General features: G+C 41.1%; 1 protein-coding gene across 1 annotated transcript; it reads left to right on the plus strand.

The window, feature by feature from the left end:
- Positions 1–10,234: 10,234 nt before the first annotated feature.
- On the plus strand, positions 10,235–58,509 carry PLPPR4 (phospholipid phosphatase related 4). The gene is made up of 7 exons (XM_032804955.2): positions 10,235–10,867; positions 29,012–29,197; positions 39,051–39,180; positions 42,680–42,875; positions 48,178–48,235; positions 50,032–50,205; positions 53,775–58,509. Exons 1-7 carry the CDS (start codon positions 10,790–10,792, stop codon positions 55,110–55,112), a joined length of 2,160 nt encoding a protein of 719 aa, XP_032660846.1. The 5' UTR covers positions 10,235–10,789; the 3' UTR covers positions 55,113–58,509.
- Positions 58,510–72,089: the final 13,580 nt, after the last annotated feature.

Here is a 72,089-nt window from a genome sequence, read left to right on the forward strand (position 1 = left end):
CCCTACACAGCTGTACAACCACAGCTGTAACTACCAGCGCTGCAAAAATGTAAGTGTAGCCATGCCCTAAGACAGTAAATTTGAGACACAGAAGTAAGTTCTTCAAAGCAGACAAAGGATTTCAGTTTAGGGATTTACCCACGTGTAGTGTATAAGAATTGAATGGTTTCCCTTTAAATCTTATTTCACAACTATATTTGTCTCTTCATGCACTGATTTTGAACTGCACCTGAGATGGTATTCAAAAAACACACATTAAGAAAAAAGTTACTGGAATGAGTAACAGATCATGTAAACAAATATTTAAAAGGTATAGAACTTGAATCTAGAGCAAACATTCTAATCCAAGTGATAACATGAAAATAGATGTTATCTGTGTACGCTGCTCTCCTCAGGACATCCAGAACCATAAGCCACTGTGTTACCCCTCTGCCTCAGCATAGTAGAGCTTTGTTGAGGCTTAAACTGTCCACTCCCTGCCCCTCCCCCAGTCTGTCCACCTCACCAGCACACTCCCTGAGACTCTGCCAGTCTTAACTTTGCCTTGCGGGTAACCATCAGTGAACCCTAGTTTCCCAGAGACATTTCTTTGCAGTGTCTAGTCCCTCTGACTGGACACTTAGAAAAATCATCATTATCTCACCACCTCCAAAGAGACAGCAAACACACCAGCCTGTTAGGTTAACTGTGGCTCCCTCTTTGCTTCAATATAAACAGCCCTGAGATGGTTTATGGTAAAACTAAAAATAAGTTAAAACTCTATTTTTTATGAATAAAGGACTACTAAAAAAAAGAAAGACAGGTATGGTTACACATAAACAAAGAATGCTGCCTAAAACTTCATTCAAGCAAGCTATGTAATTGCCTAAACCATTCTGTCACTTACAGCATCTCCAGCCCTTCTTGTTAACAGATTCAGAGGGTGCCACCCCCTTCATCTCCTAAGTTAGGGGTCGGCAACTGGTGGCATGCATGCCAAAGGCAGCATACGGGCTGATTTTTAGTGGCACACTGCTGCAGGGCTGCCCAGAGGATTGAGGGGGCCTGGGGCAAAGAAATTTTGGGGGCCCCTTCCATAAAAAAAGTTGCAATACTATAGAATACTATATTCTTGTGGGGGCCTCTGTGGGGCCCAGGGCAAATTGCCCCACTTGCCCCCACCCCGGGCAGCCCTGCACTGCTGCCAGCTGGGGTCCTGGCCGTCAGCCCTGCTCAGCCCGCAGCTGGCCTGGATTATGGAACCCCGACAAGCAGCAGGATGAGCCGCTCAGCCCTCTGCCAGCCGGGGTCCCGGCCGCCGGCCCCACGCCAGCCTACTACCGGCCTGGATGGACGGAATCCGGGCTGGCAGCGGGATGAGAGGGGCCGGTGTCCAGGACCCCAGACTGGCAGCAGGCTGAGCCAGTCAGCCCACTGTCGATCTGGTGTCCCGGCCACCAGCCCCTTGCCAGTTGGGGTCCCTGCCGCCGGCCCCGCTTAGCCTGCTGCTGGCCTGGATGGATGGAACCCGGACTGGCAGCAGGCTGAGTGGGGCCAGCAGCCAGGACCCTGGCTGGCAGGGGCTGGCGGACAGAACCCGAGACCGGCAGCACGCTGAGTGGCTCAGCGCGCTGCTAGTCTGGGGTTCTGTCTGCCGCCCACGCTCCCAGTCTGGCATGCAAAACCTTTTACTAGCACGCAAAACCTTAAATTAATGAAGACTTGGCACACCACTTCCCAAAGGTTGCTGACACCTGTCTTTAGGTGATGGATAACTAGAGTGTCTTTTTACTCTCCTTATATTTCCTACAGTCCATTGTCTTTGCCTCAAGAGTCAGGATGACTTCCTGGCGATGGACACTCTGTCCAAGGATGAGCTTACTAAGCCGCTGCTTGTGAGTTGATTGCTTTGTTTACAAATATACTTTCATTCTCCTCTGGCTGTAATCAAGCTAGTTAGACAGGTAAATCCACATTCCTTTGTGGAATACAGGCTGCATCTAGTCACTGCCTTGAAAACACACTTTAAGAATGTATTTCCAGATTCTTGCCTAGGTGATTATCACCACCCGCATTCAGCTATTTTAGTTTCTACAGCTGGGGAGGAGAAATGCCCAATGTTGTCTGATCTGTGGGTTCTTAGGCAGAAGGATCTCACATGATGAACCACTTTCTTATTGTCTTCGTAGGTGGGTCCTATTTTGAGATAAAGAGAGGTGGGATATCATTTTTGAGAGCCAGAAGGAATCATTAGTTATTAATCATTCAAGGCACGTGAGTCCCATATATCCCACATCACTCAGTGATACTCCTGACCATCAGGTCACCATTTGCTCATTGACAGCTTATAAGATACTTTTTGGAGACTTATCACAACAAGGATAGTGAATGTGTCAGGCTTGATATGAGTTACAGCCTAATGGGCCTTCTGCCGGCAGGCATTGAGGTACTCTTAGGATCCCACAGTGTGCTTTTGTCACTTTAAAAACCAGCGATCTCTGTATAGCAACTATGAAAAAATGACACAGGTTTGTGACAGGAGATTATTAAATGTTGTAGAAAAGAAACAATTGCTTTACGTAATTGCAGCTTAAGGCAGAATTTACCTCTCCAATCTGCAGACCTCTATTGTATACGCTAAACTTGTTCCATTGTGGAACAACCACTGGCGTCACATGCCAGCTATTCAAGAGAGTTTCACATTGCTAACAAGGGATCCATAGTGTGGATCAAAGAGAAGAATGTTGTCCTACATGAGAAACTAAAGGGGGGAAACTTACAATCACTGAAAGCTATTGTAAATGTTAATTATTTAAGTGATTGCTTGGTCTTCATGTCATTCAAAAATAGTTTTCACATATCCTGCAAGTATTTTTCCTCTGCTGATATTAACTAGATTTTTTTTTTGCCTGGTAACATTCAGAAAATTATTTTGGCAAGATGTCTGCAGAGAAGATTGCTCTGGGCCACCATTTCCCCTCCTATAGAAGGTAATGTATCAAAACAGTTACACCACAGAGGGGACAATCTTTTGAAGGAATATCTTAAATATTTTCTAGGTCCCTGTCTTATGAACTCAAATCTCTCATAAGTTAATGAGACTGGGAAATAAGAAATCACCATACCACCCACAGCAGACAGAGTTACTTCTGCAGGAGTAACGTGAATTCTACACCCCGAGCAAATTCCACACACCAAATAACTTTATGAAGGACCGAGAAAAAAAATTGTACAATAGTTCTGACATGATAAGCAAAACAGGGCAAAAAAACAGCTGTCAATTCACAGGGAACCCTAACTCCTATATGTCGCTCTCTCTTCATGTGAGGATTATTGTTTTAATCAGGTCATCTTTTCTATGCTTAGCACAAAAAGAAAAAACCCCACACCAAACAAAACTACATATTGATGCTAAAGGGCTAATCATGGACCCTGCATGTAGCCCAAGCAAGTGGCTTTTGCGCAGGGGAGTTCTGGGGTGGCCAGAGGGAAGTGTGACACTGCACTCTATATGATTTTATGAAAGTTTGCTGATTAGTGTGAATATAATGTAACTAAAATATGCTTCATGCAAAAGGTCTCTTGTAAAGTATCATTACAAAGCTTATAATCTACTGAGTGTGGTCATCCTATTTGTATAAATGTATCACTTTTGTATCTGAAACCAGAAACATGAAATATAAGTGAGGGCCTATTGTAATTATGTTAAGTGTGGGCCATTAATGGTGGTTTGGAATCTTGATGGCTTCCATCAATCAGGACAATTGACTACGGATGCTCTGTTTGCAAGCAGGCCTTCCTGTGAGTCAGGCTGGGAGGAATGAAGGCTTGGGGTCTTACAGTGACATGTGATCACGTCACCTGAACTGGAATCCATCATTAACCTGATGTTTTTCCATTGAGAAGGAGGGGTGGGAACCCAGAAGGACAAAGGATTCCTGTCTTACGCAAAAGATATATAAGTGGGTGGAACAGAACAAAGGGGGTAGCCATCATGAGAAATCCTCCAGCAACCATCTGAGCTGGAACAAGGGCTGTACCAGAAGAAAGGATTGTGCCCAGACTAGGTAGGCATCCAGTCTGTGAAAGAAACTTATTGAAACATCTGAGGGTGAGATTTTATCTGTATTCAGTTTTATTATTGTAGTAGGCTTAGACTCATGTGTTTTATTTTATTTTGCTTGGTAATTCACTTTGTTCTGTTTATTACTACTTGGAACCACTTAAATCCTACTTTCTGTATTTAATAAAATCACTTTTTACTTATTATTTTACCCAGAGTATGTATTAATACTAGGGGGCAGGAGAAAAGCTGTGCATCTCTCTCTATCAGTGTTATAGAGGGTGAACAATTTATGAGTTTATTCTGCATAAGCTTTATACAGAGTAAAATGGATTTATTTGGGGTTTGGACCTCATTAAGAGTTGGGCATCTGAGTGTTAAAGACAGGAACACTTCCTAAGTTGCTTTCAGTTAAGTCTGCAGCTTTGAGGCATGTGGTTCAGACCCTGGGTCTGTGTTGGAGCAGACTGGCATATCTGGCTCAACAAGCAAAGGTGCTGGAGTCCTAAGCTGGCAGGGAAAGCAGGGGCAGAAGTAGTCTTGGCACATCAGTTGGCAGTCCCGGGGGGTTTCTGTGATCCAACTCGTCATAGGAAGAATCCTTCCCCAGGCTATGAAACAGCAGCCACCACTCTATAGCTGGTACTAAACCTCAGGGTACTTTCCCTCCAGCATCTGCATAGGCTCCTTTCACAAAGCTAGTTTACTTTGACTAAACAGCCTGGGGCCAGGATCTGGCACTGGATGAGTTTTAAAGACTCAGTATGGGAGTTTTAAAAATGCAGTAGCCCTGGACAAATTTTTTCTAATGAAGTCAATGGGAGTCACCTTTCTTTATTACTTGCTATAGACTAGTCAGAGAGATGCCACATTCTCCAGCTCAAAGACTTTTTTTCCCCTAATCTGTTTCATGGCACTTAGTTTTTTTGTCAACTTAATTAAGTGCTTTTGTTAGAGTTGAGCATATTTCTCTGATGCTTTGTAGTCAAAAGCTCTTTGAAACATAGCACAAAAGCTGTTAGCATTAATGCAGATCTTCTACATGCAGCTATACTGTGTGTGTATGCACAAACAAAAACAGGGAGTCCAGTGGCACCTTAAAGACTAAGATTTATTTGGGCATAATATTTCATGGATAAAAAAACCTCACTTTTTCAGATGCACAAAAGCTTATGCATATATATATATATCACCAGACTCCGCATTGTTTTGGGGGATACAGACTAACATGGCTACCCCTCTGATGTATGTATATAAGCATTTATAAGGAAGATATAGAAGGAAACACATGTATGCTGTTTGCTGATGATAGTCTGTGCCAGTGGTGGGCAACCTGCGGCCTGTCAGGGTAATCCGCTGGCGGGCCACCAGACAGTTTGTTTACATTTGCAGGATCGTGATCTACCGGTTGGTGACCACTGCTGTAAGCCGTCAAACAGCAAGATGGAAAAGAAGAAAAAGAAAATCTTCATATCCACACACACAGGTGAAAGAAAACAGCATGATTCAGCTTTCCTACCAGACTCTTTCTGCTCAACTGAATAGAACTTTATGAGTGAGAGCCTAACTATAGAAGTGAGGGGCAAACACGCCAAGTTCTCTCTCCCTGTCCATTTCTCTCTTTGCACCTAAGATGACAAAAGGAACAACCATTGGCCTTTGGGGGTGGCCTGAACATTTTGTTGAAGGATGTGGTAAGGACATTACCTTGATTCAAGTATAGTTTGTTAAGTTAGGCACTAGGAAGTGTTATTTCTTGTAACCATTTCTGACTTTTATCCCTCATTATTTGTATGTACTTAAAATTACATCTTTTATTAATAAACTTGTTTTATTGTTTGATCCAATGCAGTGTTTTAAATTATTGTCTGGGTAACTCCATTTAAGGTGGCAACTTGTATATTATTCCCTTAAAGGGACAATGGCGCTAGTATCTTTGGACTGTCCAGAAGAGGACTGGGCAGTACAGAACTTATGTTTGGGGCGGGGGGAGCTGAGACTGGGATTGTGTTGCAATCACCCTCCAGAAGCAATCAAGGGTGGTCAAAGCCAAAGTAACCCATGTGTGAGGGGCAGGCTACAATTACACACAGATATTCAGGGATGTGACTTGAAGGCTGGCAGACTATTTGTAAGTGGCCCAGGTGGAGCTACTGCAGCAAGGCATTGTAAGGCACCCAGGCTTGCAGGGCAGGAGCCACACAGCCACTCACTGGTCTGGATTGCACCCCAAAGGTTACAGTGGCTTCTCCCCTCCCACCACATCAGATGCTGTAAAGCTTTTCTCTAGGGTAGCTCCTGATCTATATCACAGCTGTTAACCAGCCATTGAGTCCCATCTGTGGGTGGAGTAATTGCTCTCTTCATTACCCATTGAGGGTCTGTACATCCCATCACAGGGCTGAATTACTGCTGCTTTCTATTGGTGTTCCAGAGTAGGGGCATGGAGCTCCAAGTGCACCTGCGTAGGAGGCAATTCTAATTTGGCTGCCACATGCTGCACTCCCCACAGTGTTCTTTATATGCCATCATAAGGTGTCATTGTGTACTGTCAAGAGCCAGGAGGGGTATTCTTGGAGATTGGTCACTATACTTTTGCCAGCTCACAGGATTTTATCATTTGACTCAATATTTGATATACTTCCTAAAGCCGCAACTCCTGGAATCACTCAGCTATGTGAGGTGTTCAGTTTATTTAAAAAAAATAATACAATATTTCCAACCCTCACAGTTGGGGAGAAAAGCTTGGAAACTTGATCTGCATGAGCCCTAATCAAAATGAAGCCCACATTTGTTACTTTTTAAGAAGTCTTGTGATTTTTAAGCCCATTTCATGTTTTTGGAGCCTAACTCATGATTTTTCCACACCTGGGGTTGGCAGTACTGATGGAGCAGCACTCACTGTGAGTGGACTTCCCTATTGGGGATTTTCTCCATTAACTGCTAACTGGTTTGTGATCTCAACTTTTAGCTAGAGTTTCTCAAACATGTGGATTTAATTAAAATGCCTGACTGCTTGTGAGTCAGTGTCTCTCCACAAACAGTACTCACTCTTTGTATAGGCCACACTCCACTCCCTTTCCCAGCATTTAGCTGAATAAAGAATAAGACACCAGAGATCAGTTCACAGCTTCTCCAAGCAGCTTTACTGCTTCCAGAGTTCCCCCTCAAAAACTGCCAGCCCTCATCCCAGAGGGCCACTCCTGCCTCCCACTTGAGATCAAGAGTCACCTGCTTCAGTGTGTCAGCAGGACTCACTCAACCCTGTCCCAGCTCTGAAAAAGGTTTTATTTCTAGTCAGATTGTAAATTGGTCCTCCATGGCTGCACAGCAGCATAAAGGAAAAGCAATACACTCTATCATGTAGCCTCTCTGCACATCCACCTCAGGTGTGCTGGGGAATGCCACATATGTATACCCTCTGTGCCCCCTCCATGCAGATGAGAAGAGAGTGGTCAGAAAGAGCTGGATTGAGCCTTAGCACCACATCCCATAATGCACTGCTATTATAGCCAAACTCACATGAAGAAGTAGTAAACTGCTACTAGTTAGGAGTCAGGGCCAGAAGCAGACTATTTTCCCCCAGAAATAAGGGAGGAGCAGGGAAGAAACTGACTACCTGAGTCACACTCCCTTTCCACTCCTGGGATGGTGCAGCTATATGCCACCCCATCACAGGGCCCCACTCACCACTAGGTGGTCCTCTTCCTGGCCACTCTGAGGATTAGCTCCTTCCAGGTCTGAGGCTTTTTCAAAATAATCTGCTTGCTGCACAGCCTGTGGCCACGTTCTCCTCCTGTCCAGGCACTGCAGCCTCCTCTTCATAACTTGGCCCTCTGGCCAGGTCACTATCTATGTTTCCCCTCTCCAGGGTACCAAAATGTAGCCTGGCAAATAGGCTCAGGCAGTCTTCCCATTCACTGTCCAGCCAATAGGGGAACCCAGGCCTACCCCTATTCTGGATTCCAGCTCAGGGGCCCTGTAATCAGCAGCCAAGGTTTGCACTAACCTATTCCTTACTGCTTTTCCCCAGAGCCATTCCTACCTTTCTCATTCCCTCCCCCATACAGACTTCCAGTCTACCCTTTATAGTCCTAAACACATACACCCAGGGAGTAACTGAAAAATACTTCCATGCACCCCTCCCCCTCTGCTCTTGGGCTCTCCCATTCCTGTCCAGCTGAGCTTCATCTAATCAATCCCTGCTCCCTGGCTCCTTCTCCAGGTGCAGCCTGGGGAGTTAATTGGCCTACTTAGCCCTTTCAGATCTTGTGTGGGGTATCCACTCCATCACATACTCCTTATACAGAGTTAGGTTCCCAGACACAATATAGCAGGAACAGGCATTTGAACTGCATTACAAAATAAGAACTTGTTCTATACTACCTTTTTTCTGCAGTCCTCACTCAGGTAAAGCTCTCATTAATATCAATGGGAGTTAGCCTGAGAAAGGCTGCAAGGTTTGACCAATAAACGTTATCCCAAAATAACACGCTTCACCATGGAAACAATTGCTCATGGTAACTCAGCTCCTTTCGAAATATTGGTAGAAATTGCACAAGATCCTTCAGTGAGTGTGCGTCATTGTTGCATATAGAGTTTAATGGCTCAATTATGTGCTCAGTTACAATGGTGTAACTCCACTTGGCTGTAACTGAAGGCAGGATGGAGCCATTAATGGCAAGTTGAACTGAAAAAAAGTGGGCTCTCGGGAATATATTATGTGACTAACATACTCAGTGCCAGGATACCGTTATGCTTTATAGAAAGATTCCCCCAAACCTGAGGAATTTGTGTCTATTCTCTCCATTGTCTCTCACCAGGCCTTGAGGCATAGCTTTCAGATTTCTCAGTGCATTTATGTGCACATTTGCTGTCTAGCGTCCAAAGTTTTGCTGCTAAATACAGATGTTGATTTCTATCTTTTTAATTCACAAACTTTAATTCTAGCTCTGTATATTAAAAACTGATGCTCTTACTAGCTAGGGTGACCTCATGTGCAGTACGTTGCCACTCTTGAAATATTTTGCTGTGTGTAACCATCCCAAATTTATCAAAATAAACATGGCCATGCCAGAGGTCATCTTCTCTTCTATGTGATGATGTACCCTGGTCTCACTAAGGAAGTTTTGTGAGCTAGCTTCTTTTGATATTTAGAAGTGATTCCTCCTATCACACCCATCTTGTAACCATTGCCTGAGTGCTTCTGGTGTTCCCCAAGTCCTACAGCATGTATCCACCAAGATAGCCAGTCGTCTTCTCTAAAAGACTCGCTGACGTGGGATGCTCCAGGATATTTGGCCCACTACTGCTACCATCTTCACCTCCAAAAATAGCCTAAAATACTAGTCTCTTGTCATAGTGCACTACATCCCTTGAGGCTCTCTTTATATTTCAAGGTGGGAAACAGACACAAGCTGTTATGTGCAGTGCCTTTTCCTCCATCCAGCAGGGACACTCAGACTCAACAGCGCTCATTGTCCATCCAAAAAGGCAGGATCACTCAGGCAGCCAACCAAGTATTATATCATATGCTTCCATATTAGTATGCATCCACTTAATGGCAATCTACTGAGCATGCATTTCTGCAGCTTTACTTACAGAATGTCATGTGTGACTGTGTCAAAAACCTTGCTAAGTCCAGGTATATTAAGTCCATCACATTCCCTCTATCCACTAAACCAGTTACCTTGTCAAAGTAGCCCCAGACTCTTGAAAATTTCCCCATTGTAATGCTTCTGGAGCACTGCAACTTTGGATCTTATTCTTGAAAAGCCAGCTAGCTCTGCAGGTCCTTCTCCTCAGCTCTCTCCTTCACCCTTAGGCAGACCTGTACAACAAGCACACAGATCTCCCCAGCCAATCATGTGCATATCTGCCACCTGCTGGTTATCCACCACTGTAGCCTCCTCTTTCCCCTGTGCTGAGGGGGCAGGAGGAGGAGGAACCACTGGACTCACCTTCACATTACTCCTGCCTTCCCCACCAGGCCACCACACCCTGCATGTGAGGAGGGGCGTGCTGCAGCTACTTTTGTCCCTGCAATGGAGGAGGTGGGGAATCATTGCTACCCGATGTCCCACTTGGGGGCGGGCGTGGAGTGACAGTCACCTACTGCACTTGGCCATTCCCTTTTTAGAGCTTCCTACATACCTTCTCCTTGTGCTCCCCAGGAATCTCAGGGCCCACTTGCCTCCCAGCTGCTGCATCTAACTGCTACCACTTTACATCCTTCCTGCCCATCTTCCCCATGATCCCAGCTTTGCTGCCCACCTGATTTCCCCACCCATTCTGAATACTCAAAACCAATAGATTCAGGAGGGAAAGGGTTAAGGTGGCTGAAGCACGCTCCCCTCCTCCTGTAGGATAATGGGGCCCCTTCCTTTTCCCTGGAGTAGGTTTCTTGACGTCAAGCCTATGAATATTGTACGAAGCTTCAGCACTGTAAATGCAGCGAATCCTCCTCGGGCAGAGAAAGCCAGGGCTCTGTGCTGGGGGTGGAAGCCATTGCAGCAGCTTTGGGGAAGGAAGGAAGGAAGGAGGGAGATCTCTCGCAGAAAAGAGGCTTTGGGCTGCCTGCGTGTGGCACAGGGGATTGCTGCAAAGGGGGAAGCTTCACGTTGTGCTCTCCAGAGGTGCCTCTGGGGCATGTGACAGCCACACAAGGCACCGGAGCGGGAGGAAAGGAAGCCTGCTTCGAAGCACTCATCCCCATCCCTAAAAGGAGAGGCCAGCCCCTTAGCCAGCATGTCTGCAAAGGAGAGGCAAAAAGGCAAAGTGACCAAGGACAGCGTCACTCTATTGCCCTGCTTTTATTTTGTGGAGGTGAGTGAAGAACCTGAGCTTGTGTCCTTTCAGCTTTAGCATAATGCAGATCGTTAGAGGCATTTTAGGAACAACTTTGTTCTCTGACAGCATGCTTCTTTCACTGGCGTCTGCTCCGGTTAGTGCCTTCCTCATTGCCTAGGCGACTGTGTAGAGACTAGCACTACAGAGACCTGTACACGCTGTTCTATTTGTTTATTGTGCATGTGAGAGTATGGCAGTGTGTCCCATTCCTCTGTGAGTGTGTGTTGTGTCAGCCTATGTCTGTGTTCTGGGTCTGATTCGTACATGGCTGTGGATTTCAGTAGGGGTAAAATTAAGCTTTGCCTGTAATATATTTGCATGGAGTTCACGTCTGATTCTGAAACTGGGTCTACATCATCTGAGCTGTAATCCACGGTGGGGCGGGGGGAGGGATGTTCTTTACATCTCGAGAAAGAGGGAGTTCATTCTGATAATCTTTCAGAACCATTTCATGTAAAATATGTAGGTGATGCTTTGCATAATAAAATCAGTACCAGATATCCATCAGTATTCTGAAGAGCTGATTTGAGATTAAACTCTTCCTTGCAAAATACAGAGTTGTGCTTTTATGGGAATTATTTCTGAGAATGTCATTTTGCAAATGGACTGGCAGCTAAATGAAACTATGTCACAGACATAGGATCATCTCAACAGGAAGACATGTTTCAGAGAGGAGGTTATATGCAAACACATATTGCATGTATTATGTCCAGGAAAGAAAAATCATGCCATAGAAGGAATGTTTAAAAAATGAATATAGTTTAAAGTTTTTAATAATCAGTGTTGTGTTTTATCAGGCCCCAGTAACATGCCTGGGCTGTAAGAGACAGCTAGGTAACAACACACGCTTTGTATTTTGAAACAGTGAAAGTTTCTCAGTAGATTTTGTAATGACAGATTGAAACATATTGTGGCGGCTCTGTTGATGTCAGGTGAAGTTACACTTCCACAGGCACTCACTGCTCCAGAACTGGTGTATTGCTTAGAGGATTTTAGCCTCTTTTCACAGCACTCCATTCACTAGTAAGTACAAGAGCAAACATGGTTTCAGCTTCAGGAAGAGTGTGTCATTTCTGTGTTTGTTAACCAAATAATAAGTGAACACAGCTTGCATCTGCCCTAACAGTAGGGCAGTTACTGAGTCACTCCACCTCTGTGCCTTAGTTTCCCCATCTGTAACACAAGGATGGTGGTACTTGCCTCATGGAGGAGTGCTGATGATAATGCACTAAAAGAACTTTGAATGTTAAAAACAGGAGGTCTAAGTAAGAGCTAAATATTTTTTAGCCTGAATGGCAAAATTAAAAATCTTGCTTAAATATACTGGGAGATAGGAGGATACAGTGTGAGAGGGGCTTGTAAGTGGTAGCAGGCTGTCTCTCTTCCAGCTAAATCCCCTATTAGTTGCCTAGGACAAGGGAGATGAAGCATATTAAAAATAATATTGGACAGGTGCAATGGTGGGGCACCTCCTGCTGATCAACTCAGGAATTAGCTTTCCAGCCTCGAGAGCACCCTCTCCAGGCCAATGTCCCACTGCCACTTGGCCCCCATGTGCCTCCTGGACACCAGATGACTCTTCCTTTCTCTGGGAGCTGCCTCCAGGCAGTACTCCCACAGTTCCTGTGGGTCTCCCCACTCAGGTGAACCCCCACCCACTATCCCCACCTCAGTGTTTGGCTACTGCCAGTCACCATTAAGCTCCCACTCACTGGGGCAGACTGCAGCATCTCAGCCATTCATAATAGGGAGGGGTGGGGGGGGGTTGCATCTGCTGCCTCAGCACCTGTGGGCTGCCCTCTGCACCCCCAGTACCCAATTAGCCTTAGACTAGGCCACAGCCTAGGGTTTTCCAGGCCAGAGCTCCCCAGCTCCCTTGACCTTCCCCCAGCACTACTCCCCTCCCAGCTACCTTCTCAACTCCCTCACAGCAAGGCCCTTCTCTCTCTACATACAGAGAGAATGTATCTGTGCTCCTGGCTCAAAGCCTTTTTATAGGGGCCGGCTGTGGTCTGTTTGGGCGTGGCTCCCAGTTGTGCCTACTTCCTCAATCAGCATAGGAGCTGCTTGCCCCAGCCACAGCCCTCTGCTGGACTGTTCTGAGCCTCTCAGGGCAGGAGTGGGTGACTACCCCGCTACAGTGGGATACTTTTCAGAGAATGTTAGATACTAAAGTAACAGATGTCTTATTATTGTAGAAATGAACCCATTGATGGAAGGCTCCTTCTGGGCCACAATTCCTCTTGTATTCTTGTCAGAGGAAAGAGGTCACGGGTAGAGAAGCCACACACGGTAGGGGCCTCACTATCATCCTCACACTGGAGCAGAGGGATCTATGCTATCTGAGGCCATCCCATCACTGAGAAGGGCTTAGAGGGCAGACAAGGGAAGAAGCCACTTCTATATTGATGCATATCTAGTAACCAGTGCCCCCCATCACACGTGCACACAGGGAGAGTAGCAGCCACTCTATGGTTTGCCCCCACATTGTGGTGGGATGATTTTTTTGAAAGTAGCACATAGCCCAAAAACAGTGGTCACATTTAAAATCAGTTTTGCCTGGGATAACGTTACCTCAGGATTTAGTATAGACTCAAGGAGCTCAGTCTATTTTGCTTAACAAAGAGAAGGCGACTTGATCACAGTCTATAAATACCAACGGAGGAATACACATTTGACAATAGGCTCTTCAAACTAGCAAATGAAGGTATAACGGAATCCAATGGCTGGAAGTTGAAGCTAGAGACAAATTCAGAGTGGAAATAAAGTGTACATTGTTAATGGTGAGAGTAATTAACCATTAGAACAATTTATCAATTATTCATCACTGGCAATTTTAAAATCAGGATTGGATGTTTTTCTAAAAGATCTGTTCTAGGAATTATTTTGTAGAAGTTCCTTGCCCTGTGCTATACAAGACATCAGAGTAGATATTCACAATGGTCTCTTCTGGCCTTCGAATCTATTTGCAGTATTCCTTAGAAACTCCCTATACTTTGTATAGTGATTACTGCAAACCACACTAAAGAGGCTGCAGATCTTATGACAGAGTCACTGGACTGAAACTCAGGAGATAAGGGTCCCGTTCCCAGCTCTACTGCATGCTCTTTGTAAGACTTTGGGTAAATCACTTAATCTCCCTGAATCTCAGTTCCCCAGCTGCAAAGTGGGGATACCCCTTCTTCCAGTCTTTGTCTATCTTTTCTGTTTAGGCTGTAATTCTCTGAGGCAAGACATGTTTTTCATTATGTGTCTATACAGCACCTAGCACAATGGGGCTCTGATCTCAGTTGGGGCCTCTAGTGTAGGCACTACTATAATACAAATAATAATCTATCCACTGACCTAGAGAAAACGGCTACTGCTGATGGTTATCCAAGACAACAGACAAGTTTTTAAGTATGACCATTGTGCTTGGGTTTTATGTAGGATTAGAAAATTTCACCCACTGTGCACAGACACTTTGGGAAATGCTGTCAGGTGACAAACTGCATTACTGCAGAATGTCACATGTCCTTAATAGTTAGGATTTCTTTGTTGTAGTGTTTTTAAACTCATTATTAAATTCCATTTTCTATTGCTCCACCTCCATTGGGCCAAAGCAGGACTCTCTCCCCTTCTTATGCACATTCCATTAGTATCAGTGGGAGTTGCATATGTTTATAGAGAAGAGAGGAGACCCCCACACTACTTTGCTTGTTTATAGCAAAGGACAAGGCAAATAGATTTTGTATGTATTTCTGTGCACCAGCCTCAGGAATATGCCCAGCTTGGGTATTGAGTTTAATAGTCACTGTAGAAAAGCATGGGAATCTTGCATGCTATATTATTGCTGTTGGAGAGGCAGAATGGAGAGGTTTTTAGCATATGTTGTTATGCAGAAATTGGCTCTCTGTGTACCAGATGAAGTGGGCTTCAGCCCTCATCTGTTGTAAGGAAAGTTGTCAGGATACATACCCTTATAAGTAGAGAGGAGAACTAAAAATGAAAGCCTTGAGATTCCAGGACAAGCTGTGAGGATCCTTCCACCTTGCCCATGTCTAGCACCTGGGAGCACTGAGGACATGGACATCTAGATTTGAATTTTATGGTTGGCCCCAGTCCATATATTGTTCAAAACCAAAGCTCCAAGTCTGAACAGATACAATATTTAGGGAAATTCGGATCCAAATCCAGAGATTCAAACTTTGCAGCTGGGGCCCAACTTCAGTTCCCCTAAAGGTTTAGGGATGAAGCTATTGTCCTCCTCTTCTATTTCTCTCCTTTTCTCCTGCAACCACGACAGGTATATTTGATGAGACAGTAGGCCAAATTCTGCTTTCAGTTACACTTGTGTAAATCAAGAGTAAATCCATTAGACTTATTTTACATCTGTGAAAAAGTGGACTGAGTCCAGAGTATCCAGTATTCAAATTATAAGATTGTTATGGTTGCCCCCCCCCTCGCAACTCTTCTTCTATTCAGCTTCTAGTGGTAAGACATATAGTTATGATTTACCCACATATACCCAGCTCTAATCTGACCCCTGAGACTGTGCTTCTGGAACTTTATAATACAGGATAATACTGATATTAATGAAACAACCACCTGACATTCCCTGTGGTGGCATTAGCAGGAGGAGGAAAATGGCTTAAACATTTTTGAATTGTGATTGGTTAAAGAAGAATGTGAGACTGGCTCACCTCTCATATAGATGTGTTTAAATCAGGAATAGCTCAATAGAGTTACCAGTGTAAGGGACAAGAGAGGCAGGCCCTGTGAGGTTAACTGGCATTAGTACACAATGTGGATGTGTTTTGCATACTGTAGGCAACATCATCATCTAAATAAGTGTAAACATGAATATAGGAGACCAGATTTAAGTAAACCAGCCACCTCTGAAATGTACACAATTTGGGATTTTCCAAATGTAGCAAAAAGGTTTTAATTGAGTAGGTGAATGATGAAAAATGGGCTTTTTCAATCTCTCCCCTCTATACATCTGGCCTTTTTGTATATTTCCTTCCGTTCCATTCTGCCCTACGCTAAGGTCAGGCTTACCCTCCCCCAGCCCGTTCTTAATTGCAAGTCCCAATCCACTGCTCCTTGTGGCTAACAACAATTAGTTTCATTTTGTATTTTGAGAAAGAGACATGAGGAGCTGCTTTCTCACCTGTGCAATTAAATAACGAAATGTCAATCAGAAAATGCTGGAGGATCAGGGCTGCAGGGAGAAGGCAGATCTATCACTGATAATATCAGCAACATAATGGGAAACTGTAGACAGGCATTATTTCCCCAAACACTGGAGGAAAGGGAGGGGCCTAGAAAAGTATCCAGGGAACAGGAGAAAATGGAAAGCCAAAATCATACAATATAGAAGCATCCATAATACATAAGCCGGGAAGGAAAAGAGGCCTTGTGGTCACTGATGTAACCTAAACATGCATGGCACTTTACAGAGCAAATTAAAACAAACAAACAAACAGATTTTCTGCCTTCCAAAGGATTTATCCTGCAAACTCTCACTATGAGAAGCAGTACTTACTATCCTGAAGTCAAGTACCACTCAGCGGAATGAGCACTATTATGGCCAGTAGTATCTGTTTGCAGAATTGAGCCCTAAAATGAGACAAAAACAAGCAGAGACTACAATTAAGGGAGGGGATGAGGAAGTGGTAGAGAGAAGAAGAGGACAATGAATCCAATCCTGCAGATGCTTACTGCGAGGCATAGTATTTACTACCATGATGCCAACAAGACTACTCATGTTAGTAACCGATACTCATGATTATAAGGATTTGTAACATTGGACCAAATATGATTATATAGTAACTTAGCAAGCTAGGCTGCATTTCTACTGATAGTTCCAATCTAAAAAAAAAATTGCGGGCCTGATTCTGATCTCATATACAGCAGTGTCAATCAGTAGCAACTCAAGAAAACACAGTGAAGTTACATTCAACATAAAAACGATGTGAGATCAGATCAGGCCCTATCTAGCTTAATTTATTAGAGCTACAGGGCCACATTGTCCTCTCACTTACACCAATTTTACATTAGTGGCTTCAGTGGAGTTATTCCTGATTTACAGAGATGTAGATAAATGGAGAAGCAGGCCCGTGGGTTAGAAGCTGTAGAAGTGAGGAGAAATCTACAGACATACAGAAAAGAATTAGAGCAGCAGGCATGGTGGATGTGGCCTAGATTAAAAGACTAGGGAAGCAGAAAACTTACAGAAAAATTAATGAAACTTTATTAAACACAGCATAAAACATTTCATGAATTTTTGCAGTTTTCACTATTTGTGAAATAGAACCTTGATGGATTAGTATGTATGTATCTCATAAAAATGTTTAAAACATATTTAAACATTATTTTAAAATGACCCTATTATAATGACAGTAAGAGTCTTACACTTTGCAAAAGCACATATCACATGATCTGATCTGGAGATGTGGATCACTACTCACCTGACATGCATATTAATCAGTGCACTTCCACACAAACTGGTCTGTGTTATTTTTTAATTATGTTTTCACATTTCACAGTTGTATAGAATACGTGAATAATCTGAGCCTCTTCTTTAAAAACTAAGGGAAAGAGGACTACACATGGAAGCTCAATTTGCATCTGTTTAAATAGAAGGATATGTCCATAGTGAAAGATCTACCAGCATCAGAAAAATATTAAGAATTGAAATATTGGGCTAGCCTACACTGGCGACAGCGCTTTAACATGGCTTGTGTAGTCACAGCAGAGGGTTGGGAGAGAGCTCTCCCAGTGCTCTAAAAAACCCACCTCCATGAGGGGCGGAGCTACCAGTGCTGCAAGCACGGCTCCCAGTGCTGGTGCACTGTCTATACTGGTGTGTTACAGCACTGAAACTTGATGTGCTCAGGGGGGTGTTTTTTCACACCCCTGAGCCAGAAAGTTGCGGTGCTGTAAAGTGCCAGACAAGTCCATTGTCTGTGACCATTCCTGGAAAGAGATCTGCCCTTTGCTTTGTTGATCTTCCCTTGTTAGCATATTCAGAGTACATCCTAGGTACATTCAAGGACAATAGCCAGAAGGGTTAGTGCCTCACATTTTAAGTATGAATCTGGAAAACTTCCAGGGTTATATACCTCCTGTTCCCCCGAGGATGAGGATGTCTGCAGATGTAGCATGGACAAATATATTTATTCATAGTGACAGGAATACTCTCTGTTTCAAGGAAAAATCTATGGGTGATTTTTCTTCGCTCATTAACCAAACATCGAAAAATATCTGGGGTGAAATCTTGGAGCCTGGGAGTTTTACCATAGACTTATATGAACACAGAGTTTTACCCCTGGCTTTTTGTCTGCAGGGTTAGCATGTACAAAAAAAGAAGGCCTAATTTTGTCTCACTTACATATGTATAAATATAGAGTAACCCCACTGAAGTCAATGGAGTTACACCAATGTATAATGGATATAAGGGATCAGAGAATCAGCTTCAGTAGATGAAATCCTGGCCCTGCTGAATTCAATGGGGTCAAGATTTCACCCATTTTCAGGTACACTGAAATACAGAAGGCTAGCTCCTGAACTCCTGTAAGTAGACTTAAATGCCAGCTGAAGGATTGGCCTATAAACTGTGTGTTACTGTGGATTTATTGGCAGAATATTGCGTACATCAGTTACTTGTCTCTGGGTTTGCTGAGATATGAATGCAGCTCAGAGAGACTATCTACAGAGTTAAGTTTTGTTCCTTACCTTTTCATGTGATCTGTAAGGTGGAAATGGGGTTTCTTCTGAAAGTATTTCCTCAAGCAGACAGTATGTGACCCAATCAATCATTGTTATAATGTGGATCACCTCTTTGAGAACTGATAATCCATCCACTTTTGTTGGCTGCCAGACAGGCTAGAAAGCCAGTGGTAGGAGGTACCTTAGAAAACACAAGATATCTATTATATTATTGTAGCAGTCAGTTCTGTAAACTGGTGGGTTTCCTCAGCTCCAGTTGAAATAAATGTGTGTTGAGGATGTTCAGTGTATCTCAGGACCAGACACTTAGTTCCCATTCATTTCTAATTTATACTGACAAGGGTAGATTCGAAATGTCAGATGTGGACTCACATCACCAAGTATCTCAAAAATGCCACTTCTCAGTCATTTCTGGATTTTTTAGGTATGTAGACATGCATGACACACATCCACATTAAAATTATACGCTTAAGACTCTGCAAGCTTTTTGGAGGCTTGGGAATTTAGTGATTAGAATGGGAGTTTTACCTGTATAAAGAATTATAGGATAAGCTCTTCAATTTCAGGGAAAGGGCAATTGCTGTATGCTAAGTAAAGGGTTCAGAAAGAGTCAGAGGCTACACCAACGTCTGTTGGAGGCACAATGAAGGACTTTCATCCCTAAAAACTTAAATGCAGTGAAAAAGCATCTTTAATTTTAAAAATGAAAAATAAAATAAAATTAAAAATTAAAAAGCAACCTGAAACATTGATGAGCTGCACACAATCATTTTGATGATTTGATCCCATGAAGGGAATTTCCACTTTCATTACAATAAAGATCATATGTCTAGCCCTTTACCTTGTGAAGATAGCAGCATCAGTTTACTATTCCTAAGCTAGTCATGTGAGCAACTGTGAGGGGTGAAATGGACAAGCACCTGGGCCATGCAGTAGCAGGAGGCTGGGGAGGGGCATCCTAATGACTCACTCTCCTCCTACACATACCTTTTTATGTGAAAGATGTCAGCTCAGTCTGGTGTGTATCTGAAAGAAACTCTAAGCCCCACTGAAATCTTTTGGCTGGCCCTGAAGTGTGGTCATGGTGCACAGGAGTCAGTTTTGTTTGGGGGAATTATGTTCAAGACCTTGCCAAAGCATGCTAAGGAGAGCTCTGCTTATTAACACTTCTAACACATTCAGAGGTAGAGTGACCAGATGTCCTGATTTTACAGGGACACTCTTGATTTTGGGGTCTTTTCCTTATATAGGCTCCTATTACCCTCTACCTCATCCCGATTTTTCGCATGCTGTCTGGACAGGACAGAGGTATCTGCTGCTCAGTCAGGCAGCTGCCCCCAAGAGTTGAGCCTGCTCTGGCAACTGCTATCTATTTATCACTCCTTATGCATCGCCCCCTGCACCACTAGAAGTGCATGGTGGATGCACTTGTATATCTGTGTTCCACACCACCATCCTGCCAGCATCTCCAGCAGCTCATCAGAAGGAGAGAAGGTGGGAATATTGTGCCCTAAGCACATTTGCAGTGTTGCTCTTGGGGCAAAGACCCTCCTAAGCTGTGGAGCAGACAACAAAAAATATATATGATTGTGTGCAGTCTGTTTAAAGAAAGTTACCCCTCAGAAACGCATGATTTCAAATATTACTCAATTCCAGAAAAGTGGACCATGTTCTTTTGACTCTAGCCCAGATTTCCACATTGAAATCCCGAGGCTAAGCAGCATCGTGGCAGATCCCATGACTCACTCCCTTCCTGTGCTCAGCACCAGTCCCTATGCCTCTCGAGGTCCTCGTTCAGCAAAGCACTTAAGCATGTGCTTAGCCTTAATCCCACTTCAGCACAGAAGTCTCACTGAAGTCAATGGAATTTAAGCACATATATTGCTAAATCAGGGCCTTAGTAAAGAGTCTGCAGCAGAGCCCAAAGATCTGAAGTGCAGCACAAAAGTGCAGTATTTGGGTAAATCTGAAAAAAAAAAATTCTGAAATACCTTCACAGGGAGCTGTAAGCGATGGAGAAAGAGGCAGAGTGCAGTACTGAAGTTGCCTCACCTCACTGCTACAGTAGGAACAAGTGAGGAGGAGACCAAAAGTTGATAATACTTCTGTCCTTCTTCTACATACCATGTGTTTAGAATAGCTAGCAATAAACCCACATGGAAAAATAGCAAAGGAACACTTGTTTTCATCTTTAATTGACTATATTTTAAAAAGTATGATCCTGCTCCCATTAAGAGCCAATCTTGCAATAATATTCATGTGGGTGGACCCCTGAGCTCACATGAAACAATGTTGCATGGTCAGGACCTAACTCAGTAATAAAACTTCCGCTGGTTTTAAATGGGAGTAGAATCACTCGGTCATGTGTTTTCTCGCCCTTCCCCCCCCACTGCCCCAACGAGGCACTCTCAGTTTGGGAGGAGACATCCCTGTGTATGATTTAAAATGACAGCTTATAATCAAAGCTGTCACTGTAAATGTATTCTGAGGAATGGATACTGCTCTCACTGTGTGAGTTCAGAATCAGGCCCCGTATCTGCAAGCAAGCACTCATGCATACAAGTATTAAAGAGAGTTGTTACATTGTATTCACAGGGTATTTTAAAAAGTATACAGCATATCTGCCTTCACTGTGTGTCATTAGCAATGGGCATAAAACAATAACTAACAAATAAAACCCCACAAATCTTGAGACACCAAATGTAAATACTGTACTAGAATCAACACACATACAGTCTGCAATGTTTTCATAGACATCCTTTTTTTCATCTCAGGTTGTGTAATGTTTTTAGCATACATATTCAGGTATATTTAGAAGTATAGTAGAAACCTAGGGTGAAATCATGGCCCCACTGAGGCCAGTGGGAGTTTTGCTATTGAGTTTAATGGAGCCAAGATTTCAGCTCTAGTCTTCACAATAAAATCACATGGCACATCATTCATAAATGATTGGGGGGGGGTGGAGAATATTGTATTTCATTTTCATCCTAGGGAGAAGAATGAAAAAGGAGTCAGACATGAAAGATGCTACTCACTTTGCTTAATGCATCACTAAGGCACTTGGACACCAGGGTGATGTCTCCCTATTGGAACTTGATAGATAAAAGAGGACTGCCCTCCTCCAACTCCCAGGGCCGGCACTACCATTTAGGCAGCCTAGGCAATCGCCAAGGGCGCCAGGATTATTGAGGGGGCGGCATTTTACCGGGGGAGCGGCAGGCGGCTCCGGTTGACCTGCTGCGGCTGCGGTGGAGCTGCCGCAGGCATGCTTGCGGATAGTTGGCTGCTCCCACGGCTCCTGTGGACCTCCCACAGGCATGCCTGCGGCAGCTCTACCAGAGCCACGGACCAGCAGACCCTCCACGGGAATGCTTGCGGCAGCTCCACTGGGGGGCGGCGAAATGGCCGTGCGCCTAGGGCGCGAGAAACCCTGGCGCTGGTCCTGCCAACTCCGTCCTCCTGTATTCCATAAAGCACAAACTACAACCTCATTGCAGCTAGGCATGTGGAACACTGTGATCACTACTACTGACTAGCTCGGAATAGTGCACTTCCTACTGTGTTTGTTACCTAGTCTACCCAGATCCCCCCTGGTTTGCTTATTTGTCTGTCTCACCCATCTGTTATGTCTTGTCATTTAGATTGTAAACTCACCGGCGCCGTGGCCATCTGTCTGTTCTGTGTTTGTACAGCACCTAGCACAATGGGGTTCTGGTTCATGACTGGGGCTCCTAGACCTGTGATAAATACAAAGAACTAAATATTTACAAGTCTGGCACATTGTTGTGGCCTCTCGTGATGCTGCAATATATGGTATTAAATAAATTAATAAACAGCATTGTCCTTTGGCCTAATCAGTTAGCCAGCATTCAGGGCCTTGCTGGATTGGTTCTACTAGTCAGATATTTCTTTGGTGCAAACTTGTTTCTTTGTATAGAATGTACCCACAGTCCTGTTTCCCTGATCACAGTAGGAAGGAAAAGCAGGAGGCAGAGGAGGCAGTTTCTTTGCTCACAATTTCAAAGCCTGTCTTTTCCAGCCTGTACTCTGCACAAAGGAAAGCTCTCTGTTGGCTTCCTTCTAAGGCAATGCTCACATGGTTCCTCTTGCTATCTGCTCACTTTCCCATTCTTTTCACACACTCAGGGCAGGTTGACACTTAAAACTCTGCAGTAGCACAGCTGTAGCACTTCAGTGAAGCTATTACTATGCTAATGGGAGAAACTCCCATCAGTGTAGTTAATCTGTGTCCATGAAAAGTGGTAGCCATGTCAATGGGAGAAGCTCTCCTATCAACATAGCGTTCTCTGCACCAGGGGTTAGGTCAGTATAATTTCATGGCTCAGGGATGTGGATTTTTCACACCCCTGAGAAATTTATACCGATGTAAATTTATATGTAAACCTGGCCTCAGATAGCTGCAATCAAATCAATGCCCCAGCCCCTGCATTTGCAGTCAGGCTACAGGCAAACCCCTCCGGCCACATGGCTCAGCTTTTACTCAGGCATTGTCTGTGATGGTTTCTTCTGTGAAATGAAGAGGCTAACTGCTCCCTCATTTAGCCTCATAGAAGGCAGCTAACACATCCACCAACTTCATAGCCTATCGATCTAAGACATGCCTGCCGGCAGCCACACATACACTCCAGCACAACGACAATATAATAAATAAGATAATATCAAATACTTTACAATCATGAAGGGAGAGGCATAGGTTACAAATAACAGGTGTAGAGTACAGCATGTTATGAAAAAGCACAAAGATTGCATAGATGCATCATACAAAGTATTACTGATATATAGAGGATCAACTTTCTGCTGGGGTCTATGGAGCTACTGCACTGAAGCCAATGGAACTGTGCCCCTTTACAGCAGCTGAGCCCACAGGGTTTACTGTTTCATGCAGGTGAAGATCAGTGTGAAGTCTTTGCTAGGTGAGTTGTTGTAAAGATATGAACCAGAGTTGACCATCGAGGTGTTTAGTTTTTTAGTCAGGGAATTTATGATTTTTGTGTTCCCTGAGCATCAGCAAAATACTGTCATATTGGGGGGACCAGATTGCATTTTATTTGGCAGGATAAAAGGCTTTTCCAACTGGGAACGTGTTTTTTATTTGTGTTGTTCCTTTTGTTTAAGAAAACATATTTTGGTCCTAAAGGTCTTGACGCTGTCATTTTATGAAACGGTCAATATTTGCTTGCTAGTGACTCAGAGCAAACATCGCTTGCAGAGAAAATGAAGCTTTGATTTGGAAAATTCTCCAAGGGGAAGGTAAACCTTGTTTTTTTTTCTGAGGGCTGGACAGCATGGGTTATCACCTGGCAACGCTTCAGTTCTGTCACTTTGTTGACGTTTGGCCTCAGTGACTGAGAAGTTGTAACTTTCAGGATTGCAGCGAGGTTGCGTCAGATATTTGTGTTTGGTATTTTGACTTGTTTATATTCATTGTGGAAAAAAGTGATGCTGCCTCCATGGCTGACTCTGCCTGGCAACTAATGATGCTGCCTCCATGGTTGACCCTGCCCGGCAACTAGTGATGATATATCTGTTCCTCTCACCCAGCCAATTGGAGCTGTGGGGGGCAGTGCCTGCAGCCAACATTGCTGTCAGCGTGTGTTTCTCCTCCATGGGCTGCAGTGGGGAGGTTCTCCGGCCACACATTGCCCACGGGCTGGGACTTTGAGACCCCTGCTCTAAATCATTAATGAAAATATTGATTAGTACCAGATCCAGGACTGACCCCTGTGGGATTCCCACTTGACTAGACATTCCCCACCCCAGTTTGACAGCAAACCATTGATAACTACTCTTTCAGTATGGCCACAGTACATACAGAGTGGCTGGTGCCTGGCTTTTCCCCCTCCCATGCACTCGAAACAATGTATGAGTACAAAAATCTCTTGGAGGGGCTTCCACCAGATCTGGGACCCCTTCTGCAAGGTTTGGGTCTTGCTGACTAATTAGAGCTCCTTTGCTTTGACTACACCATGCAATACAAAGGAGCATTTGGTCTTTATTCTTCTCCTGAAAGTATTTGTATATATGTTAATCTCTTGTTAAGCTTTTTGGGGAATGGCATTATAGGGCTAGGTTCCCTGCAATATAAATAATAATCATCGTAGTAATCAATAATACAGCTCTTTGGCTTAAGAAAGCCTCTAAACTAGAGTGGGGAGAGGATGTTGTTTCTTTTTCATGAAAATTTGACAAAAAAATGGGCAACATTTGAAGTTTTGTAACCAGCTCTTTTCCTAACTGGGCTGCTTATGATCCTGATACAGAGTCCTTTGAAACCAATTGGAATCTTCCCATTGATTTCACTAGGTTTGGATCAGATATTCTATTTTCAGGGATAAATTATAATCCAGAGCGGAGGTTAAAAGTCAGAAATTTCTTAATCGACTAAGCATGTCAGAATATGAAGACTCTTTAGCCCAAGTCTTTGGGTTTACTTTTTTTATTTCAATTAGAAATAAGAAAAATAATTTCTATTTTGTAATTAAAACAATGCACATTATTACCATCTAATTATGTCTGACATGTTCAGGGTGTGAAAAGCTAATGCCTCTAATTACAATTCTAATGCTGCCCTAAGCAGAATACTCAATAAATATTCATATTTTTAAAGTCAGTTAGAATTATTTAGAATACTGAACAAATGCTTATATTGTCTTTGCCTTTTTGACGATGCATTTTATATTTAGGTTGATAAAAAAGATATGAGAACAAGACGTCCTATGGGACATGACATACTTTTATAGACAGTTTGCAATATACTGTATTCGTTAGTATTGCTGAGGAATTATCGTAGGGGTTATTAGGCCTTTAAAGTTATTGTTTTCTTTTGGGGGGTGGGGGTGGTTATGTTCTGAAAAAATGTGGTAATCCTAGAAGTGAAAAGCACAATGGAGTCCTATCTTTTGTTGGGATTCCTAAGCACCACCGTTAAATGTAAGTGTTTCCTAGATTTTGTAATTAGCAATAATAAAACTGCAGTTAGCATATGCAGAATGCCGATCCCTTTGAAAATGATCAGTATGCACATTAATTCATTATACTACATCACTATATAAAATGTTACATATTTAATAATAGCTCAATCTCACTATATAAATGCAATTATATAGGTGGGAAACAGTCAGATAGGAAATATGGACTTGTGGGTAACATACTGCCCTAAAACTCAAGAAATCTGAGTCTACTCCAGTGTGATCTGGAGCAAATCACACAATCTCTTTGTGCCTCAGCTCCCCATCTGCAAGAAGTAGGATAATTATTCCTTTGCCTGCCTTGTTGATTTAGCTCTTGGGGGCCACTATCTCTATTTATGTGATTTGTACAGCACCTAGCACAATGCGACCCTGATCTCGGTTGATGCCCCTAGGTAGCACTGTAATGCAAATTAAATAATGATTTTGGTGTCAGATTTTACAATTGCCTAAATAATGATGTGTGGTGTCAGTGAAATCACAGTGTGTATGGGCATAGGTGTTGGTATTTAGCCCTAATGGATTGGTGCAGAGCTGCAATGGCCTGGTGGAGCTAAGGTAGGATTGTGCCACTCTCCCTATCTGAGTTTTCCAGTGGTTGGGGACAACACGTACGCTGTACCATTCCATTGAATGGACCTCTCCCAAACTCCCCGAAGCTCTCCCAGCGGTACACGTACTCCACATCCTCTATGGGTGTAGCTTGCAGCGCTGGGAGCTGTTTACACTGAGGCTTTACAGTGCTGTATCTTGCAGCGCTCAGGGGGGTGTTTTTTTCACACCCTTGAGTGCGAAAGTTGCAGCGCTGTAAAGCGCCAGTGTAGCCATGGCTTATGTGATTTGCTCCAGGTCACACAGGAGTGGAACCTACCTGAACAGCTCTGGGTGAGTGCATTGGGGAGGATAAGAGGATACATAAGCCTTCCTCCTCCCACCGCATCTGGAGATATTTGTGCACCCAGAAGCAGTCTGAATAATCCTCTGAGCACAGGGACTGTGACTGTCTCTTACAGCTGCTGGGGGAGAAAACAGAGTGAAAGCTCCTTGTTCCTGCATATCCATGCAATCATACTGAGTTACTACAAATACAGGACTGCCACTGAAAACAAAGGGAGTTCTCTGGAGTGCCCAGTGTGAGATGAGAATTAAACAATTCATCTGACTAAAACTGCTACTTCCAATGATGGCAGAAATGACAAAATTCAATTTGGATGCATTTATTCTTTATTTAAGTAAATCTAATGGATTTCTTGTGTTATTTTCAAGACGCTCTTGGGAATGCCACTCTTCACTTTATTCAGGATGTCAATTCACATTCCTTTCCTATGCAATCACAATCAGCCTAAAAGATGAAATTACAACACAATCAGCGCGACCACTGAGAACAAGATATTCCTTAGACTACCTTCAGTGCATTTTTCATAGCAATACTTTTGAAGACAAGCTAAACTCTGCAGCTCTTTGTACTGTGTAGCACTTCAAAGCAAAGCTGCTATTTTCAAAAACCAAGCCCCATTATAAACCCTGTTTCAGTGGAGTCCAGCTAACAACCACCCTACACCTAAAATTACATTTTCTTTTTTTAAAAACCTGGACTAAAGAACACATTTTAAAGTTTGGAAATGGCCAATTAACGGATCCAGCCAGTTTCCCACTGCCCTTTACAAACATTATCATTCATTATCTTGTCACCTGACATACCTTGCACTCCCAGTCTTCACCCCGTTTTACTATAGAATGGAAATAAGTAGAATGTATCACCTTATCTGTTTTTATGAAATGTGCAAGGAAGATTTCAAAAGCAGCATAATCCAGTGGAACGTTAAGTTCTGAAGGAAAACTGTACATTATCTCAGTGTGATGTGTTGGCATAGAAGACTGTTTCCTGCAAGGGATATAGAATAATTCATGTTTGATCTTATGAAATATCTTCACTGTATGATGCTGTAGGTATATGCAAGTCTATGTGGACCTTGTAAGTTTGTATTTTTAGCTATATTAAGAAGTGGAGAAAAAGCAAACGCAACAGCCATCTTCAAAATAAGAAGGAAGAGTAATGCTAGCTATTACTGTTCCTTCAGTCATATTTTCAGTGAGTCATCATAAGCTGCTGTGCCCCAGCCAAGCTGCGTCCCCCACCCACCACTGGTCACTTTGTGGACTGTACTGGCCCTTGCATGCACCCTCGCAGAAAGGTGCTTTTGCCTGCTTGTCATTCCCACAGTTTCCGTGGTACACTGTCTGCCAAAGAGGGCCCTCTGATAGAACCAGTGCTTTCAGAAGCTCATGGAGAGCCTGGGTGAAGTTTCCCCCTTAAGTCTAACTTTTGTCACTAATGAATTAATGGAACTAATCTCTAAAGGATAAAATCACTAAACATCTAGATAAAGGAACCATGACCCATAATCATCTGTGTTTTCTACAGGAGTAAATCCTGCCAGGCAAAGTTGTTTTCTTTTAATAGAAAAAAGCCTTCACCCATAATGAATAGGTGAAGGCAATTCTCTCTCTTTCTCTGTATATATAAAAGAAAAACATTGGATACAATTTCTCACCAAATCTTCCTTAGAAATTGAACTCAAATTGGCTGGGGTATATACACTGTCATGTGAACTGAAAACTCTTTGAAGTACCCTAAACAAAAGGCAATGATAAACAGCAAATCGTTGAGTAGGATAAAAGGTGGCTGTTGGTGTACTTCTGGAGCAAATGTAAAGTCTGGTCTGGTTGAACAGCTTATAAAACGTATGTGAAAGAACAAGGGTGTTTTAAACTTTTGATGACTACATCATTCAGGCAAGAAACAGGAACAATACCATGTGATTTAGCTGCACAATCATTCACTATAAATAGCAGATAGTCAGACTTCATTAACAACCCATATGTTGGCATATATTAGTATAATCTTTTTGACAAACAATTATAAATAGGAAATGAGGCCCCAATCCTGTAACAAGCTGACCACTGCACCTGTATGTAGTAATCCTTGGGGGTCCACATATGTGAAGAGATCATCCTGAATTCACTATGTTGCAGGATTGGGGCCTACTTTTGAAAAATCAGAGTCTGTTCAGGAATGTCTCGCAGATGAAAAGGCTAAATTGTTTGGGAAATAAGATTCCAATGAATAGTTTGACCAGCTCAATTGACTAAGGCAGTGGTGGGAAACCTGTGGCCCAATGGTGGGCCACAAGACAGTTTGTTTACATTAACTGTCCACAGGCATGGCCGCCCACAGCTCCCAGTGACCACTGTTCGCCGTTCCCGGCCAATGGGAGCTGCGAGAAGTGGCGTGGGTTGCAGGTTGTTGCTTTTGCAAAAATATTATAGGGTCATTTGAATGTTTAGGTTTATTATTACATAGAAATAACAATGAATTGTTTTTCCTTCCTTCCTTCCTTCCTTCCTTCCTTCCCAGTTGCCCATACTGGCATCTTCTGTTGTTAGTCTCTATTTTCTTGAACTTACTGATGTCTTCAAGCCAGTTCACTCTGGATTCAGCTGTTATGACAGGAGTCTGAGTATGCCATACATTGAACCTACACAAGAGGCTGTTCCCTTCCTGATGTTGCTTAGTTTGACTTTTGCTGGACCTGCAATCACGGTAAGTTATGGGAATGTTCACCTGCCTCCCCTAAAAGAAGATTTAGGAGCAGATCTTCAGTTGTTGTAAAGCAACATGGCTCCATCGACCTCAGTGAATTACATGAGCTGATGATCTGATTGTTAGGTTTTAATATGCAATTTTTATCCTTCTATAACAAGTGTTAATAGGGCCCCCAAACTTTACAACAGAAAAAGTGTTTTTTTAAAAAATCTCTTATTGACTTTTAATAGGGTTTAGGGTCCCCAAGTCACCTGGGCAATTTTGAAAATTCTGCCCATTAATCCGTAGTAGTACAGTTATGAAATAAGAATAAAACATTCACTGTATTGAAATTAACAATGAAATCTCTCTCTCTCTCTCTCACACACACACACACGAAATATTAAAGTATCTTACAAGGCTGAGAATACATAAAGTTTCCTTCTTAACTGTTTATATTGAGATGCCAATCGGAATGCATAGTCAGGGAAAGGCTATCATGGAGGACACTCTTAAATGCAAATTAATTTTGTTCTCTCCTTTACACTCAGATTTCAAATACCTTTTCACTTGTGCTAGCATTTTTGTCAAGTAAATATTTCTGTGGTTACAGAGCCAGAGACAATTTTTGCTCCGAGTTATTGTCAAGCAATCTGCAATTCCAATGAACACTCACTGTAGTTGTCTGGGTATAAAGACAATAAAATGGAGCCCAGTACATTTGCGTGTAGGCTGGGAACAGCAGAAAGTTTGGGGAAAAAAAACAAACAACCTTAACACTGTCTAAAAATGACTCCTAGTAGCACACTAGTAAATTATGGTTGAGATTCACCCCTCCTTGAGCAACTTGGCTTTGTGCAGAGAACAAAGATGGGTGGGAGGGATAGAATTCACCTTTTACCGCCTGGGATAAAAAGCAGGCTGTGTAAGGTTGTTCATTCAGTGCATTTCCCAGCCTCCTCCACAGTGGTTTTTGACCATTCATTTGCACAAACTGAGATCCTGCTGACTACTCACTGGCCAATCAAACAACTCCTTAACACTAGCCTAATTAAAACTAGCATAAAGATAATTCCATCTGTAGCCCACAGGAGAGACTGTGGAGTTTCACCCAGGCCCTCTTTGCTATGGGCATGAACGTTAGAGGGTGTGCATGGATCTTCTGTCCCTTTGTGAACATCACCCTATATAAATCACTGTTCTATATATTATACTGAATGAAATAGTGTTTGTACAGGACCTTTCATAGTCTTGTTAATGAGCGAGATCACTAGAGCAGGATTTTTTTGGCAAATGGAGATGCCAGGTTACACTCAGCAGTGGCTCGCATGCAGTTTTAGATATAACAGCCAGGTTTCTTCAGTGAGCTAATATTGATCATGACACTGTGGTTATTTATTATTCTTTCCAAAACTGCCCTGGAGTATCTAACCTGTAAGCTATAGGACGGGCAAGAAGGAAACTAGTTCAATGGCTCATCCAAAAGGAGAACAAATTGTTAACAGAACAGAATCTTCCCAATACAGCACTTAAATATCAGTGTATGAGCAATTCAACCCCTTTTGTATAGTTGTCATGGTACAATTCCCCACTCTGAACCTTAGCGTCCAAGAGCTGGGGTACCAGCATGAATTCCTCTAAGCTTGATTACCAGCTTAGAATCTGTAGCGCTGCCACCAACCAGGAATTCCAGTGCCTGGTACACTCTGGTCCCCCCAAAACCTTGCCCGGGGACCCCCAAGACCCAGACCCTCTGGATCTACACAGTGAAAGTAAACCCTTTCCCCACCGGTTGCCTCTCCCAGGCTTCCCCTCCTGGGTTCCCTGGAAATCACTGTGATTCAAACCTCCTTGATAACCAAGGAAACAGAGAGGATAAATTCACGACTTCCTCCCTCCTTCTCTTTCCCCTCCCAGACCTTCTGAAGAGAAAGTATAAAAAGGTTAATAAAAATTAAAATATAAAAGAATCAACGACAGAGAGATTAGCCTGCTACTCCCCTTCCTCCTTTGGCTCCCACCAACTTTCCGTGTGAATTCGAACCCCTTCCCTGGGATTCTCACACCAGAAATAAAAAACAATCAGGTCTTAAACAAGAAACTTTTAATGAAGATAGAAAAAACAGTAAAAATTCTTTTGTAAATTTAAAATGGAAAAGGTACAGGGAGTCTTTCCGCATAGACACTGGGAATACCTCCTCAGCCTAATATCAAGTACAATTAATCTTTAGCAAAAATACAAATTTGAACCCTTTCCAGCCAAATGCACATTTTGCAAATAAAGAAACAACAAAGCCTAATCGCCATCTACCTATTGTACTTACTATTTGAATCTATAAGAACCTGTATCAGGGAAATTGGAGAGAAACCTGTTGCACATCTGGTCCTCTGACCCCAGAGTGGGAACAACAGACCAAAAAACTAACAGCACACACAGAACTTCCCTCCCTCAAAGATTTGGAAAGTATCCTGTCTTCTGATTGGTTCTCTGGTCAGGTGACAGCCAGGCTTACTGAACTTGTTAACCCTTTATAGTCAAAGAGATATAAAGTACTTCTGTGCTATTAACTTTTCTTATCTGTTTATGACAATAGTAAATGAAATAAAATGTCTGATCTTTACTAGTATAATAACCCTGCTGGAATTACAATGTGAAGCTAAAATGAAATGTAAAGCCTTTATTTTTATGTACACTTAGAGTACTGTCTATACTGCTTTACTGGGGCACTCATTTGCTCATTTAACTGTGCACTTAGATACCACAATGCTATAGCTACCTCTTGTACACAAGGACAGGCAGGCCACTGACAAATTCATCCCTATTCCCAACTGCATTGAGTTTAACCAGGGATTAATTCATTCCTTTGTGCTTTATCAGAGAATCTAAAATTGTGAAAACTCTAAAATGTGACCATACATATACAGAAATGCAGAGAAGAGGTGAAATCCTGCCCCTATTGAAGTCAATGCCCAATCTCCCATGGAGTTCAGTGAAGCCAGGATTTCACCCTATGAGTTTTTAAACAGAGATATGGTATTCTGATTAACATCTGTGTCATTACTTCTGTTCAGATATCCTGCCTTTTTGAATGTGCAACTCAGTGAATGACACATTTCCTTGAAAGTGGCCGTTGGGCCCTGTATATGCACTGGGAGAACTTTGCTAAGTACAACCATGTTCATAAACTGGTAGGAAGCTCACCAACATTCTTTATCATACTTAAACAGCTGCTTCTGTCTTGCCCATAGTCTCTTCCATCTCACCAAGGAATTCCTCCTCAGGATCATTCACGTCAGTGTGCACCTAATTTCAGTATTGCCAGCCCAAGCATTTCAAAATCATGAGTGGAACCCAAAAAGTCATGTGATTGACTTAAAAATCATGAGGGCTTTTTTTTAAAATGGTTTCTTTTTATAGGTATCATGTAAATAATACGGTTTCAGCAGCAGGGGCTTTAAGAAAATATGAAATATCATGACACTTGTGATAAAAACAAGAGATTGGCAATGTTGCTGTTTATGTGGCCATCTTGGGCTTATTCACTGCTGCCTAAACTGGATCCAGAAGGTTTGCCCCTGGAAAACAGATTGGCTGGGTAACTACGTTGTTTTTTCATTTTAATTCTGTCAGAATGGGTTTTCACACTAGCATCTACAGGGAACAACAGCAGGAGTCATACTGAAGTCATACAGGCTCAAGGACTATGAGATGGATGCAGTCTTGGCATAAGTGCACTGAACTTTATTGATTTCAGTGGATTTACACCAAAGCTGACTATTAACAGACACTTTCAATGGAGGTAATCTCTATTCTGGGAGCACTTCTAGCCTGAATTTAAGAACCATGCTAGATTAGGAGTTTTCAATGTCTTTTTTGATACTGGATCCATAGGACTTATTGAGTCATGGCTCTGGGCCAGGCAGGGCCGGCTCCAGGCACCAGCAAACCAAGCATGTGCTTGGGGCGGCACATTTTCAGGGGCAGCAATCCGGCCATCTTTTTTTTTTTGTTTGAGGCAGCAAAAGCCTAGAGCCAGCCTTGGCAGCAGCAGCACGTCCTGCATGGGGAGTGCCCTGGGGCCACTGCGGTTCGCTTTGGGGAGCAGTGCCCGCACCTTACGGATGGGTGGGCTCTGAGTGGGAACACTGAAGTGGCCTGAACCACCCAGGGACTGTGGCAGGGCAGCCAGGAGAAGCAGCAGGGCCATAGAGGGGACCGGTGCCCAGGGCGCTGCTATGCTGGGCCTGTATCCCGCTCTCTGGGGCTCCACTCCTTCTGGGGCTTCTCTGCCCCAGCTCTTCAGCCGGGCAGCCCCCCCAGCTCTTCCCTTCCGGGTTCCAGCCAGTCCTGGAGGCAAGAGCCCCAGCTGGAGGGACCCTGGGCTGAGGCACGGCCCGAGAGCCTCACTGCTTACCCTGACCCTGCCAGTGCCAGACCGGCTGGAGGTGAGGGGGGTGCGGGCGGAGTCAGCACTGGTGGAGGGGAACCCAAAGCTGTGGCGGCAGGGGGTGCAGGTGTGCGGGGGGAGAGTCCAAGGTTAGGGTGGCAGGGGGTGTGGGTTGGGGGAGAGCCGAGGGCTGGGGTGGGGCCGTGGAGGGCAGCCAAAAATGTTTTTGCTTGGGGCAGCAAAAAAACCTAGAGCTGGCCCTGGGGCTACGGACTGAGCTAGATGATCTAGTGACATCCCTTCCAGTCCCACATTTCTGTGATTCTATGTACCAGTCAACTGGAATGCTCTGAGATTGCAAAACAGTTCCTGTTTTAACCCCTTGATTTTATATGCTCATAATTTACTCAGCCACTCATTGGATGGAGTTTTTCAATACTTTATATATGCCTGAAAAATATACGTTTTCTAAGGGCTCATTTATACAACACTTAGATCACAAGAACCTGGAGTGTAATCTACACTGCACTAGGAAATTTTTGCTGCATAGCAGCTGGGTCCACATGGACACTTAGATTTACACCAAAGCTTGCTGCGAACTATGTGTTTGTGTAGACAAAACCTAAGTCTGAGCAAAATCTCTTGGACTAGGCTTCAGTTCAGTGAGAATGCAAAAAAAAAAAAAAAAGAACTTTCCTATTTTAAACAATTCTAATCACAATACTGTTTTAGACAGGGCTAAATGCAAAAAAGGCTGAAAATTAAAACCTACTTTGAAAGTAATCCTCACTGATGACTAGTGCATTTTCTTGCTTTAAAAAAGATGGTTTTGATTTGCCAGTTATGATTATTTTAAAATTGCATGAGACTGTGCAGTAGAAAATGTTGTCATCAACAAGTGCATACTTAAGATTTACATGTGAGATTATTTTATGCACGTGAGTAGTCCTAGTGAGTCAGTGATACTACTCATGCATCAAGTTAAATAGATGTGTAAATCAAGTAGGATTACAGAATAAAAGAAAGGTGCATTGTACATGCATCACAGCTAGTTCATTGTGGGTTTTTTAAAACTATCTTGCTGACTTTAAACGTTCATAATGTTGAAACTCCTGAAGCCATTTTCTCCAAACTTGGCTTGTCTATAATTGTCTTAGTATTTTTTAAAATCTTTGAGACTTAAATACTGAGCCAAATTTGAAGAAAATAAGTCCAGAAGCTTCAAAGTTTAGTTAATTATCAGCAAGCTCTAGGAAGGCCTTAATTCATGCATACTGATAAGGACATACACCAGTACATTTCCTTGTACCAAAATGCGTACTTAGCTTGCATTAATAATAGAAACTAATGGCAGTGGTACTCACCAGTTGGCTGTTACTCACTGGTGCCTGTGAATTATGGAACTAGAGACTTACCTTTCTTCATTTTTTGATTCTGTCCTTTAAATAAAGATCCTAGGAAATTAGATGCACAAAGAATATACTTATGCAAAATTCAAGTTGCACAGTTAAGTATTTTGTATTTACATTTTCATTAATTTTCTGAGGAATCATAATTCATACAAAAGGTGCAATATATAAAGTGAAGCACCGAGAACCATACCAGGAATTCCAATAAAGTAACATACAATTTCCAGAAGCCTAAGATGTCTGTACAAGACTTACTATGTTATGGGAGCAACAGGAACTCAATATCATGTAAAAAACCCCTCATATACAAAATCATGATGATGTAATATTTAATAATTTTTAAAGATCATGGCTAACAAAAAGGAAAAGGGAGAAGGAAAACAAATCCCTTCTGAAACCCCAACCTCAATCCCTACCCAGAGAGGCCTAGGAAGGTAAAAACTGTAAGAACAGGAATCAGTTTGTCTGTGTTATCTGGTGAGATATTCACTTGCTTTATCCCATGTATAGAGTATGTTTTAGGTCTGTTTCCTCTAGCGCAGTGGTTCTCAAACTAGGGCCACCGCTTGTTCAAGGAAAGCCCTTGCTGGGCCAGGCTGGTTTGTTTACTTCCCACATCCGCAGGTTCGGCCAATCGCATCTCCCACTGGCCAATGGGGGCTGCACGCAGGGCCAGCTCTACCATTTTTGCCGCACCAAGCAAAAAAAAAAAAAAAGCAGCCCAAACTGCCAAAGCAAAGAAAAAAAGCCGCTCGGAGTGCTGAAGCAATAAATAAATTGAATAAATAAAAGCCACTTGGACTGTGCTACCCCAAGAATAGATGGAATGCTGCCCCTTAGCACATGCCACCCCAGGCACGTGCTTCCTCTGCTGATGCCTGGAGCCACCCCTGGCTACAGGAAGGGCGGCAGGCACGTCCCTCGGCCCGCGCCGCTTCCTCCAGCCCCCGTTGGCTTTCCCTGAACAAGCGGTGTCCCTACTTTGAGAACTACTGCTTTTGAGTAAATAGTCTTTACCACAGTATCATCCAGTAACTTATTTTCCCAAACTATTATTTTAGGAGAATCTGTGTCATTCCATTTAAATCACATTAGTTTTTGCTCACTGTCAGTTCCATAGAACAGTAGCAGTTTGTAACTGGACTTATTTGCAGCCCTGAGGTTCCTCCTAAAATGACTGTACTTGGTGTAGACACACACACACACACACACACACACACACACATGACAAGACCACTCTGAAACATATGTATTAAACTCTCAGAACGGGTACTGCATCTCCAGCATTTGCTGGAGTGACAACCTGACCCCCATTCACTTCAATGGGCTTTGAATCTGGCCTCTAATATTTGTTCCTCTTATAAGGAAAATAAAAGCACTATAAAGCATACAAAATTCATATGGTGTGGTTGATTTAGCTTGTCAATGTATGTTAGACAGCTAAAGACTGTTAGGTTGCACAAAGTGAACAATCTGCTTTGTCACAGAGTAACAATGTTAGATCATATAGTTTATCTGATAGTTTGCAAGTTTGATTGACAGTACCAAAGCAGAAAGAATAGAGGAGCAGCCTTATATTGTTCCCTTCTCAGTCAACACAACTGTCCAGTTAGGTAAAATAAAATAAAAGAAAAACTCCCAGAAATGTTTAGTAAAATGGCACAACTTTTGGCTTTGCCTAGGGCCAAGCTTTTGTCCTGTAAATTACCTAAGAAGGAGAGCAAATTCACAATCTGCTGAATTTGCCAGCCCTAATCTCTAATATGATTAATCCAGTTCTCAAGACAGACAGCAGCATGATCAGCTGAATCTACTACCCCATGTTGTCCGCTTTGTTTCCCTGGTTTCCCTTCTATAACATAAGATGGTCTATCTTTCCAGGTTTTTTCCCCATGCCAAATATCCCCTGATGCTTGCCAAAAGCTATTTAAGATTCTGTAAAATTTTTAATTTAAAATCTCATTGCTTGCTCCTGGACAAAGATTTAGCATTATAATGGCGATACTGAGATGGATAATAATGTTATAGACTCTGTGAAATTAACTCTTAGCTAATAAAATTCTCTGCATCTCCTCTACCCTTGACTTTCCCATATACTGACGCAATTGTCACCTCATTTATTTTGCTCTAGAGGAAAAAAAGAAACTCAATTAAGACCAAATGTGTGGTCAGCAGGGGGTTGATTGTCCAGAAACTGCTGTCCCATTTAATTTCCTCTCCCCCATGCACAGGGTTTTCGCTGAGATAGTACAATGCGTCAGCACTTGTCTGATGGTTCCATCAGGTCCTGCATAGTTTAAGTCAATTTTATTTTATGTTTAAGTTTCTAGCATTCAGCTGCATTGCAAATCTTTTGAATCACACCTTACACAGTGCTGTTTTATTGAATCTGCAGATAAACAATCAATCTGTTCTGAGGTCTCAACTGCCCATTCACATCAGTGCAGTGTTAACTCTGATGTCTAACAACAATATATATACCAACATAAGAGCCGGACAAAATTTTTCCACCAAAATTTTTTGGTGAAAAATGCAGATTCATTGACACTAAAACATTTAGCAGAGATGTGTTTGTTCTGCCAAATTGTTTATGTAAAAAAAAACAAAGAAAGAGTCTAAGCATTTTGTTTCAACATTTTCTGAAGGAAATATTTCAGTTTTCAATTTGAAATTTTTGTTTTGAATTTTTTTTCCAATTTCATTTAAAAATATATAAAAATGTTTAAAATTCGCTTGAAAGTGAAACAAAATATTTAGTTTCAGGTTGAACAAAATGTTTTATTTGACATTCCTCAACACATTTTTTTTCTTTTCAATTCTCCAAAAGTTTTGACCCAAAATGATTTTTTTTAAAGATTTTTCAAAATTGCCAGCAAATCAAAAAAATCACTTATTCACCCAGCTCTGGTCAGCATTGCTGACATAACTGTTTCACTGATGAGAATTTTAGCAGAAACATCAAATAAATCTGAGTGTCTGGAATTAAGGATCATGGCCATGGCTTCCATAGAGCAACATCACACTTTCCTCCTTGTAACAACATGACTTGCCCTGGGCAAGCCAACCCTGATTACAGAATGAGCCCACTTGACGGGAATCAGGGACTTTTCTATAAGGAGCCATAGTAAGGGAGAAGCTGTGAAAGCCCTAGTGAGATTGCAGTGAGTGAGAGAGGCTCCTGCATGGAAGATCCTGAGACTAGCGGAATTGGTACAGCTAGGAAGGACTGGGAGTAGCCTGCCAACACAAGAAGGACTCTTTCCAGACCAGGGGAATTGGGCTGTACCTGGCTGGAGGGAAGACTTTTGTATTTAGTTTTGAACTTTAATTAATAAATCAGCCCCTAAGGAAGGCTGTTGTGATTGGACTGGAAACGCAGTGTGGATTTTATTTGGGAAACTGAGATGAGGGGTTGCATACAGGCAGGGTTGCCCTGAGGTCACCAGGGTGGAGTGAAGCAGCCACTCATCTGCACTGCTACTCTCCCCTTCCTAGCGCAACTCTAACTCCTCAGTAGCTTTGCCATTTCTCTCACTTTCTTAATTTACATGGCCATATGGACAGAACCCCAGTCCTTGCAGTGGATCTGGTTAAAAACCAAGCCCATTACACAATAGGGAAGAACAGGCTGTCATGGAATTTTAGGCTGCCAGGGACTGCCAGGCAGACAGCCAAAGGCTGAGTGCTAAATCCACCCCAGAAATGCTATGGGAGTTCTATGGCTTTTCACCATTTACGATGCAGCATTTTCTAATTATTAGTTTTTATATTATCGTGCCACTTAGAGGCCCCAAGCAGGGCCAGTGTTCCAGGCACTAGACACTGTGTACACACACACAATGAAAAGATGGTCCTTGCCCTAAAGAGCTTATGTCATTTATATTTAATGTCAATGCCATCCTCTTGCCTGCCCTCACTTAGGGGAAATTACATATTGATGAAATTCTTTAAAAGCAAGTACACTTCTGTGATTGATATTTGTTCTATTATAATTATATTTCAGCCCTTAAAATCCAGTCACTAACTGCTGCATAACTGCTACCGATGCTATGAATACCTCCTTTGTCATTGCAGATAATGGTAGGAGAAGGAATTCTCTACTGTTGCCTGTCTAAAAGAAGAAATGGGATTGGAGCTGAGGCCAATATTAATGCGGGAGGCTGCAACTTCAACTCTTTCCTTAGAAGAGCTGTCAGATTCGTTGGTGGGTTTTGGGTGTTAGTTACCAAAAAATGCCTTTTGTGACATATTTTTTATTTTAATTACACAGGTTTTTTTATTCTTTAAAATAGCCTTTTAGGACAGTAAAGGGCAGTTATTGGCACAGCTCTCATCCTGCCAAAAAAAAAAGTGCAAGAGAAGCTGTCAAATGGTATTGCAAAGTAAAAACGCACATTCAATAATGTAACACATCTGTTGTCCATTTTTCACTTTCATCGATTGAATTATCATCAGTGTTGTTAAATCAATAATTTGGCTTATCGTTATCCCACCAACCCCCTATCTCCTTTCAAAGTCTATTTAATTGTTAAGATGTATGGGTTTGTTTTATTTTGAATGCTTTTTCCTCTGGAAAAAGAATCACTATCATGAGCAACACAATAGAAAGCTGATGAGCTGATAGCCCTATCAGAAAACATCAGTGGAATTGATATTCCATGTGTGAATGGGGTGGGTCTCTCAGGCTGGATTCACAAAAGGACATAGGTGATATGGAAGACCTTCCTTACGCCCAGTGGTTAGAGTACTCATGAGGAATGTGGGGGGATCAACAGTTCAAGTCCCCCTTCGGCTTGATGAGAAGAATGAATCTGAACAGGAATATACTACCTCTCAGGTGAGGAGCCTAACCACTAGCCCATAGCATCATTCTAACTCTCTGGCCCAAATAATATTTAATTATTCAGTTATTTTATTAAAGTGGAACAACTTCAATAGCAGAGACGAGACCTTCCCCACTGTCCCAGCACAATAACCTGTAGCCCAGTGGTTAAAGCGCTCTCCTGAGAGGTGGTAGGTGCCTGTTCAAATCCCATCTCCTAATCAGGAAGAGGAAAGGCTTGAACTAGTGGGCTTCCATATCTCAGGTAAGTGCGTCAACCACTGGGCTAAAGGAGAGCCTGTTCCTTGGCTGCTCTGTGTGGAGGTAGGTGGCCTTGTATATGCTTGCCAGATTATGTCTCCACACAAGTTATGTGGAAGAACACCTATCTTCCACTGGTTTGTGAATCACTCTGCGGTGGAGACAGGCATCTGGACACAGAGTGAGACAGTGGTGCACATACTCAGAAACATAGGTGCCTAGGAAATTTTAACTGCAAGCACTTAGGTACTGAGTTTGGGCACCTACAGCATTAGGTGGCAGCTGAGCAGGAGTTTTGTGAATTGCAATGGCGCTTAAAAATGGAACTTAGTTGCCTATATCTGCAAATTAAATGCCTAAATATCTCTATGAATCTACCCCTTATCTCCTGGAAAATGGATGAAGGCTGACACATTCATTTCACATAAGCCACTCATAAGATGGCAATTAGGTGTTTTCTTTTATTTTTAATTACTGGATTTGAACTGACAAGTTATTCTTTGCCCTTCATGTAGAATAAAGTGCACCTATGGGTGAAAGGCTCAAAACACAGTCTTCTGTGCTGCATAAACCTGCATGGGCAGAGCAGATGCACAGGAGGGCAATGTTTTGTGAGCAGAGGAGGGCTTCACCACAGCTACAGATATGCTGGAATGGAGGAAAGTGCTAGAGTGGGAAAAGGAAGAGGTTACTGGACCCATATACAGCACAGATTCAGTGGCCAGAAACCCTCACATAAGAGCAGCAGGGATGGGGGCTCTGGCAGGGCTAGAATAGCCACCAAGGAGGGCTGCAAAATTGCTCCATATCCTGCTCTATCCCACCTAAGGGGGTCCCTCTACAACTCCATGCAAACCAAACTTTGGAAGTGTGTGGATTTCACCCTTAATTTATTCCCTGAATCTGATCTTTCATTTATGTGTCTTATTTAATCATCTCAAGATAAAGCAATAACTTCAGCCTTCTTCCAGTTCTCCAATGCAAAAAAAAAAAAAAAATACTTTCAACAGCATAAGTTGATCAGGGAAAAAAAATCTAAAACTCATCCAAAGCAGGAAAAAGTGCACTGTGAAGCAATCACATTTACTTGGACTATGTATGTTCAGTCTCAGGAATTTGGCATTCAAGATACTAGTGTTCTAGTCAGTAACAAAAAGAGAACATTTGGAGGAAGACTTCATTTTTCAATAGATAAACTCTTAACAGGAAGAGCAGTTTAAACATTTGTTTAAACATAGTTTGTTGTAATGTAATGAAAAAGAGTGACACTATGATTCAAGAGTTAAATCACTGTATGGACACAAACACGGTCTGCAATGCGCCAAAGTCATGACTATCTGACTGGTGTTTGGTGGTCTGTGGGATGGTGCTTTCAGATCCCTTACTAATAGACAGATGTCCATACTGAAAAACAAAAGAACACCACACATCCCAATTGGCATTATTTGGCACCACAGATGGTCGTCTCATAAGAATGAACAAGTATTGAATGAACATGCATATTCTCATTTCTAGAGAGTAGCCCATCCCTTGGGGCAGTGTGAGAAAGCTTGCACTATCATCACTTCCATTTCCTGTACTGCCAGTTCAGTGTATAAACAGAGTAATGAATTATTGAAAATATTAAATAAGATTGGTCCAGAGACAGATCCTTGAGGAATTTCACTGGTATCCTTCCTCTAGCCCAATAGTTTTTCTGTTAGCACAACCAGTTGTTGTGTCTCCTTTAGCCAGTTCCTGACACACCTCATAATTCTTGTAATAATCCCCATTTTATCCAGGTAAGATAATAATTTCCCAACTAGAACTGTATCAAATGCTTTACTGAAGTTCAGATAGATTAGATCTACCACATTTTCCTTGTCTGAAAGATCAGTTCGCTTAAAGAAAGATTGGGTCTGTGTGACACAACCAACTTTTGATAAACCTGTGTTGCATTTTATCCCATTTTCAGTTTATGTCAATGTCTTTCATTATTCTTTACTTTAATATTTGTTCTAAAACCTTGCATACTATTGAGGTCAGACTAATGGGACTGTAGTTACCTAGATCATTGTCCCCCTCTTTCTTAAATATAGGTACTAGGTTTGATATTTTCCAGTTATGCTGTACCTCAGTTTGATAGATTTATTAAAAATCCTTGTAACAAGATGGTTGGTTATTAAAGTTAAAGAGAAAAAATTAGGAAAGAAAAAAAGAAATCAGTGTAGAGTACATTTTCCAAAGTACAGAATCTTCATTTCTTATATTCATATCATCATATATATTTTCCAATCTGATACTGGAATATTGTACCATTTATTACAGCTGATAAGCCAAATTTACCCCTGCACAGAGGGCCGACAAAAGGCTTATTATTAATTATTATTATCAGATGCCTAAGAACCCCAGTAATGGGCTGGGATGTTATTAGGTGGAGTACAAACACAGAACAAAAAAGACAGACCCTGCCCCCAAAAGCTTACAGACTAAATAATATTGCACTTAAATCCTACCTAAACCCTGGCATAAGCAAGCTTAATACCACTGAATGCAATGGCGCTGTGGTTACTTATGTTGCTATGAATTTGATCCAATGATCTTAACTAAGTTTAACCAGCTGGTTTGTTTTACTTTCTAGGTGTTCATGTCTTTGGCCTTTGTTCTACTGCCCTCATTACTGACATCATACAGCTGTCAACAGGTTATCAGACACCATATTTCCTGACTGTATGCAAACCTAACTACACATCCCTAAATGTATCCTGCTCAGAAAATTCTTATATTGTGGAAGACATTTGTTCAGGGTCTGATCCCATAATCATCAATGGTGGAAGGTTAGTTCCATCTTTCATTGTGTAATAATCTTTCCTCATATACTTGCTTTTAAAGGATGTAGGTATTCACTCTTATTTTTAATTATCAGTCCCACCTACCGGACTTAATCAGTAACTATCATCAAGTCTGCGTGAGTTTTGACAGTTTTTATAACAAAACTCAGTGAATAAGTTGAGCTTTAGTTAAGTTTACTGTCGACATATCTAAGGCCTAAGGGAGACTTTGAAGAGTATTCAGACAGACTCGGGTGCCTAACAGTGTGGTGGTATCCACTGTTAACTAACAATTTTCTTCCCTTTCAAGTAGGCACAGAGTCTAATTCATTTTTCAACATGGGTTGCTGCTACTGTTACTCTTGATAGGGTCTTCATAAGTTCTACATGCTGAGTAGGGAAAGATCATGCCTAAATACCCACATTACTTTAAGTCTACTTATACCTTAGTTCATGAAGTCCACTACATTTTTGTTCATTATTACTTTTTTGTGCATTTTCTGCTTCTTTAAAGTCAGGACATTGACAAACATTGAGATGGAAGTTCCTTATTTAAGAAAAGATTGCAGCATTGCAAACTTCTCCATACTCCCTAATCAATATGAGCCTCAATCCTGTCCTGTCTAGGGACAAGAGGATAGTTCATTCTCCCAGGCAAGAGGATAGTTCATTCTCCTAGGTCACTCAGGGAGATCACTCCCTTTGAGATGGCCTACAAGCATGGAAGTTAACGCTATTTGTGGTAGTTTATGTATGCTGGACGCCACTGGGAACTTAGAGACCACAAACGTGTTTTAGACAGGCCAGCAGTCATCAGATGGTAAAACAGTCACTGCTAGAGATTGGGGGCTCTATATCCTATTGCTCTGATGCACCTGGTCCTCACCATGAGTCTTATTATTTGACATTTAATTCAAGAAACTATCTTGAATTATCTATACTACCCTAATTATACTTGTTAGGCTCTAGAAAAATGCAGTCACATCTCCTCTTAAAACTCTTTACCTCCATTGAACACACCACCAGTTTTTCCTAGCTCTCCCACACTAGGTTAACTCTCCTTTCTTATTTATCATTCATGTTGCATGTTCTGTATTATGGTTTTCTAATTTATACATAGCTATCTAAAAGAGATCCCACAAAATTATAGAATAAGAATATAGGAGCGTGTGAGCTGCTTGCACACACTAGTGTGACTAGGGACAACTGCCGGTGAGCCTGGTGCCCACCCAGTGAGCAGGGTTGGGGGCAGTACAGCCACGCTGGAGGAGCTGCTTGGGCTGGGCACTGGCTCCGACTAATTCTTCACTCTGTTATTTCCTGCCCCATGAGCCTTTACTCTCACCTAGGCTCTGATTCTGCAAGGTGACGAGCAGGTAATACCTTACGTTTGCATGGAATCCCACTGAGTTCAGTGGGGCTCCATATGGGTCCACCCTTGCAGGATCAAGCTCCAAGTAATTTCTTTATCCTTTCAAGTAGGGCATCTACTGTTCTGTTTGCTGCATTTATTAGTCTACTGTGTCAAATGCCTTTTAGAAATTTCAGAAGAGTAATTCACCCCTCACTTTGCATGTCATCACCTCTAAAACAATCACATTTGTCACATCAGATGAATATTTTATGAAGCCAGTGGCCAATTTTAATCAACTCTAATTTCTTCAGAAATGTTATCTCATCTCATATTAATATCTCTGTTATTCCTGACGCTGAGATTGCATTTGATGACCTACAATTTTCTGGCTTCTCCTTAATTATTATTTTTGCTTCCTTCAAGTCCTTCTCCACTCATGCTGGAGTATCAGATATCTGTTATTGGTCCAACAGACTATTCAGTCATCCCTTTTGGGGTTTTATGGTATAATCTCTCCAACCTTGGAGATTAATCTGACTTTAGTGATTTTAACTTGTGCAAATCTTGTTTTTGTGTGATTGCTAATGGCCTTCATTTTCAATTTATAATACACCAGAAACTTTGTTTCCATTTGTGGTAACTAGCCTCCAGACTCCCCTGTGAACAGTAAGGAGAAGAATTTGTGTAATTATTCAGCTGATAGAGAAAATAAATTTTCTCTATTATCGCTTAGTGGTCCAGTGGCTTTCCTCATCAATCTCTTCCCCTGTTTATAGTCAAAGTGTCTTTCCGTGATTTTATTCATATGATAGGCGAGTTCTGTCTCCTTTTGTTAGTTCTAGTTTTCTTAATCAGTTTTATACCCTCACAGTTTTGTTTCATAATCCTCTTTATCCCCTTTGCATTGTGTGTTCTTACACTCTGCATGTTATATGAACTATTTTCCCTCTCATAGCTTCCTTAGTTTTATACTCCATGTTTATATTTCATACCTCTGAATGGTAGCTTATTTCTTGTTCTCAGAGTAAGATTTCTTTCAGAACTCTGAATGTATCTACCACATTAATACTAGATGTCATGCTTTCCATACACAAAGAAAAGCCATACATTTTCAGCCAATTTTTTTCATTTTAAAATTAAAAGATAAAACAAGAAAGAACAAAAGTAAAGTCTCCCTGGGAGAGCTTTGTATGTATGTCACTGTAACAGCCTGCATTTTCACTGAATGGAAAGAAACTAAAAGTTTCAGTAAACAGAAAATAAATCATAACACAATGACACAGCTACGCATCAAAGTCATAAAATTAAAATCCAGATCTGAACATTGTCAAAGTTCATAGAGCTGGATCCAGTGCTGTGCTCAGGCCTCTCTTTCTGTTCACTGGCACAGGTGACTCTTTGCAAAGATGTGGAGACCATAAATATATGGTTTCATTCACCCAAATTAGGGGAGAAGCTGAGTGGCTTCTACCATAGCCTATAGAGGCTCCATGTCCTGGGGAGGGAAGATTTTTGTCTTTCTTCCCCATGCCACTCTTAATATTCACATATATTCCTTATAAAAGGCTCTGAGAATTTACAAAGGAGTCAAAGATCTAGATCTCTGACCTTACTAATGAGTAATTCATACATTTCTATTTAGCCAGAGTCAAAACTGAGGAATTGTTAGACACAAAGTTCAGATCAGTGTTGTTGCATTCACACTAGTTCTGAATTTGGCCCACAGAGTTCATGTACATAGAATCATTTAGATAAGACAAAGTAAAATGCAGAATTCCTCTCAAAGGAGAATCAATTCTTTAATTCACCAGGACATACTGTAGACAAAGGCTTCTTAGCATTGCTATAACATTCTAAGGGGGGCATATTTATGACAGCAAATTGACATACATTTTCTATTTATAGTGCTTTTTAAAGGTCAAAGTCATTCTGTTCATCTTCCACAGACTTTTAACTAGGATTCTGGTTGAGAACTCTAGCTGTCCAAGAGACTTTTTTTTTTTTTTAAAAAATGAATCTAGCCCTGTATTTTTTTTCCCTTTCATGCCCTTGTGACTTTTTATTCTTTTTTTTCAGAGAAAATAAGGTATTGAAATGCCACCATAAAGGGCAAATGTCAAGTGCCAGAATATCTGATGTGACAATTTTATTTAGCTATGGCTGTTATGGTCCTGGCTGCGAATGCTCCAAAATAATAGAAGCTAAGCTGCACATTGTAACTTTCATCCTCGTTATAGCTCCTTATTTAGGTCCTAATCCTGCAATGTGCTGAGAGCACTCAACTCTGTCGTCATTTGGAGCTGAAGACCCCCAGCAAGTTGCAGAATCAGGCCAAAAATCAGGAGTCCCCCACAATCTTGACATCTTCAAGGAATCTTCTAATTTTTTTTTATCCTGCTGGTCTGCTCCTTTAGCTGTTGGTTGGAGGGGCTGGATTACTTTATCCTGAAATGCCTTCTCCAAGTTCCTTTGCCATACGTGACCCTGTCATGTCAGGAACTACTGGGAACTGAATCTGAGGAACCAGGAGACAAATGAAGGTTCAATAAGCCTGCCTCCCTGAGACCAGAAAGCTCCATTGTTATTCCCTCCTTTTCACAATAGTAACATAAGGAGGAAGGAGGAGAAAGAAAGCACAGAGAGGATGCAGGGTCTCCGTGCAGTCAGAGGAAGACATTTAGGGGGATGTCAGAGCACTGCAGAAATCAAGCCTTCACCCTGCTCCTCCAGACCACCTACAACATTTCAGGAAGCTTTCTGGTTTCCATAGTATCAGTCTTACTTATGGGCCCCCATTTCTCATATACAGCAAGGCAACTTTGTACTATTAAGCCCGTGGATCCTGGCATCAGAGGAGCTCTTCTGCTTAGGGTGATCCTTGGTTGGTGTAGAGACAATGTAGTAACTTCTATTCTAATTACCGTCCTGACTGCCTGTATGGGGGGCATAGCTAGGGAAAACGGTGTGACCAGCAACCCCCAGTTACTAACAGCACGTTGGCAGCAGTCACAAATTAGAGCAGCCCCCAGGAATGGCATTCAGATGGCCCAACATTTGGAGAAGCAGAGTGCTTCCTGACCTGTGCTGCGCATCTGAGCCATAAACTTCATTGATTAAGATTATGGAGATATATATAATGTAATTAATTATTTGCAAATATTATTTGACTAGATGTAGAGTAATATTGCTGATGAATAAATTATTCACAAATAATAAAACTCCATTATTTGACTAGCTCTATAGATGGCTAAACAATGTTCCTCAAACAAATTATTATTCACTTTTTTCCCCTCTATATGATTAATCCTCCTTTAATAATCATTCCAGTCACTAACCACTTAAAGAAAGAATTAAAGAAATCCCAGTCTGTTTACTGTGAGATTTTTTTTTAAAATGAGATTTTTGAGCTTATCTATTCGGGCTCTGATCCTGAGAGGTGCCACGTATCAGCAACATGGTCATTGCTGGTGCTCAACACCTCTCAGGGCTAAGTTCTTTGGGCCCAATCATCCAAACACCTACTATTAGTTCTTAGTCAAAAAGGGAGGCCCTCTGAAGTCAATGGAATAATTAATTACATGACTCATTTGAGCAGACTTTTGCAGGATTGAGCCCATCATGAAAAAATATCCAGAAACGTAATTATATATATTTGCCCATTTTAAAAAAATCAAATATATCAGAGTTCCGTGCATCTAATTAGTTTTTTTAATATCAGAAAATGACTTCATGTTGAATATTTAAAACAAAATGTGATTATTTTATTAACTCAGTTCTTAGCTGATCCTTTCCCCAGAATACAGAATAGGGACTTAGAAAAAAATATAAACGATAAATTATTTGCTTGTGATTTGTAAGGTAAAAAAAAATTGTACCACCCCATGTGTTTTTAAATGAGCAGTAACAGAGTGTATTTGAACTGAGAAGCATAATTTGAGTGTCCTTCTTTGGCAGAAAATCATTCCCTTCTCAACATGCTACTCTGGCAGCCTTTGCAGCTGTATATATTTCGGTAAGTAATCAACTCTGTTCATTATTCATTTGTACTAGAGAAAAGTCAGAATGTCATTTACTGTCTAGAGTAAAGTGACTTGACTTAGATTGCAGCAAAGAATCCTGTGGCACCTTATAGACTAACAGACATTTTGGAGCATGAGCTTTCGTGGGTGACTTAGATTGTAATGTAGTAAGGAAATAAATAAGCTCTTATCCTCCGAGCCAGACAGCAAAATGAAATTACAAATATTACTATAAAAGATACAGTAGGGACACAGTAGTGCCACACAGTTTGTTATCTAGCAACAATATCCTCTGTAGTGGACGAGAAGAATTATTTAGAGAGGGCCAAGAGATAACAAGAAATAATGGGATATAATTAAACGAATGACTATATGGAAAAATGTCCTGAAACATCTATATAGTATGGAAAAGAACTGTAACATTAAAACGTATTTAATGCTTCATATTATTCACATACAAAATATGATACTTGTCTTATAAAGTGATATTTTAGTTTGCCATTTGAATGATGCTCAACATATCCTGCCTCCTTTCTTCCTCCCATCTTACTTCAAACACTGCATCTAAACTCTAGGCTCTAAGGCTCCCTAGATATTGCTGCATTGACTTCAGTGAAGTTACATCAGGAATGTGTTTATTTGATGTGAATAGCTCCACTGATATTTACCAATAGGACTGACTGGCTAATTTATAGTTAATTGTGCCTTTGTTGAATGTTTAATTTTTAAAATCTAGGAGGAGCACAGGTCAGAGGCTAGGAACTCAGCAAGATTCAAAGAGCAAGTGTCTGTTATGTGAACAAGAAGAATATCTAGAGTTAATGCTAACAGATGATTGGAAGCAATGTGAAACCTTGTGTTTCTGGGCTTAAACCAACTACTGCAGACTGTCTTTTTGTTCTGTGTTTGTACAGTGCCTAGCACAATGGGGTCCTGATTCATGAATGGGGCTTCTAAGCACTTTTGCAATGCAAATAAATAAACAACCACCACCATTACTGATTAAAGTGAAATCTTCCTGGGGGTGGGAGTAGGGAAAGATTACCCCACATCTGCCTACTGTGGGATCTCCTGCGCCTTCCTCTAAACCAGTGTTTCTCAGCCTTTTTAGGTTAGTGATTCCTTATTCAAAGTCAAAACATTTCACCATCCCCGTACACTTACTATCCTAATAAGAGTAAAAAATATATTAAGGCTAACCATGATAAGTCTACATAATTTAATTGTGTGCATGGTTACATATTCAACAGACAATACTTGACCATGAAGGTTAAGGGATGTGGAGGAGCAAGATTCTTTGCTTTAGATTATTACAACATTTTCAGCACATCATGATTGCTTTTTGTGACATACACCCAGGGATCATGACCCAGTGGCTGAGAAACACTGCTCTAAAGTATCTGGTACTAACTGCTCTCAGAAACACTGTATTAGCTGGATGATGGGTCTCATCTGGTAGGACAATTCCTATGTTCCAGAAGCACTAGCTTCTCAGCTAGTTATATTCGCAACACACCAAATCCTTACTCAGGTCTGAGTTGCACTGTCTTCAATGAGAGTTTGGCTTAGGAAAGGAATAAGGACTTCAGAAGTGGTCCCATTGTGACTAAATATTTTTCTATAGCAGTTGAATGGGTTTTGCCAAGAATTAAAAATAAAATCAACAAAACCGATGCAATAAGAATATACCAGGCATTCCTTTGTATTCAGTTGAAGAAACGGTACATGAAATAAAGTCATGTCCTCTTAGGTCAATCGGAAATTTCATAAATCACTTTTTCTTTTCAAGATGTACTTCAATTCCACTTTAACCGACTCCTCCAAACTCCTGAAGCCTCTTCTCGTCTTTGCATTTATCATCTGTGGAATTATATGTGGCCTGACTCGAATCACCCAGTACAAGAGCCATCCAGTTGATGTCTATTGTGGTTTTCTAATAGGAGGAGGAATTGCTCTCTATTTGGTAAATACAGTATGAATGTGTTCTAAGTTTTAGAAAAAAAGTCATTCAGATTGCAGTGGGCTAACGAATTCTACATAAGTGTCATTTCTGGAGATAAACTGATAAAGAGGGAACAGGAAGCAGGTCTCTCCATTTAAAATGGATGCGTGTCATAGGGATGACACCCCACCTAGGCTGTCCTCATGCAGCAGGCTGCAGCACAACAGGTGTGCCAGCATCACTTTCTCTTTTCTCCACCCATGAAAGGAACATAATTTCTCAGTGTCCAACACAAAGCCCCAGTTCTAGGCATAATTTATTCACAAGCAGCAGTTTCCCCATAAGAAGTGTGACAAAGCTCCGTGCCTGTATTGGTGGGTCCTGCTCTTCCTGGTGGATACAGTCGCCTCAGAAGCTCGCTAAGGCCCTCAGTATGACCTCCCTTTCCCAGTATGGTGGCAAAGGTTACAGCTATTGAGCTATTTTCATCACTGGCCGGTATGGGAGGTGGGAAGGTGGAATATCCACAGTCTCTTGCTCCTTAGAGCTCCGTAGGCACAGTTTGGTCTCCTGCCTGCTCCACAGTCTGTTTCTCCTTTCAAAGGGATCTCTGTAGATCATGCAGAGGGAGGAAGGGGGGAACCTGGGCCCACCGTCTACTCTGGGTTCCAGCCCAGGGACCCTAACGATAGCAGCTGTTAGCGACTTCCCTCCTCCACTGACATTGCTTTGATTCCCTGAGCTACTTCCCCATGCTCCCCTTTTCTAAGCTTCACTCTTACCTCAGGGTTCAGTAAAGCTTCCTCTCCTCCAGCTCTTTTCACCTGGGCTCCTCTCGAGAGAACTGGCAAGGACAGCTTTTAAAGTAGTATAAGTGGGACCTTAATTGGTTCCAGCTGTCTCCATTAGCCTAACAGCCTTAACTGACTAAATTAGCGTCAGGTGTCTTGATTGGCCTGGAATAGCCCTTGTTTGACTATCCAGGGAACAGGGACCTGCTCATTCTGAGGCTGATATACCTGCCTTCCACTACCCTCCTATAGCCTTCTGCCTGAGTCCGTCACAGAAGGTACAATAAATTGCCAAATTGGTAACAAACTAAGGGCAATGTAGTACCCTTGTACATCATTGGAACATGTGGGGGAGGTTGTGCAGAACTGTGCTGCCTGAGCAGGGATCCTCTGAGGCACTCCACATGTACAGGGTAGAAGCAGCTGGAAGGATTCAAGAAGGGCTTAGCTCTCCTTACATCCCATTGGTGAAAAGCATAACAAATATTCCTCCACTGCTTGGTGTTGTGTGTGCTAGGAAGTGGGGCTCTGGACACATCCCCAGTCTGACTGGTTTATGTCTTCTTAAGTCTGCAGACAGCGGTGGCTTCAGGCACCAGTGCTCCAAGCACGTGCCTGGGGCGGCAAGCCGTGGGTGGCGCCCTGCCAGTCCCTGCGAGGGTGGCAGTCAGGCTGCCTTCAGTGGCATGCCTGTGGGAGGTCAGCCGGTCCTGCAGATTTGGCAGCAATTCAGCGGTGGGTATGCCAAAGCCATGGGACGAGCGGACCTCCCGCAGGCAAGCTGCCCAATCCGCGGGACCAGGGACCTCCTACAGGCAAGCCGCCAAATCCACAGGACCGGGGACCTTCCACAGGCAAGCCACTAAAGGTTGCCTGACTGTCATGCTTGGGGCGGCAAAAAAATTACAGCTGCCCCTGTCTGGAGAACGCTGCCAGGCTAGCTACCCCCTAGCCTTCCTAGTGCTCAGGGAATTCTAGTGACAGCATTTTGCCTGGGTTCTGTGTGGGTGAGGAGAAGATGTTTCCCTGCATCCATTTATGAACCAAAATGAGACAGAAATTCTTTTAAATATAATATTAAAATAGATGATGTTCAGTCACGTGATAATCCAGGGGTAGGCAACCTATAGCATGTGTGCCAAAGGCAGCACATGAGCTGATTTTCAGTGGCACTCACACTGCCCAGGAACTGGTCACCAGTCTACGGGGCTCTGCGTTTTACTTTAATTTTAAATGAAGCTTCTTAAACATTTTAAAAACCTTATTTACTTTACATACAACAAGTGTTTAGTTATATATTATAGACTTATAGAAAGAGGCCTTCTAAAGACGTTAAAATGTATTACTGGCACGCAAAACCTTAAATTAGAGTGAATAAATGAAGACTTGGCACACCACTTCTGAAAGGTTACCGACCCCTGTGATAATCACATGACAGTACAGGCTGTATGCCAGGGGTTCTCAAACTAGGGGTTGTGACTCCTCAGGGGGTTGCAAGGTTATTACATGGGGGGTTGCGAGCTGTCAGCCTCCACCCCAAACCCTGCTTCACCTCCAACATTTATAATAGCATTAAATATTTTTTAAAGTGTTTTTAATTTATAAGGAGGGTCACACTCAGAGTCTTGCTGTATGAAAGGGGTCACCAGTACAAAAGTTTAAGAACCTCTGCTGTATGCAATGCCCTCACCAGAGGATGATATTAGAGAGGCAATAGCTTTTAGAGTGGTAGAAGGAACACCAACATAAATAGACTATTGAAATCATACTGTATATGAAAATGGTCAGTTCCTGTATATTGCAACCTGATCCGGAATTATTTTATTTACTACTGAACGCCACCTAAAATGACAAGTGCATGTAAAGATTTACAAAATTCACAAAAAAATTGAATTGTTCCTATGTTTGAAACACACACTCAAGCATGTTCTTGACTCAGCATGCAGATAGACTGTTCAGAGACTCATGGTTCTAAATACCCTGCAGCCAGCAAATCTGCCCAGAAAAGTAAAAATCAGTGGGGAGGGGGAGGAGGGGAAATTAATACTGAGTAATTACAAACAGATCTGGGAGTAGCGCAAAGAATTAACCTGAGTGATTAGCTCAAGTATTTGGACTGTTTTAAAGAAATTCTAGTGAGAGAATATTTAATTATATTGTTTTACAAACTGGCCCACTGAATGGATTAAACGTTGTGAAGCTAAACCTTGCTGAAGTTCTGGATACCTTGGAAGCCAATTGTTTCAAGCTGATAAATTGTTCTATCATGTAGATATTGTATTACATGGTCATTACACAGTAGAAAGGGCAGAACCATTGAGCAGAGAACTAGTCAGGCTGGAACAAGATTCAGTAAATCAGAGCAGACAGTTGTGGAGCTGTAAACATTACTTAAGCAAAGGCCAGGAATTGTGAAAACATTATTTTAAAAACAAAACAAACACTCTCTCTTGTACTATATCTGCTGCTTTGTAGGAGGGGGAAACACAGGAGGGCGGGAAATAATCCTTCACTTTTCCCAGATATTCTCTTAGACTACATGGGTGTAACCAAGGATCACAATGGTACCACTTTATACATACCTGCATGTACAGAACTGAGGGCAAAAATTGGAACAATGAATAAGATTTGTATTGGTGCTAAGTAGTAATGGAAAGAAAGCAAACTGAACAAATCCTGTCCATTTAGCTGTATTAATATTATGCGTTTTCTGTTTATTTAAAGCCATAAAAGTATAATTAAAGTGTCTGAAAATATTTGTTTTTCCATAATTGTCTAATGCTTCTATCCAAATGTCAGGGTCTGTATGCTGTGGGGAACTTCCTACCAAGTGAAGAGAATGTATTTCACCAGAATCTGCAAAGAGAACCATTAAGATCTTTGACAGACCTTAGTCAAGATGCCAACAGAATTTTACCAGGTAAAAATGGTGGCAATAGTGATGGGCGTTCCTCTCACCATTCTGAGAGTATTCTGAATCGAAACCATAGAGATTCTGGATCCCTGACTAACCTCAAGAGAGCAAATGCTGATGTAGAGATTATAACTCCACGAAGCCCCATGGGAAAGGAAAACATGGTTACTTTCAGCAACACTTTGCCAAGAGTCAACACGCCATCACTGGAAGATCCAGCTAGACGAAACGCAACAATTCATGCATCAATGGATTCTGCCCGTTCCAAGCAACTTCTTTCTCAATGGAAGAATAAGAACGAAAGTCGAAAATTGTCTTTGCAAGTAATAGAGACTGAAACCGGCCATTCACCACCAAGGACTATTGAAATGAGATCAAGCTCTGATCCATCCAGAGTGGGCGTTAATGGTGATCATCATGGCCCAAGCAATCAGTACCTGAAAATTCAGCCTGGCAGCATTCCAGGTTGCAATAATGCTAGTCTTTCTGGCGGACCAAGAGTTTCTATTCAGTCACGTCCTGGTTCTTCACAGCTAGTCCATATTCCTGAAGAGACCCAGGAAAATATAAACACATCTCCCAAAAGTAGTTCAGCTAGGGCCAAATGGCTGAAAGCTGCAGAAAAAAGCGTTGCATGTAGAAGCAACAGTCAGCCAAGAATCATGCAAGTAATAGCCATGTCAAAGCAGCAAGGAATGCTTCAGAGCAGTCCTAAGAATTCAGAGGGCAGCACAGTCACCTGTACTGGAGCCATCCGATATAAAACCTTGACAGATCATGAACCCAGCGGTATTGTAAGAGTTGAGGCCCATCCAGAAAATAACAGACCCATAATTCAGGTGCCATCAGAAGGTGAAGGGAGTGGATCTTGGAAATGGAAAGCTCCTGAGAAAGGTAGCCTTCGTCAAATTTATGAGCTAAATGATCTCAATAGAGACTCTGAGAGCTGTGAATCCTTGAAAGACAGTTATGGGTCTGGTGACAGGAAAAGAAGTAACATAGATAACAGTGAGCATCACCATCATGGGATTACCACTATAAGAGTTACACCAGTGGAGGGAAGTGAGATTGGCTCAGAAACTCTGTCCATCTCTTCGAGCCGTGACTCTACACTTCGAAGAAAAGGTAACATTATTTTAATCCCTGAAAGAGGGAGCAGCCCAGAGAACACCAGAAACATCTTCTATAAAGGAACATCCCCCACAAGAGCTTACAAAGAATGAACGGAGATATGTCACCTGATCCATATTACTAAGAATTAACACATTTTGATAAAGCTTGGGCTCTATTTCTTTTTGAGTGGATTCAGAAATATTCTTGATGTGCCAAATTTACTGACCATCGGCTTGACTATTGTAGAACATTGCTGATGTATGATGTGCATGAGCTTGTGGGTTTCATGCGATTAAGGGAGGGGGGAAGCACAATGCAAGAACCTAATGTGAAGCCTTTTCTTATAACTTGTTTCACCAGACTAAAAACATTTCTCTGAGAGTGATGATATCAATCAAAATGATGGTCTTGAACACAGACACTTTATTTCCTGAATGTGCCAACTTTTTTATTTTATTTATATTTATGTCTGAGGACAAATGATTTTTTCACAGCAAAGGCTGTATCAGTGTTGTATATTCACCTTTGCAGATTTTGCACCAAAACTTTAATACAGGATGGTGCTGATTATAACTTTACATATTTTGAAAAAATTTACATACTCGTTAAACTCAGACACATGACATATTGATGTGCAGTTACTTAAAAGTAATATTGCTAATATTATGACGATGCTGGCTGCATTCATGTAGAGTAGGAAATATTTACAGCTTTGTTATAGTGGATTTGCCACTAAAAGATTGCAAAGATTTTGTGTAGTTCTTTGAAATAATGTTTACCGCAACAAAAAATATGTGGATGACATTCCATTAGAGTGGAATAATTATCTAGTTTGAATAGTTTTGCTGCTGCTGCTCAACTTTTGTTTTAAGTACAGGTGCTACTAATGAAGAGGCTTCTTAGTGGGCTAACTTGTAGAACTGTTTTAAATATTGTTTTAAAAGGGATCTTTTAAAGTACATAAAATAATACAGATTTAGCATTTTTACAAGCACTCATTTTGTCTCTCTGCAGACCTTATCTTTTTCTATTAATTTTTAACTAGATAATGCTTGACACTGATAACTGCAAAGAAATTTGCTGTAAAAGAAGGTGAGCCATGAAAACTGAAATTGCTACTGCCTGATCAGTCCCTAGCTATTGATTAATAAGCCTTTTAGCTCACACTTGTATATACTCACTTCACTTGCTTAGCTTAGCACAAAACGACCATAAGCTTCACTCTTATCATAGTGGATCCTTATTTATAATGCTTTGCTTTAAATGTGGAATGTCTTAGTATGCAGAATCAAATCACGAGTGTTGCAGAGTGCCTCAGGTGCTATTGGGGTCCCTGGGACAGACTCAATAAGAGTCTCCTTAAACATAGCATTTTTTCTAGTTAGGAATCAAGAGGGCTGTGTCCTGGCACTGGAGAGAATATGGATGAACTCCTAATGGTGTGATCCTTCTTATAATGCTTTTATAATATGAGGAAATAACTTGCCTTCTTGGAATCTGTGTTGCCAGGAATTGCTAAACTAGATTCTAAAAGGAACTAAAATGGCTTTGTCCTGAACATACAGAAGGACAGACAAGATGCAAGGGATTTGGTGTAATTAGGCTGCAACTTTATTAATTTAGCTCATCTGGGAACTACCAGGTAATACCTTATACAGTTCAGGCCCTTATTCCTTCCTTAATTATTTAAAGTACAGTCCCCCAACTCTCAGGACCCTACTGGGAGCCCCCATAGGAGGGCTAAAGGGCTGATGATAGGGGGTTGTCTTCTTGCTGAACCAGACATTAGGAGCCCTAGCCCCATTCCTCCTGAGCAGCTTTGAGGGAAGGCACCCCCTAAGTCAACTTCCAATTCTGGTTCATGAGGGAGCTGTGTCCCTATGGAATGAGTACCTGTACTGGACACTTGCCACCTGCTAAATTGCAACAGCTTGAACCTACTCCACCAGGTCACTGAGCTGCTGTGGAGGAGGCAAAAAACCAATCTGGCAGTAAGGGAAAAAATCCTACCCCCAAATAAGGTGCCTAGTGCAATGCTCACAGCTGACCAAACAATCCCAGGACCTACTTTAATCCCAGGGGCTGGAGGCATGGAAGGTGATTCCAGCCAAAGGCCCAGGCTTAGATACCCTCTTCCCACAGCCCTACCTGTTCCAGTGTACAGGGACCAATGATTGACCTGAGCCCTGCTGGCCATCCCACCATCTCAAGTGATACTTCCCCCTTCCATAACTCCCTGAAGGAAGGGGGCAGGGAGACCCTTAATGGAGCCAGTATCTGTTTTCCCTGCCAGTCTGAACAAAGATGCCTCCGCCCCACCTCTGAGATTCCAAGGGTAAATTCTGCAGATTATGTTTAAGGAAATGTCCTGCTACTAATGGTGAGTGTTACTATTGAGCACTATAGCTGGTGAACGTAACCACAGAAACTAGGGAACGGTGAGAAAAGAAAAGTATTTTTAGAATATGCATTTTCAGATTATAATATTTGCAAGGTTTGTTTTGTTTCGTTTTTGTTTCTATATATATAAAATTGAGTATTCAGTCCTTGGTATTTAATATCAAACCTTTTTTACACATTTCCTAGTGATTGCAAACACATGGATTGTCTTGAATAAAAAATTGTTGGCTTTAGCTTAGTTTGGGTACACAATTGAGCAGGTCGGATTAGCTTTAATGGAATGGGTATGGCAGTCATTGCTGGCCTATAAATTCAAGAGGGGGGACATAAGTAGATGAACCTGAAAAAAGAAATGGAAAACTGCAACTGGAAATACTGGCAATAAACCAAGAATTATACAATACGCTCTCTGGCAATATAACTGTTTTGGAGATGACAGGGTTTCTGGTGGGAGTGGTTGCTCTTTATTCCTTGGTTTTAGTTGGGCCATTTATGGGCATCTAGCATATGTTGCTTTTACTACTCTGAAATTTGCTGCATTATTTCAAGTGCAGTGTGATATTTTTCCTATCAAGGCTTCCTATTTCTTAACAAAAGATTTTAAAGCACTTGTGTAATCACTGAAATTGTGTTCTTTACATGATATTGATATACGGTATTCTTTTTTTACTCAAAGTGCCAAAGGCTACTCTTTTTAATAACGGCTTATCAAATTATATTACATTAGAAAACAAATGTAATAAGATATACATTGGAACTCAGACCTCTGCATGTATATCTGATAAGGAGCCTTTTGTAAAATTAGCATGTGTTTACATTCCACTAATACCTTAATTTAAAATGGATGAAATAAATTGACAAGTGGCATCTTCTTAGTGTTCTGATTTTTCTTACTTGCAAAAGGGGGAACCAATTTATTTGTTAGGCTGTGCTTTACTGAGAAAAAAAATACTGGAAATACAAAATTAAATATGTTTTTCAATGAAAATTCTATATATAAAATATTGTGTTTAATAAACTGTTATGCAGTGTTTTCAAATGGAAAAATTTGTAAATTGCTAGAATGTATTTTGTTAAATAAGTACAGATCAATGCTACTGTGTGAGTTTATTGTGCTATCATAAAAATAAAGATTAAATTCCTCATTGAAGTGCAGTCATTTCATCTGTAGCACAATAGAAGTCGAGTTCCCATTTCCCCTCTCCTTCCCCGCTCCTGGCCCCTTCTATTTTTTTATCATCAATGTGTAGCTTAAGAAATGTAAAATCTGGCAGCACTGGCAGCTAATCCCAACCATGAGCCGTGCCATCTAAGATTTACAGAAAGGCATAAGGGACTTCTTAAGGACAGAAAGTCTTAGATCTATGTGAAAAAATCCACATGAAAATGTGAAGCCAGTGAATCTAGACATGAAGAGCCTGGTCCTAAGCCTGTTAAAGTCAATGGAAAAATAGCCTTTGACATCAATGTGCTTTTGATTGGACATGCCATTTCCACAAAAGGGAACAGTGCAGTTTTTCATTTGTTCTCACCAGTAAAATGCAAAGGGGTTTATCCGCTTCTTGTCATGCAATTTTAGAGGCTGAATTTTACCCACACAATCATGCTCAGAATGCAAAAATGGCGAGGAGTGGGGGTCAAGTTGGCATAAAAGGAAATTGAGAAATGTCATAAATTAATTGTTGTGGAACATAAGAAAATTAACTTCTTGTGAAGGGCGAATCAGAAAGACAGGACTTACAATGTATGTACAATGGAAGGAAAAGAAAAATGGGGAGGGTAGAAGCAAAGCAGCAGATGAGAATTCCTCGTCTACCGGTACCAGCAAAGTTAAGCATTTTCCTAGAGAAACATGTAACAAAGGCAGGGCAGAGACAAAATCAGCAGTTAGAAAGTGTGTGGATGATTGAGAGAGACAAAGATAGATTCATCAGGTAAATTAGAAAAGAGAAGTGTGGTGTAGAAAGAGATTCTTGGGATGGGAAAGAAAAAGGCAAAGACAGGAAATACAGTGAGAGAGAGAGAGATTAAGAAAAACCGTCATGGCTGAAGAAAACCCAGGAGAAGATAGCCCATGTCCTATTCTAGGTAAGAAAAAGTTTAATGAAACCAGGAAGGAAAAGAAGGGAAAATTAATGCATGAGATGGAGTCATTTTTATATTTCACACACACACACACAAAGATGAGGGACAATGTTACCAGTAAATAAAGTACATAGCATAGACCATGCAAGTATGTTAGTGTTTTAAACTGCATGGACATGCCTTTAGGTTTCGTAGTCTTGGAACGAATGGTGGCCCAGGTCTCTTACGCTGTGGTTATTGGGTATCAGATAAGGTTTTTAAGCCCTGACCCTAAGTGAATTCAGTTGAGTTTACATTATCATTCACCGTGCCTCTCTCGTGTATGTTAACACCAGGCCAAGCTGAGACATTACAGCTCTATGCAAGTGTGGATGTGTGGATGCCAAAGGCCAGGGAATTAAACAAAAGCAAAAGGCTGTGGAGTATTTGCAGGTACTGCATCTTAAGGTGACTAGACCTCTGAGTACTAAGGGTCTGTTAATATGTAGCTAATATGTAGCCAGTGAACGAGACTGTCCATTGCCCTGCATCTCTTTTAGTCCTTAACACCAGCGCAAAGTGGGTGTAATTCATAAAACACTGGTGAATTAGAATAGTTATGTCCACTTTGCACTGGTGTAAATAATTACATGAGGTGCAGGGCCATGGAGAATTTGGTCCAGTATGTCTTTCTCTACATTTCCAGTTTTACTGAGTCTACATACTTGGCTCAGAAGTCAATCTTTCATAAATTATTCCTGTGTCTGGTTTTTAATACAGAAACCATTGATTGCTTCAAATTAAATATGCCAAGAGGTCTGTTCAAGGCATCTGCAGGCATGAGTGAATAAAGTGAATCTATTAAACATATTTTGTTCTGGATTTAAAGCAAGCCGCAGAGGTCCTGGAAGTGACAAGTCAGATGAGGCCAGATTGTACTGTAATCACTTAACTATAAATCTAAAGACCTTTTATGTGACATAACTGCACATCTGATTTGGCAGGAACATTTTAAAAGCCTTTACAACCAAGGATTCATAAATAGCTTGAGGTTCTGAGTAAATTCAAGGTTGACAAAAATATAGATAAGATATCTAACAAATCCTATAGCTCAGCATGAATCAGGCATCAAAACTCAAGCATTAACAAGTGGCTTAAAACCATACATAGACAAGGAAAATATGACGGCTTTCCACTCCAACCCATATGTGCATACACACAGGTACATTACCCACTATTGCCTTCAGCTCATGCTTTAAAGAGTGGAGTCAAAATAACTAATTTACATTTAGGAAAGTATTGTGTCTAACCTTCAGCAGTTTTATATAAACATCCTTAGTCCAGTAGACCTTCACCTGTCCTATGGTAAATTCTTCAAGCACTTTAGATGCTCAGTGACAGAGTCCTTTGGCACCTTATAGACTAATAGAAGTATTGGAGTATAAGCTTTCATGGATGAATACCCACTTCGTCAGACGCTTTAGATGCTCAGTAACACATTCAGTTATGCCTCTCATAAAAGAAATCCATCCCTCCATCTGTGAGCCACATTGTGAAAGCATGAGAGAATAGGAACCTTGCATACTTTGTGGCTTTAATAGAGCATTGAGCTCCGGTATGCTATAGGAAAAAGGAGACCCTCAGATGCTAGGAATTGGGGAGAGAGAAATAGTTTAGAACTCGACCAGATCGGCTGGGCCTTATAAATCTAAAACATTAAGATAAAAGGAGCAGCTTTGGAAAAAACTCAGATTGGACCTGAGGTGGGGATGTCAGGCAGTTGTAGCACTGAACGTATAGAGTTAATGGGAAGTGAAAGATTGAGGACCTGATTTGAACCCATTAAAGTCAATGGAGAAGCTCCCACAGACTTCTCTGGGCCTGAATGTGATGGAGTCTGAAGTAGGAATGATACCCAAGTATTTGAGCAGTAGGTGACAGTCTACAGCGGGAGATAAAGAGGAAATGGGACAGAAAGAACAAGTGGAAGTAATGGGGAAGGGAATGCTTATACACATGGATCCAAACCTTGAAAATTATTCAGTCATTCTTATTTTGCCCCCAATTGGTTTACTCATACCCACTTACTAAAGCTCGACAAATAAAACAGTTTTTTCTGCAATTATTTCCTTGAATTGAATAATTAACTCACTCCACCCATGTTCAAACCTCTTTTGTGTTCATTTTCTGAGGGCATTTGAGACCCCAAAGGAATTAAGCTCATGGCACTTGAGTACTGCAGAGAGTGAACCTTAAACTCATGCATGAGTATTCACAATGGAAGTTTTATATGGGATGAAACACTGATTGACATAGCAGAGGGACAAAATATCTGGGACCCATACCTGATCCCTGCAAATGATCCAACAATAAATAACCTTTGGAACCATGACTGTGCACATAAATGCAATTACTTTGTATCTGACAAGAAAAAATTACATTTAAAATGTTCATACAGCCAATTAATCCTACAGTATCCTAACTTGTATAGAAATAATGCTTCTAATTAGGCCTGTGATAGAAAGGAAAAAGCTTAACATTTCTCTAAGTGGGAGAGGGGTAGACACAAAAGGTGGCTTCGGGCCAGTTTAGGATTGAGGTAATAGTTTTCTGTACTTCTGATTTCCAAGAGAAACCAAGGGTTATCCACTGTCAACTAGTGCTACTGTCATCCAGCTGTTTCCAAACCGCATTACAGCTTCAAGTGGTGGGCATGAACATTAAGAAGAATCTGAAACCTGTCAGATATCTGCCCTTTCTAAATACAACATAATTGAAAGCACCATTCTCATCACATCAAAGCATTCAGAGCTGAAATTAGCGTGTGTGTATTGTATCCAACAGGTGTTGGGTTTTTTTTCCTGTTCTTGTAACTGGTGTGGAAGTAGAGAAAGAACTGACAGGGATGTGAAGAGCATTCATCTTGGTAATTATAAAATCTGTTTTGCTTCACCACTCTTCAGATGTTTAGAAATCTAAATCAATGATCATTGCAAAGAGGATAATATTACACATTCGAGGGCAATAGATTAGTTTACTGTTTCTCTAGGGAGAAAATGACAGCACAATGAGTACTGAAAACAAATAGTTTTCTTTTATCCTGTGGGATTTTTTTGTATTTTTTTCTCTTCTCCCCCTCCCCCTTGGCTTTCTGCTTAGCTGCAGAAGACAGCAGCAGTCTTTTTGCCTTAAAGATATAATTTTACTTCAATAAATAACAGCTCAACAATAGCTCATACCACACATTCATGTTAAACACTTGCTTCTCTAGCAGCACAAGCATATACAGAGCACAGCTGAAAAGACTTCTTGACAACATCCACTGTTAGCATGTGCTGTATCTGCCAATAATTGGTTGTTGGTGCTTTCATTTGTAAAATAGTGGACCACATACCAGTATGGGTAGACGAAGTTTTCGTAAAGATGTGAAGTATCCTAGAGTGGCAATAAATTCAGGTACATACGAGTTTGCAATACATTAGGGTTATCAAGATTGCAGTGGCATGTATAAAATGGAAAATTCCTCTACTTAAAATGGCAGGGTTTTATAAGTTGTTTGAAAACCTGGCACAATCTCCTCTAATGCAACACAGACAGCCTATTTCCTACACTGGTATGTCACCCTCTAGCTCTTATATATTTGCAAAGTACTGTGACAACATTAACTAATTAATCATTAGAAGTCACTATGCCCTGTGAGGTAGGAAAAAATATTTATCTGCATTTTGCACATGGGGATGCTGTCACGCAAAGAAAACTTGTGCAGAGATCACTGTCATAATAGACAAATATTTAATTAAGCAAGTAGAGCCATTTTTCCATCTAATAATGTAGCGAGGTAATATTTTGGGGATATCCAACCAGCTCTATTGCTGGTGAATATTACTATCCTTTTTCAATGAATATCAGCTATATATTTCTGGTATTCCATCAGGCTGAGTTATGTGACTTGCCCACAATCACATACTGAGACACATTTGCAGAACTGGGACTAGAACTCAGGAGTTTCTGCATCTCAAGCCTGCATGGAATTCCAGCCTGGACCATGTGATCACTCTCAGCTATGCTTTGCTCTGCAACATTCCAGCTGTGCTTTAAATGTGCAGAGATGTTATCAGTGGCTGAAAGTTCTATTCCCTAGCACATCAATAAGAGTAGCTAGGACCTACTGAAGGCATCAGTGGCTATCCTCGCTTGTATTTTTACTCACCAATGTTATCTAATAGATCATCCTCTTTGTCCCAACAGAGAGGAGAGTTTTCAAATAATTAGATCATTCCAACATGGAGGTTTCCATCTACTGCTACAAACATCCCTGGGTTTTCTCCCCATTTGCATAGCTGCTGGCTGCGTTTCTGGTAGGAAGTAGTATCTGAATGCTCTTGTTGTTGAAAGCCAATAATGGGACTGTTACCTGCATTGATCATTCAATAGGCTCAGTTCCTGTGAGCTGCCGTGGTTCAGATGCCAGGTTTAATTGTCCTGCTTTACCAGCAGTGATAATTGGATCTACGGCCTGTAGTACTTCCATGATCAGATCTGTATAATTCTGAAAGTAAATAAAAGAGAAGGGGATAGTCCCACATTTGTCAACAAGGTGCTCCAATGATCAATGAGACTTTTGCACAATCAAATGCCTCTCATGGCTTGAGGATGCCCTACAGCATGTTGCCCCTGTTTTCCCCCTCTTCAGGGCCCTTTAAGAACTCATTTTCCACAGGTAGTTCAAAAAATGTCCCATCTTCGGGGGCCACTTTATTCAGTCCCCTGTTACACTTCAACCCTCTTGGCCTCAAGCCCAGTTCAAAGTTTTTCTTCTGATTAATGCCCCCAAAAAACAATATGCATACTCACACATTTTTCAGCCCAGTTGGCCTTTATAGTCTCATCCTGCTTAGCAGAAATCTCTCCCAGGCTTCCCTAGCTGGAAAGCTTTCTCCTACTCTTTGCTTCAGCTTTACCCCTATTGAATCAAGGCCCTGCAGCAGCCTTCTTACTTCCTGTAGTATCTCCAAGCATAGCTCATTCTCCTCAGCTTCCTCCCTTAACTACAGCTTTCTGCCTTTATATATAGCAGGGGTCGACAACCTTGCAGAAGTGGTGTGCCAAGTCTTCATTTATTCACTCTAATTTAAGGTTTTGCGTGCCAGTTATACATTTTAACGTTTTTAGAAGGTCTCTTTTTATAAGTCTATAATATATAACTAAACTGTTGTTGTATGTAAAGTAAATAAGGTTTTTAAAATGTTTAAGAAGCTTCATTTAAAATTAAAATGCAGACCCTCCTAGACCAGTGGCCAGGACCTGGGTAGTGTCAGTGCCACTGAAAATCAGCTCGCGTGCCACCTTTGGCACACCTGTTATAAGTTGCCTACTCCTGATATATAGTATAGCATAACAAGAGGTCACCTGATTTCCCTAAAATAATTAGGGTTGGCTTAGCACCATGCTTTCTAATCCCTGGGCAAGCCACTTTGTTACAGGAACTAAGAGGTAAAAACACCACAATCTGTTTGGTGAGCCTAAATTTTCAGCGGATACACTGAGTTTAATACAGCACTTGGCTGAAAGGGATAATATGTGCAGATACTAAGGGAACAGGTACTTTTAAATGACCCCTCATTTCTACTGTAATATTATCACTGTGTATGGGAAATTATAATTCCCTTTGTTTCTATTGGTGTTTTTGATGCACAGATAGTAAAAGATTTAATAAACAGACAGTTCATGACATAAATAAGAAAAGAAACATGTAAAGCTAGGATTTTCAAAGGAACCTAAGAGAAAAGTTAAGTGCTTTCCCAGAGAAAAGATTAAGCACCTGTAGCAAAAACCAAAGTGATAATTTTTAGTAAATTTATACCTGAGATTTAACAAACCTCGTGATCAGTTAATTAATATGTTCAGATTTTTCTTAATTCCTCTGACAATGCTCATAACACTCATTGAAAAATAAGCAAAGGAAAAAAAGGAATCACATGAATCCAAGACTAAGATAAACAATGCCTTGTTTACATAACCTCAGAGCTTTGACAGTGGAAGGCTTGGACACAGATGAGAAATTGCTTTTAATCTAATAAGTGAAATAAAAACAAGAACAAATAAGTCTGTAGAAGATTTAAAACATGTAAGTGCCAATTATGAAAGAGTGTTAATTAATTTGACTTGAGATTAACAGGAGACTACAAAATGAGATGGATGCTTACAGTGAAGAGCTACTGGAGTTTTTATATGTACATTTGCATTGTACTTCCCTATAACTCAGGATAACTGCTAAATTTGCCTTTAAACAACAGTGAAACAAATACTGTGTTTAATTAATGCAGACATCCCAGCTTGGACTGTGAGCTCTACACACTAATAAGGTAAGCAGAATCAAGCCAGTTTACAATTTGGATGGGGACAGCACTAAATGCTGTGGAAAATGGCCTGGGTGATTCAGTATGTGGTGCTTTTCCCACAAGGCCTGATTTTAGTCCCACTTGAGGGAGATTAGCCCTTGGCTTCAACAGGCATAGGATTGGGTCATAGTCAGTACTGAATCAGTGTTCCCCTGAAAAGAACAAAATATGGTGGTACTGCCTTTCAGATGAGGTATAGAAAAAGAAGGTTCTGATAAATGGTGGTAAATAGAAAATTCATGACCATTTTCATAAGGGAACTAATTTTGGTGACATGGCCAAAATTATCTTGCAGTAATTACATCCTGTCTTTCTAAATTCCCCCTGGAATCTTATTTGGTTTTCTGTTAGTAGTATTAAATCTTTAGACCTCAGTGAGGATCAAGCCTCTTTGTGGGAGGCACAGAAAAGACACTGTCCCTGCCTTGAAGACCTTAAAATTTAATGCCCCAATTGTGCAAGGAGTGATACATGGGAACAAGGACCCACCTGAATGGAGTTCTTTCCAGGCTTGGCACCCAAAAATGGTTTCTCTCGTAAACTGGATGGGTGTTATACACGTACATTCTTTTACACACTAGAAAGTAGTGTCTTGTTTTGAAATCCATTGCAGAAATGTCCGCACCAAGCTGATTTGTTAAACAAAGCCCTGCACCATATAAATAACCTGAAAGATTGAACTGCATTGATATTAATAGAAAATGTAAAAAATCATTATACAAGCAAATGCAGCAGAGCATGCTGTACTGACTGAGGATACAGAAGGGATGCACAAGTAAAATAATATTTTAAAACCTATGTTAAAGGGCTATTTTATATGTTGGTTCTTTGAAATCATTTTTAAAACAATTATTTTAAAATTTATATATATATATATTTTTAAAATCACTCTAATTATAGTATTATAACACTTCAGACCGTGTGATGGTGCTGATAAATGCAATTCCGGTTCTTGGAAAGTCCGTATCTTCTATTTGCATCTTGCCCACTCCCTGAGGTGTGCTTAACTCAGAATTACTGTATGGCTTGTTCTGTCTCTCTGTTTAAATACAAACAATTTTTCTTTGATAACAGTCAGGCAATGATTGATGCCCTGATCTTACAAAAAAATCTATTAAGACTGATCCCTTCAGAATGCCATTGACCATGTTAGCAGATCCCATTGCATGATCAGATATTAAAAAGTGGATTTGTTAGCAAAGATGGTGAGTGGCTGATGTTAAACCGTAATAGCAGAAAATTACTAAGCAAGTTATGAATATCTCAATGGTTTGTTGGTACAAACAGTAACCTGTTGCTAGAGTGATGGAAAAGAGATCTGTTGCCATGGAAACAAATGGAGCATAATGGTGAAACCTGATAGATGTACAGAACCATTACTTCATTTTAGACAAATACAGCTCAGCAGCCTCTTATACCTAGCACTTCTTGTTCAATGAGAATTTTGATTTTAAAATCTTAAACTGACATGTAACAGTTACTTATAATTTAAGGAAGTTGTACCTACTTCACACTAGGGATAACAAAACGTAATCGATTGAAAACTCAATATGAAATGAAATGACAAAGCTTTAAATAAACATTAAGACAATTAAATCTTGTGTGTAAATTCTTTTAAGTTTCCAATGAAATAAAAAGATGACTATAGGTTAATCCTGCAGTTCTTACACAGACAAAACTTATACTGAAGGTAATAGAGTTTTACTTATGTGGGGACTATGTGAAACACAGAATAATGCCCTTATTCCATAGTCCTAATGCAAGAAAATCTTCAACAATATTTTTTCATATGTAAAAACCAGGCAGCTGAAGCCCCAATAGTTGTGATTCATCTCTGCACCAGTGCTGAACCCTGTGCAGGGCCCTAGAAGACAACATTCCTCCTCAACCTTAGGGCTGTTAGGGCCCTGGTTTGACCCCTCTGACAGATTAGAAAACGGCAAACAGTCTGGCAACCAAACACTGGAGTCTCCATTTTTTCATCTTGAGTTGAGGAGTATGCCTTGATTCAAGACAGATGAACAAATTTAGTCATTGGTATAATAATGTCAAACTTTAAGAAAACCATAACAGTGTGAAGTCAGTGGGTGAGCTCGTTCTACTCTCATTAACATCTAATTGTACACTTTTTTAAAAAAGTAAATATTGTTCTTTTCTCTATTTAAAAACCTTTATTGGATTTTACAAAATGCAAAGATACAAAAACATAGCCAAACTCACATAGGGAACCAAGAACTCTTGTTCCTTTGCAGCATTACAAATGGATTGGGAAATACATGGTGTCACTTTCTTATCAGAGGAGGAAAGGATTAAAAATGGCAGGATGCTTCCCCAACCAGGAAATGCCCCACACAAAAGCAGTGGGATCTGGAAAACTGTGTTTACAGGATTGCTTTTTTTGATTTTTCCCCTCAAAAAACTAAGTGGGACTTGTTTTATCCTCCACAGAAGAGTCTGGGATTCCTGCACACCCTAAACTTATGTATTGCCAGGGATCAGCACAACTCGGGGTGGGGGAGGAGAATAGCAGAGGAAAGAAGGGGAAAATTTCAGCAGAGACAACATGACCCTCAAGCCTACATAGGCAAATACTGGCCTCGTTCATCAGGTATATATAGAAGGGTGCTGAGTGGCTTATTTCTAGGGTCCCACCACTACCACCAGTGAAGTAGAAAAAAATTTGTCTCCTGAGCCAAAGTTCTCTGGTTACCAATTGATTCCCACCGCTGTACTTTGTTTCTATGGTAACTATGCCAGTTGTCTGCTTAGCCATTTATAAAGCATCTTTTCCATTTTTAATCACTCTTCTGCACTAACAGGGAGGGAATGCCTGAAAGTCACATGTGAATTCAAGGAGATAGGTATTTTATTTGAAAGTCTTGGTGCATTTGTAGACAAATGGAGGATAGAATGATATTCTTTGGAGACTCTTACTGGCATGAACCTGTTGTAAAGCAAGAATGAACTTGCATGCTAAAATGGATATGGGAAAGCACTTATCTTTTTGATCACCAGTAAAATATACATGGGGTCTTATTTAATAAAGAATATATAAGCATTACTTTGCAGTAGTCAGGAACAAGAGTGAGGTGGAAAAGAGTTGTTCCATTCTCTCTCTCTCTCACACACACAAAATTTGACTCACAAATCTCATCTTTGCCTCACATAATCACTCATCTCTTGTGACTTACCTAAGACACTTTATTAAACCAATCTGCCTCCCATTAAAACAAACAATGGAAATAGTCACATTGACTTCAGTGGAAGGTGGCTCATTCCCTACTATTTTACATGAAAGACTAAACAAATTGATGTATTCCTGGGGTACTCAATGACCTATTGTATGTACAGCCCAGTGTTTGCATCAAAGTAAACAAATTTGGGGAAGTATTTCATAGAATCTCAGGGTTGGTCCTCAGGAGGTCATCTAGTCCAATCCCCTGCTTAAAGCAGGATCAATCCTGAATTTTATTGTTATTTTGCCCCAGATCACTAAATGCCCCCCCCCCCTCAAGGATTGAACTCATAACTCTGGGTTTAGCAGGTTAATGCTCAAACAACTGAGCTATCCCTCTCCCCCATAGTCAATGTACTGTAATTTTTTAACCATGTTATTTTACAGCTACCATAAATTACCAGCGGATATAGCTATACTAAGGTCTGGTCTTCACTATGGGGAGATCAACACTGCTGCAATTGATGCAGCAGGGATCAATGTAGCGGGTCTAGTGAAGACGCTCTAAATCGATGGCAGAGTGCTCTCCAGTCAACCCCAGTATTCCACCTCTTCGAGAAGAATAAGGGGAGTCAACCAGAGACTCCCCTTATTCCATCTCCCATCAACGCAGTACAGTGAAACCACCAGGGTAAGTTGACCTAAGCAACATTCACTCCAACTACGTTATTCATGTAGCTAGAGTAGTGTAACTTAGGTCAACTTACCCAATAGTGAAGACAAGCCCTACGTCTACCCTTTTACTTTTATTGAGTGAAAAGTATAAATACATTCAAAGTTGTGCATTATTACATTTAATGTAGCCTAGAGAAGCATTATTTGTTGCATATTTTTTGGTTTTGGTGACTGCTGTCTACAGTTTTTTGAAGCACATGAATATTATACAGTCATACAAAGATATGCCTGTTTGCTTAATGCTGGAGTCATCATAAGTTGGGATCCTTCTTCCCGTTCTTGCAAAGACAACAACAAACCCTGAAAATGATCAAAGTTCATAGGGAAACAAGAAAATTAAGAATTACAACATCAAAAATAAAACAATCAGTTTTTAAAGGGACATAGACAACTTGATTCTTTTTTAAATTAACTAATTAATAAAAAATGCCTATCTGAGCATATCCTTTATGTAGCATTCCCTGATTTTTTAAAACATTCTTTTAAAACACTTTATAATGATTATCTCCTCCCATGCTAAGATTCAGGAGAGGCAAATCTACGAGTACCACCAAAATGTTTATGCCCACTCCACCTTCTCAGACCTCCCTTTACTTATATTTGCCTGCATACTGCCTGTTATCACTACAGTCTTCTGCTTTGCTGCTGCTGCTACTGGTAAATGCCCTCTTGTAGGTCCTGGAGCAAAATGTGCATACAAGTTCCCCCCAGAGGAGTGCATGAGAGTGATGTCATTATGATAGTACATGAGGCAAGAATTGCAACTGACTGTCAACAAACAAACAGTGGAACTGATTATATTCAAAATGCTGTAAAATGAACATAGTAAACAACCTGAAAAATTGGGAGGACAGGGTTTCTTAGCCTTTTCAGCTTTAACAATCTTACTTATGAACTTGCTTCACTTTCTGCATAAGATTACTGCCACTGAAATCAAAAAACTAGTCACACAAATAAAGTTTTTAGCAAACCCATAAGTCATTGAAGAGTCAGTGCCTTAAAGGCTTCTTGAAACACAAATAGCAAAATTTTCAGATGGAAATGTTATTTTCAGGTTGAAAGTGTACCTTTAGGCAGAATTCCACAATAAAGTCGATGAGGAATTCAGCTTAAAAATTGATGGCACAATATAGTCCTAAATTCTAAAGAAAGTTTGGAGTATGTACATTGAAAAGAAAGCTTGGGGTAGACATACTGAATTGTGAATTTACCAGATTCTTGCTTCCTGAAAGGATTTTATGACTTCAAATATAATTGATAATATAATCATTTGCAAGTAGGAATATGTCTGTTATATGAATCATTCCTAATGAAAGTATTTAGGTTATATACATGACATTCAGTATAATTCCTAAGTAGGAAAACATGTAAAAATGTTACCAGCCATCTAATCAAGGATTAAGCTTCACTGAGTTTTACCAGTTTCTGGAGGAATTTTAAATGCAGAGGGGACATTACAGAACATCTGCACAGCGTATGGCAGACCTCCAAGCCAATGGGAATTCGCAAAGGTTGCGGAGTAGAGCTAAATTGTGGGACTTCCAGATCAACGGACAGGCAGGTATGGCAAATCAACAACATTGGTAAGAACAAGGAGCAGAAGACACTGGTGATAATATAGCATGCAAAGGACAGCAACATAGGAAGAATATATGAAACTGGAATACCAGGGCCTGAAGAGGGAACTAGAGAGGATGTGGAAAGTGAAGGCAAAGTGTCCATGGTGGGAACATCGCGCGCTGTGATCCTATGGGTGATGGCTCACAAGATCCAAAACAACATCAGAGCTGTCGCAGAAGGTCAGTGCTAGAACAGCTAAGTACTCACAGAACTCACACAGGCCCCTTAGAGACCGAGGTAGACACATACACATATGAGAGGAATTTTTTTTATATATAAATAGTTTTTTAAACATTAATATACAGTGATTTTGAAATTTTGCATATTTTAAAAGCATTATGATAGATCAGTTTATTTACTCTTGGTAAAAAGCATTGATTGAAGTGATGTTTGCTAATATATGATCTGAGAGATTATCACAAAATTTCTACTTGCAGAAATGCACTTATTGTGCACAAGGATATGTAAAACTAATCTAACCTGAATTCTAAGTTAGCTTAATGATTGTACTCTAAAGTGGAAAGGAAAGTCCTTCAATAATGCGTAGACAGTTACTGTATTATATAAGTTTATGTTCACTCATGCTTCTAAATTAAACAGATTAATGCGTAACCTGCTGCTCTATACTATTAAGCACATCAGTGCAATTATGCAGAGTGAATTTAAATTAACCCTAATTTTGTTCACTCACA

This window comes from Chelonoidis abingdonii, chromosome 7 (genome assembly GCF_003597395.2).
Source record: "Chelonoidis abingdonii isolate Lonesome George chromosome 7, CheloAbing_2.0, whole genome shotgun sequence".
In the NCBI taxonomy this organism is placed as follows: Eukaryota; Metazoa; Chordata; order Testudines; family Testudinidae; genus Chelonoidis; species Chelonoidis abingdonii.

What these genes read in the sequence shown, in the direction of transcription:
- PLPPR4 (XM_032804955.2), top strand. Translation starts at nt 10,790, where the DNA reads ATGTCTGCAAAGGAGAGGCAAAAAGGCAAAGTGACCAAGGACAGCGTC. An exon ending in CCTGCTTTTATTTTGTGGAG is followed by an intron (nt 10,868 to 29,011) that starts GTGAGTGAAGAA and finishes CTTCCTTCCCAG; the next exon opens with TTGCCCATACTGGCATCTTC. An exon ending in TTGCAGCTGTATATATTTCG is followed by an intron (nt 48,236 to 50,031) that starts GTAAGTAATCAA and finishes TTTCTTTTCAAG; the next exon opens with ATGTACTTCAATTCCACTTT.